Consider the following 61,614-nt stretch of genomic DNA (forward strand, 5'->3'; position numbering starts at 1 on the left):
TTACCCTATAAATACCCCTCCTCACTACCTTCAATTTCACACATCATACACACTACTTCCCCCTTGGCCAAAACTACTACTACCCTCCATCTCCTCCATTTCTTCTTCTTCTACTCTTTTCTTTCCTCTTTTGCTTGAGGACGAGCAAATCTTTTAAGTTTGGTGTGGAAAAAGCTCTGCTTTTTTATTTTTCCATAATCACTAATGGCCCCTAAGGCCAGAGAAACCTCTAGAAAGAGGAAAGGGAAGGCAATTGCTTTCACCTCCGAGTCATGGGAGATGGAGAGATTCATCTCAAAGGTCCATCAAGACCACTTCTATGAAGTTGTGGCCAAGAAAAAGGTGATCCCCGAGGTCCCCTTCAAGCTCAAAATGAGTGAATATCCAGAGATCCAACATGAGATTCAAAGAAGAGGTTGGGAAACTCTCACCAACCCTATCCAACAAGTCGAAATCTTAATGGTTCAAGAGTTCTATGCTAATGCATGGATCACTAGGAACCATAACCAAAGTATTAACCCGAACTAAAAGAATTGGCTTACAATGGTTCGGGGGAATTACTTGGATTTCAATCCAGAAAATGTGAGGTTGGCATTCAACTTGCCAATAATGCAAGGAGATCCTCATCCTTTCACTAGAAGAGTCAACTTTGATCAAAGGTTGGACCAAGTCCTCATGGACATCTGTGTGGAAGGAGCTCAATGGAAGAGAGACTCAAGAGGCAAGTGGTTCAACTAAGAAGGCTTGACCTCAAGCCCGTGGCTAGGGGATGGTTGGAGTTCATCCAACGCTCTATCATTCCTACTAGCAACTGGTCTGAAGTTACAATAGACCGGGCTATCATGATTCATAGTATCATGAATTGAGAGGAAGTAGAAGTTCATGAGATCATATCCCTAGAACTCTACAAGGTGGCGGACAAGCCCTCTACTTTGGCAAGGTTAGCCTTCCCTTATCTCATTTGTACCCTATGCAATTCAGCTGGAATTGCCATAGAGGGAGATATCCTTATTGAAGGAGACAAGCCCATCACTAAGAAAAGGATGGAGCAAATAAGAGAGCCCACTCATGGACCTCAACAAGAGCATGAGGAAATTCCACATCAAGAAATCCCTGAGATACCTCAAGGGATGCACTTTCTTCCATAAAACTATTGGGAGCAAATTAACACCTCCTTAGGAGAATTGAGTTCCAACATGGGGCAACTAAGGATGGAGTACCAAGAGCACTCCATTATCCTCAATAATATTAGAGAGGACCAAAGAACCATGAGGGAGGAGCGAAAAAGGCAAGGAAGGGACATAGAGGTGCTCAAGCACTCCATAAGATCTTCAAGAGGAAGAACTAGCCGCCATCACTAAGGTGGACCCGTTCTTTAATTTCCTTGTTCTTATTTTCCTGTTTTTCGAAAATTATGCTTTATGTTTTGTCTATGTTTGTGTCTTTATTACATGATCATTAGTGTCTAGTGTCTATGTCTTAAAACTATGAATGTCCTATAAATCCTTCACCTTTCTTAAATGAAAAATGTTTTTAATTGCAAAAGAACAAGAAGTGTATGGTTTCGAATTTTATCTTGAAATTAGTTTAATTATTTTGATGTGGTGGCAATACTTTTTGTTTTCTGAATGAATGCTTGAACAATGCATATTTTTGAATTTGTTGTTTATGAATGTTAAAATTGTTGGCTCTTGAAAGAATAATGGAAAAAGAGAAATGTTATTGATAATCTGAAAAATCATAAAATTAATTCTTGAAGCAAGAAAAAGCAGTGAATAGACAAAGCTTGTGAAAAAAATATAGAAAAAAAGAAAAAGCAAGCATAAAAAGCCAATAGCCCTTTAAACCAAAAGGCAAGGGTAAAGAGGATCCAAGGCTTTGAGCATTAATGGATAGGAGGGCCCAAGGAAATAAAATCCTGGCCTAAGCGGCTAAACCAAGCCGTCTCTAACCATGTGCTTGTGGCGTGAAGGTGTCAAGTGAAAAGTTTGAGACTGAGCGGTTAAAGTCGTGGTCCAAAGCAAAAAGTGTATGCTTAAGAGCTCTGGACACCTCTAACTGGGGACTCTAGCAAAGTTGAGTCACAATCTGAAAAGGTTCACCCAGTTATGTGTCTGTGGCATTTATGTATCCGGTGGTAATACTAGAAAACAAAGTGCTTAGGGTCACGGCCAAGACTCATAAAGTAGCTGTGTTCAAGAATCAACATACTGAACTAAGAGAATCAATAACACTATCTGAATTCCGAGTTCCTATAGATTCCAATCATTCTGAACTTCAAAGGATAAAGTGAGATGCCAAAAATGTTCAAAAGCAAAAAGGCTACAAGCCCCGCTCATCTAATTGGAACTAAATTCAATGATAAGTTTGGAATTCATTGTATATTCTCTCCTTTTTATCCTATTTTGTTTTCAGTTGCTTGGGGAAGAGCAACAATTTAAGTTTGGTGTTGTGATGAGCGGATAATTTATACCCTTTTTGGCATTGTTTTTACATAGTTTTTAGTATATTTTAGTTACTTTTATTATATTTTTATTACTTTTTATTCAAAAATCACATTTCTAGACTTTACTATGAGTTTGTGTGTTTTTCTGTGATTTCAGGTATTTTCTGGCTGAAATTGAGGGACCTGAGCAAAAATCTGATTCAGAGGCTGAAAAAGGACTGCAGATGCTGTTGGATTCTGACCCTGCTGCACTCGAAATGGATTTTCTGGAGTTACAGAAGTCCAATTAGCGCGCTCTCAATTGCGTTGGAAAGTACACATCCTGGGCTTTCCAGCAATATATAATAGTTCATACTTTGCCCGAGATTTGATGGCTCAAACTGGTGTCCAAATTCAGCCTAAAATATCTCGGAGTTAAACGCCCAAACTGGCACCAAAGCTGGCGTTTAACTCCAGGAACAGCCTATGTACGAAAAAGCCTCAATGCTCAACCCAAGCACACACCAAGTGGGCCCCGGAAGTGGATTTCTGCACTATCTGCACTTAGTTACTCATTTTCTGTAAACCCTAGTAACTAGTTTAGTATAAAAACTACTTTTAGAGATTTATTTTATATCTTTGATCATGCTATCATAGATCATTGTACATGTTTGGAGGCTGGCCTCACAGCCATGCCTAGACGTTTTTCACTTATGTATTTTCAACGGTAGAGTTTCTACACCCCATAGATTAAGGTGTGGAGCTCTGCTGTTCTTCATGAATTAATGCAATTACTATTGTTTTTCTATTCAATTCACACCTACTTCATCTCCAAGATATACTCTCGTACTTAATTCAGTTAAGTCAGAATGAAGGGGTGACCAGTGACAATCACCCAATCTTCGTTACTCGCTTAGCCAAGATCCGCGTGCCTGACAACCATAAAGCAGTCTACATGATGTTCAACCTAGTCATTGGACGACAGCCGGAGTATATTCTCTTGGATATCTAATACACGGACTGAGTCCGTGAGATTAGTGTCTCCATGGTATAGGCTAGAATTATTGGCAGCCATTCCTGGGATTTGGAAAGTTTAAACCTTGTCTGTGGTATTCCAAGTAGGATCCGGGAAGGGATGATTGTGACGAGCTTCAAACCTGCGAATGTTGGACGCAAGTGACAGTGTGCAAAAGGATCAATGGATCCTATTCCGACGCTAGCAGGAACCGACAGATGATTAGCCATGCGGTAGCTGTACCTGGTATTTTTCATCCGAGACGAGAAATCTGACAGTTGATTAGCCGTGTAGAAACTGTAGAGGACCATTTTCACTGAGAGGATCCTACAGCTTGCCATGGAAGGAAGTAACGCACGATTGGAAGAAGACAATAGGAAAGCAGAGGTTCAGAAGCAACAAAGCATCTCCATACGCTTATCTGAAATTCCCACCAAAGAATTACATAAGTAACTTTAGCTTATTTTATGTTTTATTTATCTTTTAATTATCAAAACTTCATAACCATTTGAATCTGCCTGACTGAGATTTACAAGGATGACCATAGCTTGCTTCAAGCCAACAATCTCCGTGGGATCGACCCTTACTCACGTAAGGTTTATTACTTGGACGACCCAGTGCACTTGCTGGTTAGTTGTGCGGAGATGTGAAAAGTGTGAATCACAATTTCCGTGCACCAAGTGCATGAATGCTTGTGAGTACGCATGGATGTAGAATACTCCAAAATTTGTTTCTTCATAAATTATTCACTTTTGCATGCTTTCTCCTCACTCCTTCAATCAAATCTTCGCCTTCTAAGGCTGAAATCACTCAACAAACGCTTCAAGGCATCGAATGGAATCAAAGTAAATCAGATTTAGTAAATTAAGGACCTAAAAGGCATGTTTTTACTCTTAGACATAATTTAGGAAGAATCCATAAAACCATGCTATTTTAGTGAATAAATGTAGAAAAATTTGATAAAATCCACTGGTGCACGAAATTGTGATTCACACATTTTACAACTCCATACCACTAACCAGCAAGTGCACTGGGTCGTCCAAGTAATACCTTACATGAGTAAGGGTCGATCCCACGGAGATTGTTGGCTTGAAGTAATCTATGGTTATCTTGTAAATCTTAGTCAAGAGATTAATTATGATTATCAGTCTGAATTGCGAAAAATAAAAGAGCATGAAATAAATACTTGTTATGCAGTAATGGAGAATATGTTGGAGTTTTGGAGATGCTTTGTCTTCTGAATGTCTGCTTTCCCCCTGTCTTCTTCTTCACGCACGCAAGGTTCCTCCTATGGCAAGCTGTGTGTTGGTGGATCACCGTTGTCAATGGCTACCATTTGTCCTCTCAATGAAAATGGTTTAGGTGCGCTGTCACCGCACGACTAATCATCTGTCGGTTCTCACTCATGCTGGAATAGGATCCATTGATCCTTTTGCGTCTGTCACTACGCCCAACCCTTGTGATTTTGAAGCTCGTCATAGTCATTCAATCCCTGAATCCTACTCGGAATACCACAGACAAGGTTTAGACTTTCCGGATTCTTAAGAATGCTGCCAATAGATTCTAGCTTATAGCACGAAGATTTTGATTAAGGAATCCAAGAGATACTCATTCAATCGAAGGTAGAACGGAGGTGGTTGTCAGTCACGCATTCATAGGTTGAGAATGGTGATGAATGTCACGGGTCATCACATCCATCATATTGAAGTGCGAATGAACATCTTAGATAGAAACAAGCGTGTTTGAATAGAAAACAGAAATAATTGCATTAAGTCATCGAGACACAGCAGAGCTCCTCACCCCCAACAATGGAGTTTAGAGACTCATGCCGTCAAAGAGTACAAAGTTCGGATCTAAAATGTCATGAGGTACAAAATAAATCTCTAAAAGTTGTTTTAAATACTAAACTAGTAACCTAGGTTTACAGAAAATGAGTAAACTAAGATAGATAGTGTAGAAATCCACTTCTGGGGCCCACTTGGTGTGTGCTGGGGCTGAGAATTGAGCTTTACACGTGCCTAGGCTGTTTCCAGAGTTAAACGCCAGGTTGTAACCTGTTTCTGGCGTTTAACGCCAGAATGCAACATGGAACTGGCGTTGAACGCCAGTTTACGTCGTCTATCCTTGAACAAAGTATGGACTATTATATATTGCTGGAAAGCCCTGGTTGTCTACTTTCTAACGCAATTGAGATCGTGCCAATTGGACTTCTGTAGCTCCAAAAAATCTATTCTGAGTGTAGGGAGCTCAGAATCCAACAGCATCAGCAGTCCTTTTTCAGCCTGAATCAGATTTTTGCTCAGCTCCCTCAATTTCAGCCAGAAAATACCTGAAATTATAGAAAAACACACAACTCATAGTAAAGTTCAGAAATATGAATTTTTCCTAGAAACTAATAAAAATATATTAAAAACTAACTAAAACGTACTAAAAACTACATGAAATTAACCCCAAAAAGCGTATAAGATATCCGCTCATCACAATACCAAACTTAAACTGTTGCTTGTCCCCAAGCAACCAGACAAATAAAATAGGATAAAAAGAAATTAAGAAATAATAATATCTCAGAGTTTTGAGTGAAGCTCAGATTCTAATTAGATGAGCGGGACTAGTAGCTTTTTGCTTCCGAACAGTTTTGGCATCTCACTTTATCCTTTGAAATTCAGAATGATTGGCATCCATAAGAACTCATAATTCAGATAGTAATATTGATTCTCCAAGTTTAGTATGTTGATTCTTGAACACAGCTACTTTATGAGTCTTGGCCGTGGCCCTAAGCACCTTGTTTTCCAGTATTACCACCGGATACATAAATGCCACAGACACATAGTTGGGTAAACCTTTTCAGATTGTGACTCAGCTTTGCTAAAGTCCCCAATTAGAGGTGTCCAGAGTTCTTAAGCACACTCTATTTTTACTTTGGACCTCGACTTTAACCGCTCAGTCTCAAGTTTTCACTTGACACCTTCACGCCACAAGCACATGGTTAGGGACAGCTTAGTTTAGTCGCTTAGGCCAGGATTCATAAAATTCAATATCAAAAACATGCGCTGTTCAGGCATTCATTCAGAAGACAAAAAGCATTACCACCACATATAAATAAATAGAATTTTCCTTATTAAAACTCGAAAAAATATTTCCTCCTTATTCTAAAAATCTGTTATTTTATTCATGTTTCATGATGATGAGAAAAATAAATTATAGCTTATTTGGAGATAAAATCAAAATAGAGATACTAATTACTACTACTCATATATAACTTCTAAGGTAAATTTCTAATAAGAACAATTATCACAGAGTTAAGGCTAAGATTAGAACTCAACAACCTTGAATTTGGGAGGTGGATTGATGCAGGCAGAAATTGGCGAATTAAAATTGTTAAAATATATACGTTGTAAGTATAGTTCTTAACTCGCCAGAAATCTACTTATCAATTTAGAAAGGTGTCACAGAAATTTAAAATTAAAATACTGGGAGTATGAATCCCAGGTCGTCTCCCAACGAGTTGCAGAAAAGTGTGCTATTTTATTAATCAGAGATTTTCAAAAAGGTTTGAATTGAGTAAGCAGGAAATTAAATTGGAGAATTTGAATAATGTAAATAAAAGCCTTGATTGGGAGTTGATTAGTTGGAATCCCTATTATTGTTGGAATACTCTCAAGATTAATTGACAATTAAAAGTTGTCCTGTTTAGTTATCCTTTACTAGGTAAGGAAAAGTCAAACAAGTTGGGATGCTACGTCTGTTCACAAGTTGCAATCCACTTAATTAAAAGAGATTGGTGTTAGTGACTAGAAGGCAATCCAATCATAAACTCAATTACAATCTTTCTTTTAAGCTTTCCAACTCAAGGGTTTCCTTCAATCAACTCCCCATCAAGTTAGGGAACTACTCGCTCATTGTGAATGTAAAATTCATAGCATATGAAAAGGAATTAAAGAAAGACATTGTAAATAAAAATTAAAATAATTAATTAAAAATAAAGATAATCCTTATATTAAATAATCCAAAAAGATATTCCAATGGTAAAATTAAACAAAGCAAAGAACATGGAAGAGTAAAGCCAAGTAAAGAAAACGAACTAGAATGACGAAGTCTTGATGAGGTAATAGCTCTTCTCAATATCCCAATGCACAAAAAAGCAAGAGAAAAATTAAAATCCTAAGAACTATGAATGTGTAGAGAGAAAAACCTAGAGGAGGAGTAAAAAAAACTAGATCTAAAACTAAAACTGTGTAGAATGAATGATATCCTTGGTTTCTACATGTTCTCTGGCTCTAGTCTGCTGTTTTGGGCCGAAAACTGGGTCAAAATAGGGTCCAAAATCGCCCCCAGCGAATTCTGCAGATTATGCAGATCGCGCATGTCACGCGATCGCGTCATCCATGCGGACGCGTCATTCGCATTTTTCCCTGCCACGCGTTCGCGTCGTCCACGCCTCTGCGTCGCTTGTGTTTTTCCATTCCACGCGGTCGCATGAGTCATGCGGCCGCGTCACTGCGGTTTCTCCTCTTTCGCGCGGTCGCGTGAGCCATGTGGCAGCGTCACTTCTCGCTAGTTATCTCCTCAATTTCTTGTGTTCCTTCCATTTTACTAGCTTCCTTTTTAATCTCCAACTCATTCATGCCCTATAAAGCCTGAAACGCTTAACACACAGATCACGGCATCGAATGGAATAAAGGAGAATTAAAATGCATAATTAAAAGTCTCTAGGAAGCAGTTTTCAATCATGTAATAATTTCAGAAAGGAAATATAAATGCATGCTAAATTAATGAATAAGTGGGTAAGGATCATGATAAAACCACACAATTAAACACAATATAAACCATAAAATAGTGGTTTATCCACCTCCCCACACTTAAACACTAGCATGTCCTCATGCTTAATTGAAGGAGATAAAATAAATAAGTATGAACATGTAGAAACTCATGCAATACAATGCAATCCTATATACATGAATGCAACTATATGATTCTTGCCCACTTGATCAAAAGTAAATAAGCTCTTCAAAACAATTGCAAATCAAATTCCACTAATTCTATCATTATGTTAGACATAAAAATAAACATAGCTTATCAATGAACATAGATTTTTAATTCTTATAGTTTCACATGAGTAGGTATCCAAATTCCCATTGTATTATCATGACACATTCCCTTAATAACTTTTGTTCCCATAATTTTCCATACTTAACTAGCACACACAATTCTATCTTAAGCTAACCAAAGATTCGATTTGGGATATACAATTATTTTTCCGCTTAAGGCTAGTAATGTGGTGAAATATAGAACAAACGGGATTTAAAGGCTCAAAGTGGTTAACAAAGGTAATAGAAAAGGGTATGCTTAATTTGGATAAGTGAGTTTAAACAAATAATGGCCTCAATCATATGCAAATATACAAATATAATAAATATTGGACATATAGGATGAAACAAAATATAGATTACAATCATAGAGAAGTAAACATACAAGAATAAAATATTTATGGTTAAATAATGTAACCATGCATAAAGGCTCAAATCTTCACAGGTTGTGTGTTCTTTAGCTCAAAAATCATGTTCCAAATACATCTTCAAGCAGATTTATCATAAAAAAATTTTAAAAATTAGTGAAATTTTGTTCCAAAGATAGAGTCTTAAAAGAAACTTATTGTCTTTATAATCAAGTAGAGCATGCATGCAACTAACCTATTACTATGCAATTTATCCTATTCTATAAGAGAAAGAAAATCTAACTAAGATATTCTAATTTATTGATGCTAGAGAAGAGAAATTACCTCCGGAAGTCAGGTACTGACCGACCTCCCCACACTTAAGGCTTTGCACCGTCCTCGGTGCCATCTGTCAGGAACAGGGGTGGGCTGGTAGCAGTATCTCCACAGTCGGGACCATCATGGCTCCCTGTGCTGGTAAAGGAAGTGAAGTCCGGGGTGTCTGAGTCCTTGAAGTGTCCCTTGAGTAGCTCCTTGAGGTGTTTGAATCGGCGCTCGTTACGGCGCTTTCTTAACTTCGCTTTCTGTTCTTGCCAATCCAACCTTTCGATTATTGATGTGTATTTTCGGAAAATAAATTCCAAACATACAAATCTAACCGGCAAGTATACCGGGTCGCATCAAGTAATAATAACTCACGTGAGTGAGGTCGATCCCACAGGGATTGAAGGATTGAGCAATTTTAGTTTAGTGGTTGATTTAGTCAAGCGAATCAAGATTTGGTTGGGTGATTTGTGATTAACAGAATTTAAATTGCATGGAAAATAAAGGGAATGGGTAATTTGCATGAAATTAAAGAGAATAGAAAATTAAAGTGTTGAATCTTAAAGAACAAGAAATTAAATGGCAGAAACTTAGAACGCAAGAAATGTAAATTGCAGAATCTTAAAGTGCAAGAAATGTAAATTGCTTGAATTATAAAAGGAGTTGGGAATTGGGATTGCAGAAATTAAACAAGGAAAAGTAAATTGCAACAAGCAGAAATGTAAAAGAGGGATTCAATTAAACCGGATCTCAAATGAAAATGAAAATAAGCTTGGTGTAGCAACGAAACAAGGAAATTGAAATTGAAAGATGTAGATCCCAGGACTCAAGAGACTAGGTAACCAAGTCTAGATCTCAATGCCTTCCTAGATCCAAATTGAGAATTCAATTGCAAGAAAAGTAAAGGTCCAGCAGTAGAAGAAAAGAAGTGAAATCGCAAATTCTCAATGATGCAGTAAATCAAAACAGAGAGAGATCTCGAGATGAGATTGAGACAGAATTTCCTCAATTCTTCAACCCAAGATTCAAGACAAGTGTAAATGAAATTAAAAACAAGAAAACTAAGAGGAAGAGAATTCAATTCTCCTTCCCCAAGACTCAGAATCTCAAAATAACTTCTCACCAAAAGCTCTCCCAAAACCACTCAGAAAAACTAAAAGGAAAAGCTCCCTAAAAACTTAAATTCTAAGCTATTTATACACTCTCTTCAAATGATCTTCAAGCATTGAATTGGGCCTTTGCTCTTGATGGAATTGGGTTGACAAAAGCCTCTGTTGATTGCTCTTGGAGTTGGAGAGAAACCCACTTATGAACCGGGCCATGAACCAGAAAAGCTTGAGTAAAAGTTTGAGTCAAACTTTTACTCAAGCTTTTCATATCAGCTAGCCTCCCTTGCTGTCATCCACGTTTGAGCCAAAGTTTGAGGTCAAACTTTGAGCCAAACGTGGATCCCTCTTGCATACCTCTTGGGGTGCTACTTTGTCCTCTTGTCAATGTTGCCAATTTTATGCCCACTATAGACTATTATATATGGTTGGAAAGCTCGGAATGTCAGCTTTCTAACCCAATTAGAATCGTCTCAATTGGACATCTACAACTCAAGTTATTCTTGTTGGAAGTATAGCCCTTCAGGCTGTTGTGGCGCCAACGTTTGCCTAAAAGCTTGAGGTCAAACGTTGGCGCAAGCTTTTGCTCCCTCCAGGGTGTGTTTGTTATGGCGCCAACGTTTGCCTAAAAGCTTGAGATCAAACGTTGGCACAAGCTTTTGCTCTTCTCCAAGGTGTATTTGTTGTGGTGCCAACGTTTGCCTAAAAGCTTGAGGTCAAACGTTGGCGCAAGCTTTTGCTCCATCCAGGGTGAATTTAACTCTTCCAAAAGTTTGAGCTAAAGTTTGAGGCAAGCTTTTGCTCAAGCTTTTTGTTCTCTCTTGCTCCTTGCCATTTCTTCTTTCTTCAACCTTCTTCAAAGCTCTTTTCACCTATCATCAATCAATCAAGCACATCAAAGCTATGCTCAAAATCATGAGATTGTTATTCTTTCATAATATATGACAATTATAGCACAAAATCTCATGAAATTGCATTAATTTATCCATGGTTGATTGAATCAAAGAAAACATGAAATTCTACCCAAATGGCTTACTTATGGCTTAAGAAAGTGCATAAAATCTATTGAAAACAAAAGAAAAAGACTAGTGAAACTAGGCTAAGATGACTTGTCATCAATTATCTGCTGGAGCAGTTCATCTGTTGTAGGTGCTTGTGGTGCTGAAGAAGGAATATCTTCAACCAGTGCAGTAGGAAGGCTTGTAGTGGCTGCTGGAGGTCTGAGGTATTTCCCGTTAGGGACATACTGATCATCCCATGGAAGCATGGCTTTGGTGTCTCCAGCTCTACAGGAAACTTCGGCGGCTGAGACAAGATCTGAGACTAAAGCGGGAAAAGGTAGGTTGCCCACAATTTGTACGTGTCCCATGGCATTCCGGATATGTCTTGGTAGATTCAGAGGTTGGTCTGTAAGGATGCACCATAGTAGAACGGCCATGTCCGCAGTGAAGGAGGACTCGTGAGTGCTCGGAAAGACGTAATGGGACATGATCTGTGCCCATAGGTGAGCCTCCAAGGTAAGTGCTGAAGCCGATATTCCCTTAGGGTGGGTACGATGGTATCCGTAGATCCAACGGCTGCCAGGTAGTGCGATAACTCTGAGAACAGCTTCCCAGTCAAATTGGAACATCTGGCACTTGAGTGCGGCTTCTTGAAAGGCGTCCAATCCTTTTGGAATAGGGGGAAGACCTAAAGCTTTTTGAATGGCCTCTTCTGTAATGGGGACTTGCTTCTGACGGACAAAGACAGACTGCAGGGTAGGCAGGTAGAAGTTAGAGTAGAACTCAACTACCCAAGAAAGATTGACCTGCCTTGGTTGTCTCTGTAGGAAACCCCATTGTCTTCATTCAATTTGCGGCTCAACAAAAGTAGCAATATTGGGTGGGAGGATAAGAAGGTGTTCGTTGTTGTAGCTCCTTTCAGCCAGGATGAGGAACATCTGCTCACAGTAGCGATTGGAAAATCGCGCAGTGTCCTTTGCTTGAAAGGCTTTCTCCTTTTCCTCAACCTTTATGATCCTCTTAACTCTTTTTGTTGAGGGCTTGACTGCAGTTAAAGAAGGCTCTACCACTAGTGCTCTTTTAGTTCCTCTTCTTGCTGGTGGTTTGGGAGTAGCTTTCTCTTTTCCTTTCTTGGTGGCCATCCTGAAAAGGGAAGAGAAAGTAAATTAAATTCAAAGAGATATATAGCAAGAAAGAGAACGGAAAAGATGGTGATGGATGTACATTAGGAGGTAACTGACATTAACACATTCTCATGAGTACATGTAAAAAGTCATCAATGGAAAATAGCTAGTGCATATAATGACAAGTGAATGCAAGGTGTTTATTGGCATGCCGGAAAAGGGCATGAGTAGCATAGATCAAGCATCACTCGTAACAAACCATCACGTTATATAATGAGGAATAATGATGCGAATAAAATTCTAACACCATGTAAAAAGGAAAGAAGAAGAAAGAAAATATGGATAATGAAAAGAAAAAGGAAAGAAAAGAAAATAACATATAAAATAAGAAGAATGATAGAAAAGGAAAGAGGGAAGAAGAAAATAAAATCTTGTTAATGGAGGTGAAAGAGAGAGAGAGAAAGGGGAGATAGAAGGAAGAAGGGAGAAGGAAGAAATAAGGAGGGAAAAGAGAAATTAGGATTTGGAGAAGAGGAAGATAGGATATTTTGGCAATTAAGTTTGAGCTGTGCGGCGCAGGCAATGGGGCCGCGCGGGGCATGCGTTCGCGCGATTGCGCTTCAAGTAAGGTGACGCGGTCGCGTCGGTCACACGGTCGCGTGACCCATGTTGTGCTTCTGGCGCGAGTGCAGCTTCACGCCTGCACAACTCTCTGTTCGAATTTATATATTTGCCAAATTTGGGGTGACGCGATCGCGTGGGGCATGCGATTGCGTGAGTGGGCTTCAGAAGGGAACGACGCGGACGCGTGAGCCATGCGTCCGCGTGGATAGAATTTGTGCGTTCAGCACCAATCCAGCACCACTCGCGCACAATAATTCGTTGTGCACCCTTTTTACGTCGAAAATCAGGGCACGCGGCCGCGTGGGTCACGCGGTCGCGTGGGAGGCCATTATTCCCATGTGACGCGGATGCGTCGGCGACGCAGTCCCGTGGGACGATTTGTGCCACTGGCACGCCTCCAGCAACGCTCCAGCGTGACTCTCTGTTCGTTTTTATTTTCTCTCCTCTCTTTGCGACGCGGACGCGTCGCTGGTGCGGTCGCGTCGCGTGGCACTTTTTTTTAAAAATAAAAGTATGTAAATGCAGATGCACGAAATGTACTAATGAAGAGAAGAGTTATTGAATAAAAAAAATAAAGAAAAAAATAAAGAAAAGAACGATCATACCATTGTGGGTTGTCTCCCACCTAGCACTTTGCTTTAACGTCCGTAAGTTGGACGCTCCACTAGCTCAATCTTCTGCTATTTGGGGATCTTCCAAGAGGAAGATGTTAAGCTCCTTGTTTTTCTGCATCTTCTCACCATGGTATAGCTTCAGACGTTGTCCATTAACTTTGATAAGTTCAGAGCTCGAAGGATGGCTTAGGTGATAAACTCCGTACGGTTCGGCCTTCTCTACTCTGTATGGACCTTCCCATCGTGATCTCAACTTGCCTGGCATGAGCCTCAGTCGAGATTTATAAAGGAGGACTAAATCCCCAGGTTGGAACTCTTTTCTCTTGATGTGCTGATCATGTACAGCCTACATCTTCTCCTTGTATATTCTTGAGTTCTCATAAGATTCTAGGCGAAGGCTCTCCAGTTCTTGCAGTTGCAACTTCCTTTCAGCTCCGGCTTTCTCAATTCCCATGTTGAACTCCTTGACTGCCCAAAGGCTCTGTGCTCTACTTCAACTGGGAGATGGCAAGCTTTTCCATAAACTAAGCGGAAAGGACTCATCCCAATGGGTGTTTTGTATGCTGTCCTATATGCCCAGAGTACATCTTGTAGCCTAGTGCTCCAGTCTTTCCTATGAGGTTTGACTATCTTCTGCAAGATACGCTTTATCTCTCTGTTTGACACCTCGGCTTGCCCATTGGTCTGAGGATGGTATGCTGTTGCAACCTTATGAATTATCCCATGCTTCTTCATTAATCCTGTTATTCTCCTGTTACAAAAATGGGTGCCTTGATCGCTCACGATTGCTCGTTGTGATCCGAAGCGACAAATAATATGGTTTCTCACAAAGGAAATAACAGTGTTAGCATCGTTAGTGCGGGTAGGAATTGCTTCCACCCATTTGGAAATGTAATCCACAGCTAACAATATATAAAAATAACCATTAGAATTTGGAAATGGACCCATGAAGTCAATGCCCCAAACATAAAAAATTTCACAGAAAAGCATAATTTATTGCGGCATTTCATCCCTCCTGGATATATTACCAAATTTTTGGCATGGGAGACAAGATTTACAAAACTCAGCAGCATCTCTAAAAAGAGTAGGCCACCAAAATCCACAGTCTAAGATCTTTCTAGCTGTTCTTTGAGGGCCAAAATGTCCTCCACTCTCATATGAGTGACAGGCCTCTAAAATAGACTAGAATTCTGATTGAGGCACACACCGTCTAATTACCTGATCAGTGCCACATATCCATAAATACGGGTCATCCCATATATAATATTTAGACTCGCTTTTCAGCTTGTCTCTTTGATGCTTAGAAAAGTTTGGAGGAAATGTGCGGCTAACTAGATAATTAGCTACAGGTGCATACCAAGGGACTACCTCAGATACTGCTTGCAGGTTATCAAATGGAAAATTATCATCTATAGGAGTAGAATCATCCTTAATGTGCTCAAGGTGACTCAAGTGGTCTACCACTAAATTCTGGTTACCACTCCTATCCTTTATTTCTAAATCAAATTCTTGTAATAGCAGTATCCAACGTATAAGCCTTGGTTTGGACTCCTTTTTATGTATTAACACATCTATCTAATACTCTAGATAATCCATCTAAGCAAAGGCTAAAAGAATCAGCATAAATGCTAAAATCATCCATAAAAACCTCCATACAGTCCTCAATAAGATCAGAGAAAAGACTCATCATGCACCGTTGGAAAGTAGCTGGTGCATTGCACAAGCCAAAGGGCATTCTCTTGTAAACATAAGTCCCAAAAGGACATGTAAAAGTGGTATTTTCCTGATCCTCAGGAGTAATATAAATCTGGAAATAACCTGTGTAACCATCTAAAAAGCAATAATGTGATTTACCTGACAGGCGATCCAGCATTTGATCAATGAATGGAAGTGGGTAGTGATCCTTACGGGTGGCTTGGTTGAGACGCCTGTAATCAATGCAGACTCTCCAAGCGTTCTGAACTCTAGTTGCTATGAGCTCTCCATGCTCATTCTTCACTGTAGTGACTCCAGACTTCTTGGGCACCACTTGGACTGGGCTAACCCATTCACTGTCTGAAATGGGATAGATGATACCTGCTTCCAACAATCTAGTCACTTCCTTTTTGACAACTTCCAAGATAGTGGGATTCAATCTTCTTTGGGCTTGACGGACTGATCTTGCTCCCTCTTCTAAAAATATTCTGTGCTCACATACTTGAGGGTTGATGCCTACTATGTCTGCCAAACTCCACCCAATTACCTTCTTGTGCCTTCTCAGCACATCAAGTAACTGCTCTTCTTGTTGTGAAGTGAGTTCCCTTACAATGATAACTGGAAACTTCTTCTCGTCTTCAAGATAAGCATATTTGAGATGTGGAGGGAGGGGTTTCAATTCCAACTTCTGATCATGGGCAGGTTCTGGATTGTCTAGAGCTTGTGAAAATGCCGAAATGCCCTCATTGTCAGTCAAGAGGGTCCCCACACTTGGACCTTGTCCAGTGTGCCTCTCTTCTAACTCTTGTGAACTTTAGCTACAGTTTCATCTATGACATCACACTGGAAGATGGAATGATCTTCTGGAGGATTGTCAATGACTCCATTCAGATTGAAGATTACTATTCGGCCATCTATTTCAAAAGAGTATGTTCCTGAAAAAGCATCCAATTTGAATTTTGATGTCTTCAGGAATGGTCTTCCAAGTAGGATTGATGATGGCTTATCCGAGTCATTATGGGGCATCTCCAAGATATAAAAATCAGTGGGGAATGTAAGCCCTTTAATGTTCACTAAAACATCTTCAGCAACTCCAGCCACTGTAATAATGCTTTTATCTGCTAACACAAAACGAGCTGCCGACCTTTTTAAGCGAGGGAGCCTCAAAATATCATATATAGACAAAGGCATTATACTAACACATGCTCCTAAATCACACATGCAGTCATAAATTACTACACCACCAATAGTACAACTAACTATACAAGGACCTGGGTCACTGAACTTTTCGGGTAATCCTCCCATTAAAGCAGATATGGAACTACCTAAAGGAATAGTTTCTAATTCATTAATTTTGTCTTTATGTATACATAAATCTTTTAGAAACTTTGCATATTTAGGTACCTGTTGAATAACATCAAAAAGAGGGACATTTACCTCAACCTTTTTGAATATTTCTACCATCTTGGAATCGGGTTCCAGCTGCTTCCTGGGTTTCCTTGCAAGTTGTGGAAATGGAATGGGAGTGGTGTTTTCTGCAGTGTCTGGGCCTTTTGGTGCTTCCTCCTGTGGTTGAGCTTCTTCTTTTTCAGCTATGTCCTGTATGTCCTCTTCCTCTTCAACATCTTTTATCTCTACTACCTCTTCAGCTGAGGCGTGTTCTGGTGAGCTTGGCTCCTCCTGATTCCTCTCTTGCAGTGTGGTTCTGGACCTTAGGGTGATGGCATTAATGCCTCCCTTTGGATTGGGTAATGGTTGAGAGGGGATTCCAGTGGAGCTCAAAGGTTGGTTACTGGAATTTTGCATTGATCCAATATGTGAGATAAGAGCTTGCAAAGTAGAGGCCAGACCATTCAGACTGGCATTAATGTTACTCATAATGTTATTTTCCATGGTCTGTTGTCTTCGCTCAAAAGATTGTAGTAACTCTTCATTGGGAGATGAAGAAAGATGAGTAAATTGAGAGGTCTGCTGTTGGGTATTCTGTGGTCCTTGGGATTGCCTCAAGTGAGGTGCTCTGTAAGGTTGATTTTGCTCCCTGCTGTTGCTATTATTCCACCTCTGATTTCCCTGATTATCTCTGCCTCCTCTGTTACTGTTGTCCCTCCAATTCTGGTTAGAATTATCCTGCCATCCATGGTTATGATTTTCACCTTGATTGTACCCTTGGTTGGGGCGGTCATAGAAGTTATGAGTGGATGCCACCATGTTGTCTTCCTGCTGGAGCTACAGGTATTCATTAGTATAATGGCTATAATCAGCACAAATTCCGCAGACTCTCTGTGGGACTAACTGTTGGCTTTGCTGTGCTGGAGAAGGTTGAGCTTGCTGAACTTGTTGTTGATTCAATTGCATCTGTTTCAGCAAGTTGGTCATTTCACAGATACTCTGAGCTAGAGCAGCAGTCTCTCTGCTAGAGGATACTTCTGCAATGGCTTTTGAACGGCCTTGTTTCTGCCTGTGGTTCTTAGTAGATTCAGCTAAGTCACTGATCAATTGCCATGCCTCATCAGTGGTCTTGTACTTCTTCATAGACCCATTGCTAGCACTTTCCAATGTGGTCTTATCTTGGGGCCTCATGCCCTGTGTGATATAGCTGAGTAACATTATCTTGTCAATCCTGTGGTGGGGGCATGCTTCCAGAAGATTATTGAAGCGCTCCCAGTATTCAAAGAGAGTCTCGTTGTCATCTTGAACAATCGTGGAAATGTCTTTCCTCAGTTTATCAGTAACTTCAGATGGAAAGAATTTTTCCAAAAATTCTTTTCTGAGTGTATCCCAGTTGGATACATTTGCTAGGGGTTGAGTGTAGTAACACTCTCTTACTTTTGCCTCAAGAGAAAACGGGAAAGCTTTCAGCAAAATTGAAGTTTCATCTGCACAATCACGCCTGACAGTAGAACAGGCTGCTTGGAAATCTCTCAGGTGCTTGATAGGCTCTTGAGCAGGTAAGCCATGAAACTTGGGCATCAAATTGAGCAGTGCGATCTTTATTTCAAAATCTGTAGCCACCGCTGGGTGATGCGCTTGAAACGGTTGCATTGTAAAATCAGGGGCTCCTTCCTCCTGGATAGTAACTCTTCTGGCTGCCGCCATGTTACCTGTACGTAAATCAACCGAATCAGTAGAATGGGAGCTGGTTTCTTCCTCAAATGGCGTTTTAAATCCGCCCTCAGAAAGGACTAACTAACGCCGAGCTCGCCTTATTCGTGAAATAGTCCTTTCAATTTCAGGATCGAATATTGGCAAGCTTGGATCAGGAAGTGAACGCGTCATTTGACGAAAGAAACATGCAGATCATAGTAGCAAAATAAAATAAAATGCAAATAAATAAATTCTAATTAATAACTTTAGCACTCTATTGCAACTCCCCGGCAACGGCGCCAAAAATTGATGCAGGCAGAAATTGGCGAATTAAAATTGTTAAAATATATACGTTGCAAGTATAGTACTTAACTCGCCATAAATCTACTTATCAATTTAGAAAGGTGTCACAGAAATTTAAAATTAAAATACTGGGAGTATGAATCCTAGGTCGTCTCCCAACGAGTTACAGAAAAGTGTGCTATTTTATTAATCAGAGGTTTTCAAAAAGGTTTGAATTGAGTAAGCAGGAAATTAAATTGGAGAATTTGAATAATGTAAATAAAATCCTTGATTGGGAGTTGATTAGTTGGAATCCCTATTATTGTTGGAATACTCTCAAGATTAATTGACAATTAAAAGTTGTCCTGTTTAGTTATCCTTTACTAGGTAAGGGAAAGTCAAACAAGTTGGGATGCTACGTCTGTTCACAAGTTGCAATCCACTTAATTAAAAGAGATTGGTGTTAGTGACTATAAGGCAATCCAATCATAAACCCAATTACAATCTTTCTTTTAAGCTTTCCAACTCAAGGGTTTCCTTCAATCAACTCCCCATCAAGTTAGGGAACTACTCGCTCATTGTGAATGTAAAATTCATAGCATATGAAAAGGAATTAAAGAAAGACATTGTAAATAAAAATTAAAATAATTAATTAAAAATAAAGATAATCCTTATATTAAATAATCCAAAAAGATATTCCAATGGTAAAATTAAACAAAGCAAAGAACATGGAAGAGTAAAGCCAAGTAAAGAAAACGAACTAGAATGACGAAGTCTTGATAAGGTAATAGCTCTTCTCAATATCCTAATGCACAAAAAAGCAAGAGAAAAATTAAAATCCTAAGAACTATGAATGTGTAGAGAGAAAAACCTAGAGGAGGAGTAAAAAAAACTAGATCTAAAACTAAAACTGTGTAGAATGAATGATATCCTTGGTTTCTGCATGTTCTCTGGCTCTAGTCTGCTGTTCTGGGCCGAAAACTGGGTCAAATAGGGTCCAAAATCGCCCCCAGCGAATTCTGTAGATTATGCAGATCGCGCATGTCACGCGATCGCGTCATCCATGTGGATGCGTCATTCACATTTTTCCCTGCCACGCGTTCGCGTCGTTCACGCCTCCGTGTCACTTGTGCTTTTCCATTCCGCGCGGTCGCATGGGTCATGCGGCCGCGTCACTGCGGTTTCTCCTCTTTCGTGTGGTCGCGTGAGCCATGCGGCTGCATCACTTCTCGCTAGTTATCTCCTCAATTTCTTGTGTTCCTTCCATTTTACTAGCTTCCTTTCTAATCTCCAACTCATTCATGCCCTATAAAGCCTGAAACGCTTAACACACAGATCATGGCATCGAATGGAATAAAGGAGAATTAAAATGCATAATTAAAATTCTCTAGGAAGCAGTTTTCAATCATGTAATAATTTCAGGAAGGAAATATAAATGCATGCTAAATTAATGAATAAGTGGGTAAGGATCATGATAAAACCACACAATTAAACATAATATAAACCATAAAATAGTGGTTTATCATGGATGCCTCTTTAGTCTGTGGAGTGCTTGGCCCTTCAAGAGATAGCTTCTGGCGCTTCAGTTCCTTCAGTTCACGCCCTTGCTCTTCTTTTTCTCTAAGCAGTTTTGCAGAGCATGCTGTTTTGATTTTGCTGTTCTTCTTTCAGTTGATCCACAGCTTCTTGCAACTTGGTGTCTAATGCTTCTAGGCACTCCCAGTATTCAATTTGAGGGATTTCCGGGAGGAACTCCTGTGCTCTCCTCTTGATGGGGTCGTCCTGCACTTGTTGTCCTTCTATAGACTTTTTAGTGATTGGTTGCTCAACTGAGATATACTCATATACTCCCATTTTTACCACAGCATCTTTACATAACAGAGAGACCAAGCTTGGATAAGCCAATCTGGCATCTTTAGAGTTCTTGTTTGCAATTTTGTAGAGCTCACAAGCAATCAGCTGATGAACTTCCACTTCTTTTTCCAGCATAATGCAATGAATCATCACTGCTCTTCTGATGGTGACCTCAGAGCGGTTGCTAGTGGGCAGTATAGAGCGCCCAATGAAGTCCAGCCAGCCTCTGGCGACTGGTTTGAGATCTCCTCTTTTGAGTTGGTTTGGGGCACCCTTTGTGTTGGTTGTCCATTTGGCTCCAGGGAGGCATACGTCCTCTAGGATTTTGTCCAAGCTCAGATTTGATCTCATTATTCTCCTATTAAAGGAGTCTGGGTCATCTTGCAGTTAAGGCAGCTTGAAGATCTCCCTTATTTTGTCAGGGTGGCTGTGAACAATCTTCCCTCTGACCAGAGTTCTATAGTCATAGAATGCGGTTCCAGCTATTCTCTGCCTGTCCGTCTGCCACAGATTTGCATAGAATTCCTGAACCATGTTTCTTCCCACCTTTGTTTCAGAATTAGCTAGGACTTCACAGCTCCTGTTTCGAATTTGCTCTTGGATCTCTGGATATTCGTCTTCTTTCAGATCGAATTTAACTTCCGGGATCACTGACCTTAGACCCATTATTTTGTAGTAATGGTTTGAATGTTCTTTGGTTAAGAACTTCCCTTGATTCCAAAGTGGTTTTGGAATATTCTCTTTCTCGCCTCTTGAGTTGGTTTGTTTTCCCTTAGGAGCCATGATCTTAGTAGGTATTGGCTTAGTGATCACGGATAGACATACCAAACTTAGAGGTTTGCTTGTCCTCAAGCAAAAGAAAGGAAAGAAGTGGGATATGAGGAGAGCTAAGTCTGAATTGTGAAGGATGGGGGAGGCCAAACTAGGATTTAAAGGGAAGGGGGTGGGTTTTCGAAAATTTTGAAGAAGATATGATAAAATATATGATTTGTAAAAGATAAGTATGATAGGAAAAGGATGCACTTTAAAATTTAAAGGATATGAATAATATGAAAGATAATTGAAAAAGATAGCTTTGTTTTGAAAAAGATATTGTGAAGATTTGAAGAAGATATTGATGAGTTGAAAAGATTTTAGAAGGAAAAGAGATAGATTTGTTTTGAAAAAGATTTGAAAAGAAGTTGAAGAGGATTAAAAAAAAGTTTATGTTTAGAATTAAGATACATTTGATATCTTTTTGAAAAAAGGATTTGAAAAATTAGGATTTGTAACATGTTTATGCAAGAAATCATGAATTGAAACATGAAAAATGGAAAAAATTTGAATTGAAAACGAAATTACCTACTCCCCACAATCCTGGCGTTAAACGCCCAACTGCTGCATGTTTTGGGCGTTTAACGCCCAACTGGTGCTTGGTCTGGGCGTTTAACGCCCAGCTGTTGCTTCTAACTGGCGTTAAACGCCAGAAACTCTTTTGTCACTGGGCGTTTTTCTGAACGCCCAGGATGCTGTAAATCTGGCATTAAACGCCCAGAAGCTGCTTCTTTCTGGCGTTTAACGCCCAGATGGCTATCTCTACTGGCGTTAAACGCCCAAAATAACTCTTACTGGCTTTTTTTCGCACCAGTGAGCTTCTTTTTGCTGTTTTGTATTCTGAATCCTTCTGCAACCCTATGAACTTATGCAATTGATTCTTTACCTTGAAGATTATTTATATTAAACCTGTATAAAAATAAAAATAAATAAGAAAAAGTTTTGCGAATGGCTGGGTTGCCTCCCAGCAAGCGCTTCTTTATTGTCTTTAGCTGGACCTTGCTAAGCTTTTAATCTAGCCTCAGCCTTGAGCACTCTTTCTCAACATTGCCTTCAAGATAATGCTTGATTCTCTGTCCATTAACAATGAACTTCTTATTAGAATCAATGTCTTGAAGCTCCACATAGCCATATGGTGACATACTTGTAATCACATATGGTCCCCTCCACCGGGATTTCAGTTTCCCGGGGAATAGCCTGATCCTAGAGTTAAACAGCAGAACCTTCTGTCCTGGTTCAAAGACTCTAGATGATAGCTTTCTGTCATGCCACCTCTTTGCTTTCTCTTTGTAGATCTTGGCATTTTCGAAAGCAGTGAGTCTGAATTCCTCTAGCTCATTCAGCTGGAGCAATATCTTTTCTCCGGCTAAATTGGCATCAAAGTTTAGGAATCTGGTTGCCCAGTAGGCCTTATGTTCCAGTTCCACGGGCAGATGACAGGCCTTACCATACACAAGCTGGTATGGAGAGATCCCTATAGGAGTCTTGAATGCTGTTCTGTAAGCCCACAGGGCATCATCCAAGCTTCTCGCCCAATCCTTTCTACGAGTACTTACAGTCTGTTCCAGGATTCTTTTTAGTTCTCTATTAGAGACTTCAGCTTGCTGGTGCACGAATTGTAAATCACACTTTTTACAACTCGTACCACTAACCAGCAAGTGCACTGGGTCGTCCAAGTAATACCTTACGTGAGTAAGGGTCGATCCCACGGAGATTGTTGGCTTGAAGCAATCTATGGTTATCTTGTAAATCTTAGTCAGGAGATTAATAATAAAAATTATTTTTGTTTATGAAAGCTAAATAGCATGAATTAAAGGTTACTTGTTATGCAGTAATGGAGAATATGTTGGAGTTTTGGAGATGCTTTGTCTTCTGAATCTCTGCTTTCTCCCTGTCTTCTTCTTCACGCACGCAAGGTTCCTCATATGGCAAGCTGTGTGTTGGTGGATCACCGTTGTCAATGGCTACCATCCGTCCTCTCAGTGAAAAAGGTCCAGGTGCGCTGTCACCGCACGGCTAATCATCTGTCGGTTCCCACTCATGCTGGAATAGGATCCATTGATCCTTTTGCGTCTGTCACAATGACCAGCCCTTGTGAGTTTGAAGCTCGTCACAGTCATTCAATCCCTGAATCCTACTCGGAATACCACAGACAAGGTTTAGACTTTTCGGATTCTCAAGAATGCTGCCAATGGATTCTAGCTTATACCACGAAGATTCTGATTAAGGAATCCAAGAGATATTCATTCAATCGAAGGTAGAATGGAGGTGGTTGTCAGGCACGCGTTCATAGGTTGAGGATGATGATGAGTGTCACGGATCATCACATCCATCATATTGAAGTGCGAATAAACATCTTAGATAGAAACAAGCGTGTTTGAATAGAAAACAGAAATAGTTGCATTAATTCATCGAAACACAGCAGAGCTCCTCACCCCCAACAATGGAGTTCAGAGACTCATGCCGTCAAAGAGTACAAAGTTCAGATCTAAAATGTCATGAGGTACAAAATAAGTCTCTAAAAGATGTTTAAATACTAAACTAGTAACCTAGGTTTACAAAAAATGAGTAAACTAAGATGGATAGTGCAAAAATTCACTTCTGGGGCCCACTTGGTGTGTGCTGGGGCTGAGACTTAAGCTTCTCACGTGCCTGGGCTGTTTCTGGAGTTGAACGCCAGGTTGTAACCTGTTTCTGGCGTTGAACTCCAACTTGTAACCTATTTTTGGCGCTGAATGCCAGACTGCAACATGGAACTGGCGTTGAACGCCAGTTTATGTCGTCTATCCTTGATCAAAGTATGGACTATTATATTTTTCTGGAAAGCCCTGGATGTCTACTTTACAACCCAATTGGAAGCGCGCCATTTGGAGTTCTGTAGCTCCAGAAAATCCACTTTGAGTGCAGGGAGGTCAGAATCCAACAGCATCTGCAGTCCTTTGTCAGCCTCTCAATCTGATTTCTGCTCAGGTCCCTCAATTTCAGCCAGAAAATATCTGAAATCACAGAAAAACACACAAACTCATAGTAAAGTCCAGAAATGTGATTTTTAATTAAAACTAATAAAATTATAATAAAAACTAACTAAAACATACTGAAAACATACTAAAAACAATGCCAAAAAGCGTATAAATTATCCAATCATCACAACACCAAACTTAAATTGTTGCTTGTCCCCAAGCAACTGAAAATCAAATAGGATAAAAAGAAGAGAATATACTATAAATTCCAAAATATCAAGGAAACTTAGCTCCAATCAGATGAGCGGGACTTGTAGCTTTTTGCCTCTTGAATAGTTTTGGCATCTTACTTTATCCATTGAAGTTCAGAATGATTGGCATCTATAGGAACTTAGAATTAAAATAGTGTTATTGATTCTCTTAGTTTAGTATGTTGATTCTTGAACACAGCTACTTTATGAGTCTTGGCCGTGAGAACATTTTTCATTTAAGAGAGGCGATGGATTCATAAGACATTCATAACTTTAAGGCATATACACTTAGACACTAATGATCATATAGTAAAGACACAAACATAAATAAAACATAAAGCCATAGTAAATGAAAAACAGGAAAATAAGAACAAGGAGATTAAGGTATGGGTCCACCTTAGTGAGGGTGGCGTCTTCCTTTTCTTGAAGAACCAATGGTATTCTTGAGCTCCTCTATGTCTCTTCCTTGCCTTTGTTGCTCCTCCCTCATAGCTCTTTGATCTGGAGTCAATTGCTCTACCACTGAATTATGGAAAAAAACAAAAAGCAATGCTTTTACCACACCAAACTTAAAAGGTTTGCTCGTTCTCGAGCAAAAGAAGAAAGAAGTGGAGAAGATGGAGGAGATGGAGGTGTGTGAATGGTGGGTTCGGGAGGGGAATGGTTTGGATTTGAATGGTGAGGTAGATGGGAATCCTATGGGGTCCACAGATCTTGTGGGGATCTGGCGTTAAATGCCAAATTGGTGCATGTTTCTGGCGTTAAACGCCAAACAGATACTTGTTTCTGGCGTTTAAACGCCAGAATGTTCTTCCTCCAGGGTGTGCTATTTTTAATGATGTTTTTCATTCTGTTTTTGATTTTTCAGTTGTTTTTGTGACTTCACATGATCATCAACCTAAGGAAAACATAAAATAGCAATAGAAAATAAAGAGATATAGTTAAATAACATTGGGTTGCCTCCTAATAAGTGCTTCTTTATTGTCTTTAGCTGGACCTTGCTGAGCTTTTAATCTAGCCTCAGCCTTGAGCACTTTTGCTCAACATTGCCTTCAAGATAATGCTTGATTCTCAGTCCATTAACAATGAACTTCTTATCAGAATCAATGTCTTGAAGCTCCACATAGCCATATGGTGACACGCTTGTAATCACATATGGTCCCCTCCACCGGGATTTCAGTTTCTCGGGGAATAATCTGAGCCTAGAGTTAAAGAGCAAAACCTTCTGTCCTGGTTCAAAGACTCTAGGTGACAACTTTCTGTCATGCCACCTTTTTGCTTTCTCCTTGTAAAGCTTAGCATTTTCGAAAGCAGTGAGTCTGAATTCCTCTAGCTCATTCAGCTGGAGCAATCTTTTTTCTCCAGCTAATTTGGCATCAAAGTTTCGGAATCTAGTTGCCCAGTAGGCCTTATGCTCCAGTTCCACGGGCAGATGACAGGCCTTACCATACACAAGCTGGTATGGAGAGGTCCCTATAGGAGTCTTGAATGCTGTTCTGTAAGCCCACAGAGTATCATCCAGGCTTCTTGCCCAATCCTTTCTACGTGTACTTACAGTCCGTTCCAGGATTCTTTTTAGTTCTCTATTAGAGACTTCTGCTTGCCCATTTGTCTGTGGATGATATGGAGTTGCCACCTTGTGGCTAATTCCATACCGGACCATAGCAGAGTAAAGCTGTTTGTTGCAGAAGTGAGTGCCCCCATCACTAATTAGTGCTCTAGGGACACCAAACCTGCTGAAGATATGTTTCTGGAGGAACTTCAGCACTGTCTTAGTATCATTAGTGGGTGTGGCAATGGCCTCTACCCATTTTGATACATAGTCAACTGCCACCAGAATATAAGTGTTTGGGTATGATGGTGGGAAGGGCCCCATGAAGTCAATACCCCATACATCAAACAACTCAATCTCCAAGATTCCTTGTTGAGGCATGGCGTAACCATGAGGCAGATTACCAGCTCTTTGGCAACTGTCACAGTTACGTACAAACTCTCGGGAATCTCTATAGAGTGTAGGCCAGTAGAAGCCACATTGGAGGACCTTGGTGGCTGTTCGCTCACATCCGAAATGGCCTCCATATTGTGACCCATGGCAATGCCATAAGATCCTCTGTGCTTCTTCTCTAGGCACGCACCTACGGATTATTCCGTCTGCACATTTCTTAAAGAGATATGGTTCATCCCACAGGTAGTGCTTTGCATCAGTAATTAATTTTTTCTTTTGTTGCTTGCTGTACTCCTTGGGTATGAATCTTGCAGCTTTATAGTTTGCAATGTCTGCAAACCATGGTGTTTCCTGGATGGCAAACAGTTGCTCATCCAGAAAGGTTTCAGAGATCTCAATAGAGGGGAAGGACGTCCCTTCTACTGGCTCTATCCGGGACAGATGATCAGCCACTTGGTTCTCTGTCCCTTTTCTGTCTCTTATTTCTATATCAAACTCTTGCAGAAGCAACACCCATCTTATGAGCCTGGGTTTTGAATTCTTCTTTGTGAGTAGATATTTAAGAGCAGCATGGTCAGTATACACAATCACTTTTGATCCTACTAAGTATGATCTAAACTTGTCAATGGCATAAACCACTGCAAGCAATTCTTATGATCACTGAAAAAGTGTCACCTTCTCCCAGAAATGCATATTTCAGGGATGATGGTAATGGTTTGAGCTCGGGTTTAGGAGGTTTTTCCTCTTCCTGAGAAATTTCCAGAGGCTCTTTCAATTCCTCTGAATCCTCCAGATCAGGCTGAACATCTTTAAAGATGTCTTCCAGCTCTGATTCGAGACTCTCAGCCATGTTGATCTCCTCTACCAATGCTCCTCCATTTCCCGCACTACAAAGTCAGTGGGAAAGGCGAATAGTCCAACCCTGACAATCATGTCTTCAATCACGCCTGATGGGTATTTAATGGAGCCATCAGCAAGTTGGAGACATATCCTGGTTGGTTTGACTTCTTCAGTTAAACCAAGCTTTCTGATAGTGGATGCAGGTATTAGGTTGATGCTTGCCCCAAGATCACATAAAGCTGTCTTGGTGCAATCACCCTCTAATATGCATGGTATCATAAAGCTCTCGGGATCTTTAAGCTTTTTTGGGAAGCTTTTCAAAATGACTACACTACATTCCTCAGTGAGGAGAACTCTTTCAGTTTCTCTCCAATCCTTCTTATGACTCAAGATCTCTTCCATGAACTTGGCATAAGAGGGTATTTGCTCAAGTGCCTCTGCAAATGGAATCTTTATTTCAAAAGTCCTGAGGTAGTCTGCAAAGTGAGCAAATTGCTTATCCTGCTCCTCTTGGCGGAGTTTTTGAGGATAAGGCATCTTGGCTTTGTATTCCTCAACCTTGGTTGCCGCAGGTTTATTTCCTACAGAAGTGGTTGGAGAAGCCTTTTTAGAGGGATTGTTATCAGCACTTGTGTGTGTCTGATCCCTCACTGGCGTTTGAATGCCAGGGTTGGAAGCTTGATTGGCGTTGGACGCCAACTTCCTACCTGTTTCTGGCATTTGAACGCCAGAACTGAGCTTCCATTGGGTGTTTGATGCCAGCTCCTTGCCTGTTTCTGGCGTTTGAACGCTAGAACTGCGCGTGGGTTGGGCGTTTAACGCCAACCTTGCATCCTCTTCTGGCGTTTGAACGCCAGAGTTGTTCCTCTCTGGGCCCTTACTATCCTCAGAGGGATTTTGGATAATTTTTTGCTCATCCTCTGTCAGTTGTTCTTTTCTTGGCTTTCTGCTGCTCTGAAGTGAGGTATTTAATATTTTCCCACTTCTTAATTGAACTGCCTGGCACTTTTCTGTTATCTGCTTTGATAACTGCTGTTTTGTCTGATTCAATTGTGCCTCCATATTTTTATTAGCATTTTTAGTGTCTTGTAGCATCTCCTTGAATTCTGCTAGCTATTTTATTAGAAAACACAATTGTTGATTGAGTTCAGCAACTTGTTCTGGAGGACCAAGTTCAGTAGACACTGCTTTGGCTTCTTCTTTTATGGAGGACTCACTACTTATGTACAGATGCTGATTTTTGGCAACTATATCAATAAACTCTTGAGCCTCTTCAATAGTTTTCCTCATGTGTATAGATCCACCAGCTGAGTGGTCTAAGGACATCTGAGCTCCTTCTATAAGCCCATAGTAGAAGATGTCTAATTGAACCCACTCTGAAAACATTTCAGAGGGGCATTTCCTTAACATCCCTCTGTACCTCTCCCAAGCATTATAAAGGGATTCGTCATCCTCTTGTTTAAAGCCTTGGATGTCCAGTCTTAGTTGTGTCATCCTTTTTGGAGGGAAATATTGATTCAGGAATTTGTCTGATAACTATTTCCATGTCCTTATGCTTGCTGTGGGTTGGTTATTTAACCACCTTTTAGCTTGATCTTTTACAGCAAACGGAAACAGTAACAGTCTGTATACATCCTAATCTACCTCCTTGTCATGTACTGTGTCAGTAATTTGCAAGAATTGTGCCAGAAACTCAGTAGGTTCTTCCTATGGAAGACCGGAATAATAGCAGTTTTGCTGCACCATGACAATGAGTTGAGGATTCAGCTCAAAACTGCCTGCTTTGATAGGAGGTATACAGATACTACTCCTATATGCAGCAGTAGTGGGATTAGCATATGATCCCAGAGTCCTTCTGGACTGTTCATTTCCACTTAGATCCATGATGGATAAAATGGAATTGATATAAATTGCAAGGAAAATATATTTTTGTTTTTATTTTATTGAAGTAGAACAAACCAAATTATTAAGATAAATAAAACTAATAAGATAAAATAAAATAGAATAATTAGAAATTAAAATGTAAGTTTCGAAAATCTAGAGAAAAATAAACTTGAAAATGAAAATAATTGCTTAATTGAGAAGATTTGAAAAACTTTGGATATAATTTTTGAAAAAGATTTTGAATTTTGAAAAGATTTGATTTTTAAAATAAAAATCTGAATTTTTAAAGGTAATTTTCGAAAAATCAATTAAAATAAAGGGAAAAGATATTTTTGAATTCAATGAGGAAAGAGAAAAACAATAAAATGACACAAGACTTAAAATTTTAGATCTAATGCTTCTTATTTTTGAAAATTTGGAGGAAAAACACCAAGGAACACCAAACTAAAAAATTTTAAAATCAAAACACAAGAAAGACTCAAGAACACCTTGAAGATCCACAAGAACACGAAGAACAAAAAGTCAAAGACTCAAAGGACTCAAGAACATAAAAAAGAACACCAAACTTAAAATATTTAGAAAACCAAAAAAAAATTTCCGAAAATTAAATAAGAACTAACAAGAAAACACCAAACTTAAAACTTGACACAAGATTTAATCAAAGAAAAATTATTTTTGGAAAAGTTTTAAAAGGAGGATACCCAATCACCAAGAACATAAGCGCAATGCTCTAACCAATTGAGCTATAAATTTAACGTGTTTTATTAAGGTATTTAATAAATGAAATTTTTTTGGAAAACTAAAAAATTGAAAAAGCACAAGAAAAACAAGACAAAACAAAGATCAAACAAGTAAAATAAACAAGAACAACTTGAAGATTAAGAAAGAACAATGAACACAAATTCGAAAATTTCAAAGAAAATAAAAACATGCAATTGACACCAAACTTAAAATATGAAACTAAACTCAAACAGAAAAACTCAATTATCAGTTTATAAAATTTTTGAAAAATTTAAAAAGAGAAAATAAGGATTTAAAAAAATTTCAACCAAAAACAATAATAGAAGACTCTAAACCAAAGAGAAAAAATTTTCCTAATCTAAGCAACAAAATAAACCATCAGTTGTCCAAACTCGAACAATTCCCGACAACGGTACCAAAAACTTGGTGCACGAAATTGTGATTCACACTTTTCACAACTCCGTACCACTAACCAGCAAGTGCACTGGGTCGTCCAAGTAATACCTTACGTGAGCAAGGGTCGATCCCACGGAGATTGTTGGCTTGAAGCAATCTATGGTTATCTTGTAAATCTTAGTCAAGAGATTAATTATGATTATCAGTCTGAATTGCGAAAAATAAAAGAGCATGAAATAAATACTTATTATGCAGTAATGGAGAATATGTTGGAGTTTTGGAGATGCTTTGTCTTCTGAATGTCTGCTTTCCCCCTGTCTTCTTCTTTACGTACGCAAGGTTCCTCCTATGGCAAGCTGTGTGTTGGTGGATCACCGTTGTCAATGGCTACCATCCGTCCTCTCAATGAAAATGGTCCAGGTGCGCTGTCACCGCACGGCTAATTATCTGTCGATTCTCACTCATGCTGGAATAGGATCCATTGATCCTTTTGCGTCTGTCACTACACCCAACCCTTGTGAGTTTGAAGCTCGTCACAGTCATTCAATCCCTGAATCCTACTCGGAATACCACAGACAAGGTTTAGACTTTCTGGATTCTTAAGAATGCTGCCAATGGATTCTAGCTTATACCACGAAGATTCTGATTAAGGAATCCAAGAGATACTCATTCAATCGAAGGTAGAACGGAGGTGGTTGTCAGTCACGCGTTCATAGGTTGAGAATGGTGATGAATGTCACGGGTCATCACATCCATCATATTGAAGTGTGAATGAACATCATAGATAGAAACAAGCGTGTTTGAATAGAAAACAGAAATAATTGCATTAAGTCATCGAGACACAGCAGAACTCCTCACCCCCAACAATGGAGTTTAGAGACTCATGCCATCAAAGAGTACAAAGTTCGGATCTAAAATGTCATGAGGTACAAAATAAATCTCTAAAAGTTGTTTTAAATACTAAACTAGTAACCTAGGTTTACAGAAAATGAGTAAACTAAGATAGATAGTGCAGAAATCCACTTCTGGGGCTCATTTGGTGTGTGTTAGGGCTGAGACTTGAGCTTTACACGTGCCAAGGCTATTTCCAGAGTTGAACTCCAGGTTGTAGCGTGTTTCTGGCGTTTAACTCCAACTTGTAACCTGTTTCTGGCGTTTAACGCCAGAATACAACATGGAAATGGCGTTGAACGCCAGTTTACGTCATCTATCCTTGAACAAAGTATTGACTATTATATATTGCTGGAAAGCCTGGGATGTCTACTTTCCAACGCAATTGAGAGCGCGCCAATTGGACTACTGTAGCTCCAAAAAATCTATTCTGAGTGCAGTGCGGTCAGAATCCAGCAGCATCAGCAGTCCATTTTCAGCCTGAATCAGATTTTTGCTCAGCTCCCTCAATTTCAGCCAGAAAATACCTGAAATTATAGAAAAATACAAAAACTCATAATAAAGTTCATAAATATGAATTTTGCCTAGAAACTAATAAAAATATACTAAAAACTAACTAAAACATACTAAAAACTACATGAAATTAACCCCAAAAAGCGTATAAAATATCCGCTCATCATCCACCAATATCAATACAAAATAAAACCATAAAATTATGGTTTATCAACTTTTCCACACTTAAAACAAGCATGACCTCATGCTTAACATCAAGAAAGATACATGAAAGGTGTATCAACATTTATGCAATGCAAGTAAACTACCTATATGCAATCTACCTAAATGCATGTAACTATTCTACCCAATACCATCTAGTTATCTACATGTATCTACCTAGTCAATGCACATCAATTTCCAAGAAAGCATGGATACATAATCAAGGGCTAAAACAATCATAATCAAATCCAATCCATAATTGATTCAAGTAATATAAGAAAATTTAACAAACTTGCAAGATAAGAAATGATCAAAGGTGGAAACATAGAATTGAGCGATCGAACCCCTCACCGGATGTGTATACGCTTTAATCGCTCAAGTGTATAGGGTTAATTCACTCAATTCTCCTCTAATCATGCTTTCTAAGACTTGTTTTTCATCTAACAATCAACTATTATTCAATGCATGCATACAAATATCATGAAAACTTTTGAGGGTTGTAATGGGGTTAGGGTCAAGGTAAGATTGTATTTGCTCAAGTGGACTAGAATTTGAATCTTTGATTAACTTAAAATTTTCATCTAACCTATGACAATCTATTTAACTCTAATGAAAAGCTAGATACCCATTATTCACTTTTTCACACACTCATGCATTCCCTATTTTAATCACAACACATATGCATTGTTATTATTACTTTACTTTGGGGTATTTTGTCCCCTTTTTATTGCTTTCTTTTTCACTTTTTTTGTTTCTTTTTCTTTTCCTTCTTTTATTTTTATTTTTATTTTTTTCTTCTTTTTTCTTTTCTTGTCTTTCTTTTCAAAATAAAATATATACAAAAGTATCAATGCATATGGTTTAAACATTTAATGCATGAGTATGCTCAAGATCTTCAACAAATATACAAAAATACACTTTTATCTCAACCAATATTCCCAAACTTTCCCATATTTAAATAATACACACTCTCACTAGCTGGTGCACGAAATTGTGATCTCAATGGCGCCGACAACTTGGTACGCACAATCGTATTCTCAATTCTTTGTCACAACTTCGCACAACTAACCAGCAAGTGCACTGGGTCGTCCAAGTAAATCTCAGTCAGGCGGATTCAAATGGTTATAGAGTTTTAATAATTAAAATATAATTAAAATATAAAATAAAGATAGAGGTACTTATGTAATTCATTGGTGAGAATTTCAGATAAGCGTATGGAGATGCTTTTGTTCCTTCCGAACCTCTGCTTTCCTGCTGTCTTCATCCAATCCTTCATACTCCTTTCCATGGCAAGCTGTATGTAGGGCATCCCCGTTGTCAATGGCTACTTCCCGTCTTCTCAGTGAAAATGGTCCAAGATGCGCTGTCACTGCACGGCTAATCATCTGTCGGTTCTCGATCATACTGGAATAGGATTCAGTAATCCTTTTGCGTCTGTCACTACGCCCAGCACTCGCGAGTTTGAAGCTCGTCACAGCCATCCCTTCCCGGATCCTACTCGGAATACCACAGACAAGGTTTAGACTTTCCGGATCTCAAGAATGGCTGCCAATAGTTCTAGCCTATACCACGAAGACTCTAATCTCACGATCAGAAGGCTAAGAGATACACATTCAAGCTTGTTTGCATGTAGAACGGAAGTGTTTGTCAAGCACGCGTTCATAAGTGAGAATGATGATGAGCATCACATAATCATCACATTCATCATGTTCTTGTGTACGAATGAATATCTTAGAGAAGAAATAGGCTTGAATTGAATAGAAAAACAATAGTACTTTGCATTAATTCATGAGGAATAGCAGAGCTCCACACCTTAATCTATGGTGTGTAGAAACTCTACCGTTGAAAATACACAAGTGATGAAGGTCCAGGCATGGCCGAATGGCCAGCCTCCCTAAACGTGATCAAAGGACCAAAAGATAATCCAAAGATATCAAAAGATCGATATAAATACAATGGTAAAAAGTCCTATTTATACTAAACTAGTTACTAGGGTTTACAGAAATCCACTTCCGGGCCCACTTGGTTTGTGCTAGGGCTGAGCATTGAAGCTTTCACATGCAGAGGTCTTTCTTGGAGTTAAATGCCAGTTTGTAACCTGTTTCTGGCGTTTAACTCTGCTTTGCAACCTGTTTCTGGCGTTAAACTCCAGAATAGGGCAGAAAGCTGGCGTTGAACGCCAGTTTGCATCGTCTAAACTCAAGCAAAGTATAGACTATTATATATTGCTGAAAAGCCCTGGATATCTACTTTCCAACGCAATTGAGAACGCACCATTTGGACTCCTGTAGCTCCAGAAAATCCACTTTGAGTGCAGGAAGGTCAGAATCCAACAGCATCTGCAGTCCTTCTTCAGCCTCTGAATCTGATTTTTGCTCAAGTCCCTCAATTTCAGCCAGAAATTACCTGAAATCACAGAAAAATACACAAACTCATAGTAAAGTCCAGAAATGTGATTTTTATTTAAAAACTAATAAAAATATACTAAAAACTAACTAAATCATACTAAAAACTATGAAAAAACAATGCCAAAAAGCGTATAAATTATCCGCTCATCACTAGCCTAAGCTAATCAAAGATCCAAATTAAGGACATTTATTGTTTTTCACTTAGGGGGTAGTGATGTGATAAAATTAAGAACAAAAAGGGGATTAAAATAGGCTCAAATTGGTTAACAAAGGTGGATAAAAGGGTAAGGCTATTTGGGTAGGTGAGCTATTTGAAATAAAGGCCTCAATCATATAAATACATTCATACACAAAACAATGGACAAAAAGAATCAAACAAATAAAAGATTACAATCATAGAGAGAAAATAATACACAGGGAAATCAAAATAGTGGTTATATGATGTAACCACACAATTTGGCTCAAAACTTACAAGGTTGTGTGTTCTTAGCTCAAAAACCATGTTCCACGATATATAATTCAAGCAAGTTTCAATAAAAGATATTTTTACTCAAATTAATATTGGAATGCCCTATAGATAAATTCCTTGGAAAATTTTATTATTTTGACTAAGCTTATTATATATATATATATATGCAAACCAAGAGAATGCAACTAAAAATTCTAAAAGACCTAGTAATAGAAGAAAAATAAATGAAATGTGAAAGTATTTAGATTAGAAATTTTCACCCAAAAATCGGCCGATTGGTCGGACGACCTCCCCACACTTAAAAGTTTGCACCGTCCTCAGTGCATTCAAAGATGAGCAAGGGGGAACGTCGACTTCACGAATTGCCACCTTTAGCTGGTGGATCAACTGGATGTTGCATGTTCTTTCTTCTTCTTCCCTTTTTGCTTATGGTGAATCATCTTGAAAGACAGAAAACAAGATAGTAAGACGAGTAAATGCAAAAGCACGGAAGCAAAGATTGTTGGAATGAGGTAAGACTCACTAAAATGAAGTGAGTTAATCAGTTTGTGACATTGATGAAAATAAGTGTGTGAATTCTAAGTTTGCGCATGGTTTAGAACACACACACTAGCATTGAAAGCTTTATGTCACAATTACACAAAAGAAGTATGCACTTCACTCATTCTAGTGTGCTTGAGATACGTTGAAGGAAACTTGTAAATTAAAAATAAACAAACAAGTAATAAAAAATCATGAAAGCATTCAAGCAATAATCAAGTGATTGTGAAATAGATAATGAATGAAAATTGGTTGATGTGCAAGAAAACTTAACGGACCAAGAATCATATAGAACTCATACATCAACTAATGACACACTTTGAATTTTTGTTCGCATCACCTAATTGACATAGAGTGGAGCACATTGGTGCTATGCAACTTAGGAAAAGAGAGATAGAAGTTGAAATCAATCACATAGCAAGTATGGTCTATATAGGTTGAAAATTTCAAAAGGATGTCCCTAGGTGAGCTTACAATCCAATTTCATAATTCCACAATATTGATTCACAAACTTGGTTATGTAAATACAAGTCAATATAATCAAGCATCACCTAACAACAAAGGTATCAAATAGAAGCAAATTCCCTAATGATAGATAATGAAATCAAATCACATGGTGGCCAAAACATGCAATTCAAAAGATTTAGAATGCTTTGAAAGCAATTCATAAGTACTTAGTATGCACAATTATTAAGCATGAATAATTCAATACCAAGCAATAAAGTATAACCTCAACAAAGAAATCCAACAATAAATATAAACAATAATGTTGCTAAAATAGCATCAAGTTAGTAATCAGCAGCAATATCTCAACATATTCAACATATCAAATCAATAATCTAACACTTATCACCAAAAGATAACCTAAACTAACAACCTAATATATTAAAATAGAAAATTAAACTAACTAACTAACTAATGGGGATGATGGTGGATGGTGAATGATGATGACGGATGGTGGTTGAATGAGGAAAAGAAGAGAAAAAAAAAGAGAGAAGAAGAGAAAAATAGAGAAGAAAAGGTTGTGCGTATGCACCATTGAGCATGCGTATGCACGAGTTGGGACGCGGAGGGTAAGGCTGCATACGCGAGCAGCTGGTATGCGGGTGGTAGCTTCTGTTTGGCCCAGTCGCGTACGCGGCAAGTGGCTACACAAACGAGATGGTCGAATTTTGGGGTTATACATACACACCATTGAGTATGCATACACATGGTTTTTTTTTTTAAACATAACAGAACTTAAAAAGCAAACACAACTTCTCAACTAGATTCAACTATGCAATTAAAAATCAAAATCAAAGTCAAATTAAAATCAAAATCGATGATCCAAAATCAAAGCCCAAAATCTATGCAATTCAACTATGTAACCATGCACATTCTAAAACAATTCAAAATCCAAAAATTGGCTAACTTTCTAACATCCAAAAATTTATTCAACTATTCCATTCAAATATTCCAATCAAACTAGAATCTATCATATCAATCTAACACTTAAGAGACATATTTACAAGAATGAAATAAAGAAGGAAAGTTGGAAGGTTTTACCATGGTGGGGTGTCTCCCACCTAGCACTTTCATTTAAAGTCCTTAAGTTGGACATTTAGGAAGCTCCTTGTCATGGTGGCTTATGCTTATACTCATCCTTGAACTTCCAACAATGCTTGAATCTCCAAAATGTTCCAACATTCCAAATCAATTGTAGCAAGCTTTGATGGAGTTCCGACACTACAAGAATTTGACAAATTAGCGACGAATTTTTGCGAGAAATATTTCTTGTCACTAATCCATCACTAACTTGCGAGAAATTAGTGGCACACTAACGACAAAATTAATGAGCAGTCACAAAATATCCGAACTTGAGAAAAGCAATTGATTAGTGAGAGATTCACGAGTAAGTTTGTTTCTCGCAAATTGACTTTTGTAGCTAAAAAAAGAGCAAGGAAAATTTTCTCGCTAATTTGTCACAAATTAATTACCGAGTGACAATGTTCTAGCAAATCAGTAACTTAGGGGTTCAATCGAATAAAAGTAAAGTAGCGAGGGATATTATTGTCACTATTCTGTCGCAATTGTTTGATATACAATTAGCGAGAAACAATTCACACACTAGTTCGTCGCTAAATAAACTTTGTGCAAAAAGTCTAATTAGTGAGGAACAATGTTACTACTTACTAGCTAATTCGTCACAAAGACTTGAAATACATTTTGCGATGGACAATTTCCTAGCTAATTTGTCACCAAAATTTTTATTTTTAGCGAGCAACTAGTTTCTCGCTAATTTGTCGCATAATATTGTCAAATTCAAAATTAGGATAGCAACAGAAAATAGCCGTCGCTAACTCATCGCAATGTATAAATCATTCAGTTAGGAAAGTGTTCCTTGCTAATTAGTTGCTAAAGTAGAAATACGAATATTGAGCACCTAGGACCTAAGTAACGAGAAATTTGCGACCGTTTAACAACTGACATACTTCGTTGGCTGATTTCAAGTCGCTGATTAGCGGGCAAAATATATTTGTCGCTAAGTTGTCACAAGTTTAGTTTAGCGAGCGACTTGGCAACTGCAATTTCGTCGCAAAGAAAAAGCTATATCCTACCTATTTTGTAGCAAATTACTCGCTAATCTCGTTGGAAATCCGTCGCAGAGTTATAACAAATCCAAAACTAACCGAGAAAATGTTATAAGTAAGTGGTCGTAATTGAGTCACTAATCAAAAGCTTATTTAGTGAGAAATTAGCGACTGCTTAACAACTGATAGACTTTCCTCACTTATTTCATGTTGCTACTAATTTATGAGCAAAAACGTTAGTCTTTATTCAGTCCTTATTTCATTTTGCTGTAACAATCTGAGTTTTTGGAAAATTAAATTTAATATATTTGTTAAAAATTTTATTCTAAAAAAATTATTTTACTAAAAGTAATTAAATAAAGCTTTATGATTTATATATTGAATTTTAGACCATGTTAACAAAGAAATCAAATATGTGGGGCATAAAAAAAATATTGATGTATTCTCATTTTCTCTATAATTCCTAAAATCAAATTATTAATTTATGTTAAATATAATTATTCATGTTAAATATAATTATTTCATGTTAAATATAATCATTCAATTATTTATGTTAAATATAATTATTCATGTATCATTTTTATTAACCCGAATATAGCTTAGATAAAAAAATTAGTAAGCCGGAAATAGCGTAGTAATAACAATTAATATGTACATCATAATATAAATTATCATCTTTCTCAACTGCATTAACAAGGAAATCAAATATGTTAGGCATAAAAAAAATATTGACGTACTCACAGTTTCTCTATAATGCCTAGAACCATAATAATATTCTGTACTATTGGAAGTTAATTTTAAGCTTGGGACTTATGAGTAGCATGTTTAACAAATTGAAAAAATATCATACTTAGTTATAATAGAATAGAGTTTCATAAAAGTTCCAATCAATGAGTTGAACCAAGATGTTGGAGCTTGGAACATTTGTAGGCCTACTTTAAATTTGGATAATCAAACATCAATTTCTATGGACAATCAATTTAATCAAAGATTTGATAAGATTGCTAAGGGGGTTCCATTCATCTAATGAATTACTAGGGACCCTTACATACTAAATGCAAACTAAACATATTATCGTTAATAGCATTGCCTAAGTTGGATGCTGTGAATATTGAAGGGAAGAACTAGGATTAATCGTGCTTACCTGCAGCGGGATGACTGGAGTGACGGTGAGAGAGAAACCACCGGGGATCGGACAGTGAGAGAAAGGGCTCTAGGACGCTGGCAAACCGCAGAGACGGACGTGGAGGAGATGAACCTGGACGAAGCAAGCTACAATAAGGATTATTGGTATTAGGAAAAAAAATAAGGATTTAAGGGGCGGTGGCTTATCTAATTTAAAATTTAAGTTTGTGTTTTTTGATTTTTTGTAATTTTTTTAAAAGTATTAGTAGGTATTGAAAGAAAAATTACAATAAAAAATAAATACTTAACGAATATATTAGTTTGTTATGTATATATTTATAAACAAATATTTATGTTAATTTTATTAACTGATTTAAGTATATAAATAATATTTTTATATAAAATATAAAAATAGTTGAATGAAAATATGTTTTCGTACATCTGTGTTGAATATTTTTTTTTGGTAATGTTTTTAAAAGTATTATAGGTTATTAATAAAAAAATTACAAAAAACATAAATACTTACCTCCCATACTATTTTGCTAAGTATATATTAATTTTTAAGAAGTATTTGAGACTATTTTGGTTTTTTATTTTATTCAAAATTAATTTATCTAACATTTTAAAAAGAGAGTAATTTGTCTAAAAAGATTTTATTCGAGACTAATTTATACATATAAATATTGTTAGGTACCAATTTAAATATTATTCTATTTAAAGTTATTAATTATTAATATAAGTGAAATTAGTATGAAATATAACTTGAACCAAACTCGAAAGAAAAAAAAGAATGGAATTGTAGAACTCAATCTCTTGTTTCCTAGCTACAGGATACACTTGTCTTAATAAAGCTACATGCATAACTCAATCATTTCCCTTAAAAATTCTTCACATATACATTCATGAGGATAGAAAATTTACTCTAAAATAAACTGCAAATCACTATCTTACCTTTAAAAAAATATAAAATTAACATATGGAAAAGTGGAAATGGCCGTAAGAAATGTATGAATTGACAACAGTGAGAAATAATGGTGAAGTAGACTGTGAAGTGTGATAATGCTGTGCTGTCTCTGATGGAGACATAAATTACATCTCTCAAAAAAAAAAACAAAAGAAAAAAAAGATAATATGAAATCCTTTCGTCGGGAATCACGGGCTTTATTCCTCCTCACATACATTATTTGTCAAACTCTGTGCTCTTTTAATATTTTAATTTCCTCTACTTCATATATTATTATTATTATTTCATTTTTGTTTATTCAGTGAGATGAAGGAGGCAGACATACTGTTGTTTATATTGATTCAATCAAAACGTTTATCAAAATTAAAAAATATAATGTTAATGATATAATTATTTTGCTGTCTTTTTCTACAAGTTTAAAATTTTGGAAAGAATAATTTTATGACATGATATCAAAATTCTATATCTAAAAGGTCTAGAATTTGATCACTAATAAATTTCAAAGTGAAAAAAAATAAAATTAGATAAAAAATAAAATAAGATAAAAAATAAAATAAAAAATAAACTTATGCACGCAAAACTTAAATAAATCTAATGTTAGATATATAGTAATTTGAGATTAATCTCTTCCAAATTCATTACTACTTCATCAAATTCAACAAGCAAAGGAAAAATCACAAATAGTCACTTTGTTCAATTGAGTCCTAATATTTCGTGAGATAAGGCAGACTAATAATAAAGAGTTGAGTCAACAGATATCATTCTCCTCTGGAGTTTTATTAAGGTCAAAAGTTATGATGGAAGGTTGGTGTCCTTTAGAGACAACCTCATCAGAACTATCTGGCGCAACGTCTTCTTCGAGCATTGAATCTTGAACTACCTCGCCAGTCTCGTCCAAAACTTCTTGAGTCTTTTCCCGAGACAAACCTGACGGATACACCATAAGCAAACAAGTGATTAGAAGTCACAAATTTTACAAAAAACAAAGCACAAAATAGCGCCATATTATAAACTACTGGTTTGGCTTACGTTCCCATAGTTTCGTAAGACCTCTTTCTATAAGAGTGAATTCCTCCCGAGATGCCGTTTCAAGTTCAACTTGCAGACTATTCTGATATCGTGCCTGCACAAGTTTAATGAGGTTGCAGCTAATAAGGTGCAGTAGTTGGTAGCTAAAAGTCATCAAAAATACTAACCAGAGGCAATTGCTATATACTTCAGCAACATTTAATGCTTCACGTCTCAAATTAAGAATAAGCCAAAATCAGCCAAACCAAACAGAAATATATATCAGTAATGGACATGCTTGACAAATTTGAATAGACATCGTGGTATATATCAGAAATATAGGTCAGAAATATAGACCAGCTTAAGAACATGCTTCACAAATTTGGCCATTACAAATGGATCTTCATTCAATAAAACAGAAAAAAAAGGAAAGAGCAAATTACGATGCTGCCAGCAAGTACATACAGTCAACAAGAGCTAGAATCCAACCCGTTACAAATGGATCTTTTTCCTTCTCACATTTGATTATTTCCTTAAAGGTGGTTCAATTTTGTTGTTGTCCAACTCAAGTCTCAAATCTCGCTTCGAATAGTACCTTAATTTGTAGCTTTATTTAATATCTAGGCCTACAAAATCTAGGTAGATTACGTAGTGATGATGATTTAATGTTCAGAAGAGACTCTTAAATCATAGGAGTAGTAGTAATTCCCTTAGTTATCTATCTAAATAAGAAACCGGCCATATCACCATTGCACTGAACAATTGTATCCAACCTTATAGCTAAAAAAATCACAAGAAAGACAAACGGTACCTGCACCTCCTCCAGTATTTGTTGCGAAAGGTATATGTTTGTGCTAGTGACGAACCCGAAACCAAATTTCTTGCGGTACTTTGTTGCGTATTGAAGCAATCCCTGCAATGTCCATTTTTTCAAATATGTTAGCCCCTTTCGAAAGTGCCTTTTAATTAAAGACAATAAAACATCTGGATTCGCTATGGCAGGTTAAAATAAAGCCAAGTAGCCTTTATACGAGTAGACACATGACAACTTACCGTCCTAATATCCCCACGTGCAATAGTAATAGCATCACATAAGTGCCTGTGTGCTGAGAATGTGTCCAGCCATGACTGAACGGGCAATGTGTTGAACCATAGGTCTCTTGTGAATGACCTTGAGTGCTCCAGTGAAGAGAATAGGGAGACCTCAATCATCGCCTTGCAAAACAAGATGCTAGAGGCACAAAGAAAGAGATCCGTCTCTTCCAATTTCCCTGGAAAAAAAAGATCATGTCAGTCAATATATAGTGTCAATTACAATCTAGTAACATCTTACTTGATTAAATAAATTAAGCAATACATATGTTTAAAAAATCACATTCTCCAGGTAAATTAATTGTAAATAAATAGGAATATATATCAGGTGTATCCAAGTTCTAAGAATCTATTATATACTAGTTGCTAATTAATATTTATGCAATTTTATAACCCTCAACAGTGATATACACTATAAAATAGTGCACATGTCCAGAATTAGTATCTGAAGACATCTATGTATAGGCAGCCTCATCGCAATTATTGATGGCATCAGTGGTTGGTTCCTCCAAATCGTCGTCCCGTCTCAATGACAAACCTTCGATGTCAAACTCAGCCAACCCAGTCAGGATCGGTTGGGGAGAAAATTTGAAATTACACTGTCCTATATCTTCACCCATTTCAAACGTGTCCCTTGGGTTATGACACTCCATTCTTTATCAGCGTCATCCTCGACATAGTATACTAGGCGAGCTTCGGATGTAAGAATGTACGGTTCATCATCTTCTCAATCACCGGTATGAATTGGATGAGAGAAGTTAACCACTGTGTGTCCCAAAGAGTCATGTTTTATACCTCTGCCAGATGTGGTGTTTGCCCAGATACATCTAAACAAGACGACTGTGAATTGACCACTATAATTTAACTTAATGATGTCCACTAGTTTTTCGTAATACGAGACGCTACCAACAGCAACATTACTATCGTGCTTGCTTGTGTAACTCCTAGTGTCAGAAGTAATATACACCCCACTATTTTGGGTTTTCAACCCTTCCTCTCTCGAGAGGGTTCTGAACATAAATCCATTTACGTTGTAAGATGTATAGCGGCTAACTTGAACATTGGGCCCACATGCAAGCCACTGCAATTCGTTCGAGTGCATGCTGCTTCCCAATGTAACCTGGCAGTGAACAAATTGAATATTCATTATCTTGAGATACGAATAATATGACACCATTATTAATATGTATGTGTATAAATGATACCACGATTCACCTTATGCTTGAACCAATCGGAAAATTCTCTGTGCACAACACTGTCTATGTGAGACTGTGACCTTGTCCTACTTCGTAACTTTCTCTTTGTGATCACCCTAAACTCACTAGAAACGTCACAAAAATGTCATGTCAGGTTCTCCAACTATAGAAAATCATACGAAGTAGATACTTTCAAATGCACTTACTTAAGATATTTTTCCACGGCCAGGCAATTGACCAATACGTAACGGTGAGCTTGTAATTTTTCAACTGGTGTGAGGGTGTAAAAAGAAGCAGCCCCGACCGCCTTTCCAACCTCTGGGAACATGGTTGCACTCTCATCAGGCATGACTTCACGCGGTCGATCGTCAACACAGAATGGTCGATTAATCCTACTCTCGACATTATCTAAGTACCTTGAACAGAATACAAGAATCTCCTCGAATAAGTATCCCTCTGCAATTGAGCCCTCTGGTTGTGATCTGTTATGCACGTACTGCTTGAGACGACATAGGTACCTTTGGGAATATAACACGTGTCATAAGCACTAATTAAGGGCAAAATTGATAATTTTGTTTGATAATTACCGTTCAATTGGGTACATCCACCGATAATGCACTGGGCCACCGAGACGCACCTCCTCGACCAAATGCACTGTCAAGTGAACTATCACTGTGAAGAAAGAAGGAGGGAAAATTGTCTCCATGCGACACAGAGTATGAACCACGTGATTCTGAAGGAGAGGAAGTTGTTGAGGGTCTATGGATTTGCTGCATAATCGACAAAAAAAGGATGACAAATCCGCCAGGACAGAAGACACTTGGAGAGACAATGCATTCCTTAACACGATTGGAAGTAGATATTCCATTAGAATGTGACAGTCGTGGCTTTTCAGCCCCGACAACTTGCGCTATCGTAAATCCACACAGCGGGAAATGTTGCTAGCATATCCATCTGGAAAGACTACATTCTTGATAGTCCTTAGAAAGAGCTCCTTCTGTGGATTGGTCATAGTAAAGATGGCGGATGGGTACTTTCCATCTTCCCGTGGCCACAAATCATGCTTGATTCCCATCGACTAGAGGTCTCTTCGAGCTTTAATGTGGTCTTTAGACTTACCTTTCTCGTTCATTATGGTGAATACTATGTTGTCGTACACATTCTTCTCTATGTGCATGACATCAAGGTTGTGACACAATTCATTGTTCTTCCAATATGGCAGCTCAAAGAATATACTCCTCTTCTTCCAAGGAGTTTCATCTTGCATGGGAGTTTGCTGTCTGCGTGTCCTTTTCCCCGTAATAGATTGCACCTTGCCAAATTGGACATGCACACCCTCTAACTGCCGGATAATGTCTCTACCAGAGACTCTAATAGGTGGACCTCTATCCTCTATCTTTCCATCAAAGGAGTACCGGCCTTTTCTGTATTTGTGGTCATGATTCAGAAAGTGACGATGACCCATGAAACACCATTTCTGGCTGTGTGTAAGGCAGTTAGTTTCAGTATCCGAATTGCACGCAGGACAGGCTCTCCCACCGTACGTGTTCCACCCAGATAAGTTCCCCAAGCCTGGAAAATTACTGATTATCCACATCAACGCAGCATGCATCTTGAAGGTTTTTTTTCTCGACTGCATCATAAGTTTTAACACCCCTCCATAATTGCTTCAACTCATTGATCAACGGCTCTAAGTACACATCTATGTCATTTCCAGGCATTTTAGGACCAGCAATAATCATAGAGAGGATAAACAAGTGGGTTTCATGCAAATCCAGGGTGGCATGTTATATGGGATAAGAACCACTGGCCAAATTGAGTACTTCGAGCTCATGTTCCCAAAAGGGTTAAAGCCATCGCTAGCTAATGCCAGGCGAACACTACGCGGATCACGAGAGAAGTCGGGATATCGTATGTCAAATGACTTCCATGCCTCGGCGTCCCTTGGATGCCTATACATACCATTAGAGTTAGGACCTCTCTTATGCCACATCATGTCAACGGCTGTCTTACTAGACATATATAACCTCTGCAATCGTGGAATAAGGGGGAAGTAATGAAGAATCTTCGCCGCTTGTGGTTTGCCATTCTTCTTGACAACCATCTTGATCCTCACCCTAGAGTTCTTTTTAGTCTTATGCTTCCATCTCGATGTCCCACACTGCTTGCATTTGGTCAGCTCTTGGTCGTTGCCCTGGTATAGCATGCAGTCATTTGGACATGCATCTATCTTTTTGTACGCGAGGCCGAGTTTTCTTATGACTTTTTTGGCATCGTGCACAGTGGATGGAATCCAGGCATGCTCAAAGGCGTCCGTGAGCAACTCCAATATCATTCCGAAGGCCTTATCGCTCACTCCGCACATGGACTTAATATGATTGAGCCTCACCAAGAAAGACAACTTATAGAACTTTGAACATCCTGAGTATAACTCCTGCTCCCCGTCTTCGAGTAGGTCGTGAAAGTTGCGGGTCTCTCGACTAGGTTCATTGTATAAGTAAGGCAACTCATCCATAGCGCCGCCGTCAGGTTCATTCTCTGAGTCTTCTTCGGGACCGGGAAGTCCTGAGAAGTTAAATGCATTATGGACCATATCAAGCATCGAGGCATTGAAATGTTGTTCAGATTGATCTTCTTGTCCGTCACAAGAGCTCTCGACCCTGCGTCTCTCACCGTGATGGATCCAAAATGTGTAAGTAGACGGGAAAGGGTTGATCACCAAGTGATCAAACGCATCCTCTCTATTTTGTAAGAGGAGGAAGCCACACTTCGGACATGGACAACGTATCATCCCATCAGATGATGCATTGGCAAATGCAAAATCTAGGAATCTGGTCAAACCGTCCCTATATTCTACACCAACTCGTGACTTTGAAATCCAACTCTTATCGATATCTAGTTTAATGAAAAATTGGAACGACGACAAATCGTAAAATAAAGTCAGACCACGAGAAAAAAGTAAGTAATTAACACTTAATATAGATTGGGCGATTGACTGTTAAACCAAATAATAAAACACACATTTACTAGCATACAGGATAATACACAGGCACCAGAAATGTAGGAGAAATTTGCTTACTCATTGAAAAATGCTTCACTTTCAAAAAAAATTACTGGAAGAAAGAAACTCTGGGTCCGACGCCAAATATTTGAAATGGAAAATAAATTCCTTCCTTAAAAAAGAAAAAGAGGAATATTATATTAATCTGAGAAATAAAAAAATGAGAAATTAGTATAGTATTAAAATATAATGTATGAGTTGGCGAAGTCACTAATATAGAAATGGGAAGGGGTAAATCGAAATGGTAAAAGTGATGACATGGAGGATAGTTTTATGCTTGAAAACACCCAAAATGAAAGTATCAAACTGCTCCATTAATTATATCATATAAGAACACAACATATATAATAAAAGAAATGAAGACTTATTTTGAGTATGAAATACATAGGATTGACTCATTATTTTGTGCATCTTGTGAGGTTGTATTTATTTTCACCTAAATTCTAATTAGCAGAGGTTGAGGTAAAGCTGCCTTGTCTTTGTTAAAAGCCACTAACAGGAGCATGGACTGTTTGGAAATTGTTAGAAAGTCAAAAGAATTGTTAGTATGCTCCTCTAAAATAGTGATCAGACAACTATATTAATAGTATAATGACAACGGAAAAACCATAAAGAGGAAAAAGGTCAAACAATGATCCAGAGTTTACACCACTGACAACGACATATGGATCTTAGCATTCAAGGGTGATAACTAATAACTAACCTGCTTGTCTGCTCTTTTAGTTCTAAGTTCTTCCACAACCTCTAAAGCACGAATGTTGAGATCTGTCTTGCCTTCAAAATCTGCATCCAAAATCATTTACATGGTGGAAAGATAAATAAAGACTTAAGTTTTCATCATGAAATACACGTACCAAATAATAACATCTCATATAACTCCATGCTCATCAAAAGAGGGGAATATAAAAATATCAAGCGTACACAAATGTTCAAATCCTAAACACTGCAAATGTTTTTAAAGTCTCATAATTAACCAGCTTTGGTGAAAGGAATAAACATTTTCAACTGATGCGGTTTTATATGTAACTAAAATTGAAAATATATGTTATGAATAGATGTGGGCTGCATAGCCATATTAAACAGGATGAAGGTAAATAAAGATTCATAAACAAACCTCCTAAATATACCACCAAGAATGAAATGACAAATGACACCATGGCAATAAAATAAACCTATTTCGTCCAATAACTAAGTGGAATTACTAAAATCAATTTAATTAGGCAAACCTGGGAAGAAGAAAAGCTACCACAGGGAGGTCAGGTACGAGTAAGATCACTAACACAAAACAAAATAGTAAATTGGTACCAAATCAAGAAGAAAAGGATTAAAGTGGACCAATTTGAATTACAACCTCACTAATGAGTCAATCACTAAAAATATCACTAATGAGTCAATCACTAAGAATATAACGTCTCATATAACTCCATGCTTATCAAAATAATGAAGACAGGGCATCTTCCTTAGTGTCAATTGAACCTTTCAATGTTATTATTTCAGTCTTAAGTAACGAAATACCATATTCATCCCTACCAAGTTCAATCACTAAGATTACATTTATAATAATAATGCAAAATTAATTTTACTGAATCATGTTAGTAGAACATCTTGAATAATAGAACAAATAGATATGTGGAGTGGTTTGCCATTAATTTATAAGTCTTTAGATTAAAAATGAATACTTAATAAATTCCCGAAAAGACTTTGTGCAAGACTTATTGGTTCTACTCCATTGATAATACCTGTCACAGTTGCAGGTACAGGAATACACCCCAAGTAAATTATTCAAGAGCTTTGATATACCCACTCGTCAGAGAACCTGATTCAGTGCAAACAAATTAAGTTCAGAGAAAGTCAGAATTTAACTTCGAGAATTAGAAAAAACATTGAACAATGGTAACCAAGATATTGATAAGCTGATGAGAGATCTTGAGATTAAAACCATGGAAAATAAACATTCAAAACAGATCACAGAGGAAGGAGAATGCTTGTTTCTATGGAAACTAGAGGAAGCCATGGATGTTCTTCTTGTTCATAGACACAGTTACAGTCTCTGGTAAGAAAACAAATTAATTGAAAAAGCGAAAGAAGATGACAGCAACGGAAGTTATAGAGGATTAAGTGCTAGTGGTAGTTAAAAATGGTTTTATCTTTAATATATCAATAAGGTTCTTAAATGTGGAAAAGACTCAAAAATTATGTTAAAAAAATTCTTAACCTATCCAATTTGTTCAAATTTTACAATTTTGAATCAAATCCATGAAAAATTCTGCCTCACTTTTTCTTATCCTTATACGAAACGCAACCTTGTCTTTCACTTTGAGAAGATAATAATTTAATCATGAAGTGACAAAACAAGAAATAAAATTAAAATACTTAGTTCATACATATATATAACTGCTCCAAACCAAATATAAAAGTTTGATTCAACAGAAAAGAAAAAAAAAGGTGATACATCTTCGCGAAATTAACCTTATTTAAGAATTATGACCTCTTAGTTCCTGAAGTTATAATACATCACCTTAGCATTGGGCTCTACAAATATGAACATCAAACAGATCTTTTTTATTGATGAGCTCAAAAACACAAACATCTCCAACTTCTAATGATGAAGACTATTCAGAGTCTTATTAATCAACACTATAAAATATAATTTCATTAATACTATGTCAGTTGTTCTACTTTGATTTTAAAAGATAACGTTCTATTGTAATTAGCTCAAATTAAAACTCATATAAAAATTTTGAATAAAAAAGAACTTGACCCGATCCCCATGTTATTCCAAAATTATCGCCGATTGATAACGTGAACAGAACACCAACCAATCATTCATATATCTCCAGCCACCATCGCAGATAATCGAAATAAACAAATATTATATCATAATTAAATCGAAATATTTGACATTTGCAAATCTATGTAATTAAGTCCCAAGCTAAGAGTAATCATCTTCCACAACAATGTGCAGAGATTACAATATCAGATTTTCGGGGAATGAAAAATGAAAAAAGTAAAATAAAAGAAAATATGAAAGTGCATGGGTCTTGATAAAAAAGAAAGCAATCACAGGTTCTATGCAAAGCAAGTAGGTTATTTCAGCATTTAAATAGGAAATCAACTAACTCCTAAAAACACATCAAGACTCAGGGGTTCAGATATTGGGAGAAAATTCAATCTGAGTGTTAAATTGAAGAAAAATTTGGCCAAAATTAATCAAAATACGTTGTTCAGACCAAAATTTAGAAAGCATAAAGATTAAATTGATGCAAGAATAGTTTTCTCAACAGCCCTGAAACTTAAATTGGGATGAGGGAGAGGAACATACCACTGAGAGGGGAGTCTATTGCAATCGGAAACGCGAAGCACCGCCAAAGGGGAGAAGGCTGCCAAGGATGACACACGGACGGATGGATTGGGATGATGCCGACGATGTCACACACATGCGCGGCAGAAGGAGAAAACTCGGACGACCCCTTCTACTTCACCTTCGTGCACGGGAGCTACACGGCTGAGGGAGGAGCCTGTTGACCTACACAGAACGATGAAGTGGACTCAGTTGGATCTGACAGAGGGAAGGGTAAGGACAGCGGGGAAGGAGACCAGTGATTGCTATACCTTGGCTCTGAGGAAGGGTTCTCGCGCCAAATACTTGAAGGTTATGGCGCAAAATTAATTTGGTCTGGGTATTTTATTAGTGAGGAAAAACCCCTTTCCCCCCATAGTTATTTGCTGCGGTGAGGGCCGATTACCGCCTCAGTTCAATTAATTTGGAGCGGCTCCAAATTTCGCAGCAGGATTCGCCACAAATCAGCCAATTTGGGGCGGTTGGGGACAACAGCCGGCCATTTGGGGCTGCTAAGTCCCACGCCTCTTGTAGTGTTATTCCATTCTCTTCTTTCAGGTCTTCATCTACTTTTATTAATTATTTTTTATCTCTATGTATCTTTCTCCCATTTATTAAATCAATTATGTATTGAAATACTTTTATTTTTTTTTGTCTCTGAAAAATTGCAAGAAGAGAAACTACTAACTCAATTACAAATTATTAATAAAACCTCTATTTTTAACGATAACTATAAGAAAAATGATTATATTTCTTTAATAATTTGTGAGTGATGTCAGGTAGTATGAAAGATGTTTATTTATGCTAGATTAGGTCACGGTCAAGGAAGATTGAGAGAAGACGGAGTATACATTTTTTGTAATTATATGGTTTATATAGATAATAAAGAATGAAGCGAGTTTCTAAAGAGAAAAAAGTATGCTTAATTAAATTTTGACTGAAAATAAATTGTTTTATCATTTATGAGATTTAGAAGAGATAAAGACAAGGGAAAAAAATTAGTCTTAGTTTATATAGTTTAGTACTCACTACGTACTCTATGATACTATATTCTAATTTTCAGTCTCAACTTTTAACAAGCATAAATAGAGAATTCATTATATATTGATAAATTAAATTGATATATATCATTAATAATTTATTTTGTAATTTTTCTATATAAATATATTAATTATACTGTTATTATATTTTAAAAATATTATTTTTCTAAATAAATATATTAATTTTACTGTCATTATATTTTTAAAAATCGTATATGCAGTTAATTTTTGTGATAAGATTATGACACTAATGTTTGAAAATAAAAATGTAGCAAGAAGGAGAAAAGGAGTTGTAGTAAAAAATCCAATATCAAGGATCAAGTTGTAATAATAATCAAAGCCTTTTTTCTAATATATTTTTTTCCTGCATGAATAACAGTTAAAAACTGTGAAAGTGTAATTTAAACTTTTTAAATGAGTAACTAAATCTAATATTTCAACAGAGAGTTTGCTTCTACTAGCATTTTTTTCTTTGTAAACTATTTTTGTATTTTTTTTAAATACAACCAAACCACAATATTTATAAGGTGGAACCGTGTAGATATATTTATGTTTATTTTAAAAAAATAATTATTGATAAGTTTTATGTAGGTGGTAAATTAAGACATTATAACATTTGATTATTTTACTATAATTATTTTGAGATTTTTCAATCAATACTTACTTTGTTATTTTTTCAAATTTAAAATAACAAATTATATTACTTCTTTATTCATGTATAAAATTATTTTTATTTTAGGTTCTTTACATATTCAAATTACAACTTTATTATTATGTTTATATTTCACATATGTGACATTTTATGCGTTAGATAATTTAAAAAATACTTATTATAGAGGAAGTTAAAAATATTCTGACCTATAAAAACTATTTAATAAAATTAAGAGAGAGAGAGTTGAAATTTTTTAACTAATAAAAAAGAATCACCAGCATCAACCTATTAAATTTGAGTAATATCAAGTGATAATTAAGAAATAAACGAGAATGATAAATTTAAAAAATTTTTTATTTCCTTTTATATAGTGTTTTACTTTAAGTAATTACTTTTTATGGATAGTATTTAAATAACAAACAAAATAGTAAGAAGATTCACATTAGTTATGAAAACTAATATCATCCTTATAGTACGATCGCATTATTTCAAAACATATAACATAAAATAATAAAATATAGTTTAATTAATATGCACAATAAAATAAACGTAAAACTTATATAATAGCAGTCAAATATGGAAAGCAGTGACAATCTTCTATTCTAAGATATTATATTAAATTATAATTTAAATTTATAATTATTAGTTAAAAACTTACAATAATATACTATTTTTATTATATTAGTTAAAAATAATATATTTTGATATTATTTTTTAAGGTTACTAACATTAAATTTTGATAATTTGAAAAAAAAACTTTTAATACTTTATGTCTTAAATTTTTTTAATTGATCAATAAAATTACTTAACACGCACATCAAGAAAAAATTATTATTTTTATACATCTAGATATTCAAAAGACACAAAAATAAATTCTTTTAATAACACTTTGACAACTGATAAAAGTTATCAGAACCAATGGTTATAGATCAAAGTGACAGACAATATATAAAATTGTGATATGGTACTTGGTGATAATTAAAGAGAAGGTAGGAGGAGAAAAAGAAAATAAGAAAGGAGAACAAGGCAATATAACAATTGTGGTGAGACAATGACAGGCATGTGTATAGAAAATAATAGTAAGAGAAATAATAGTGTGATACAACGAAGAAATATAATAAAAGTATAAATTAATAATTTTAAAAAGTAATAAAAATTAAAGATAATTTAATAAATTAAATATAAAATAAAAAAACAATCAGGGAAAAAGGAAAATTTAATGCTTACATTTATGTCTATTATAGTATTTTTAAATTTTAAAAGTTATTTTGCCAAATGTAATTGATGTTGCTTGTGTTTATTGAAAGCTATTTTTAATTTAATTTATCAAATATAAATGCTACAATTTTTAAAAAGTCATATTTTAAAAATTAACTTTTACAAACTACTTTTGAAAAATAAAAGCTTTACCAAACTACGCCTGAGTAAATTTTTCTTCCCCTTTCCCCCCAAAAACACACACTACAGAATTGTTTTTCCCCTTTCCCCCTTTGGCCATCAAAATATTAGATTAGAGAAAGGTTTTGCCCCCTTGCCTTCGCAATTCAACTTCGAATTGTTCAAAACCCTAACCTTAACACACCCACACTCATACTCACTCACCATCACTCACCGCTGCCACCACGCCTCCTTTCACTCACACACACACACACACACACACCCCTAAATCTGAGAGGAAGTGAGAATCAGAGGGAGGAGATGAGGGAGACAGAGATGAGAGGGCGCTATCGAGAGAACAGAGAGTGAGAGGGGGTCACCGCCGCAACTCCACTGCAGCTGTTGCCATCACCATCGCGGAGCAGGGAGCTTGGAGGAGAGAGAGACAATTCGCAGACGAGATGGAGAGAGAGAGGGTGAAGACACGACGCAAGAAAGAAGGAGGCTGTTCCGCCGTGCACTGTTGTCTCTCCTGGGGTCGATTGAAGCTGCCACCGCTGCTAGGGCTTGCCATGCTTTTGTCCTCACTTTTGGCTTCTACGATTACTTCCTGTCCGTACTCCTAACCTCTCTCTCTCTCTCTCTCTCTCTCTCTTCAACTTTTATTTCATTCTCATTTGAATTTCAATTTCAATTTCGGTTCGATGTCCCTGCAGGAAATAATATATTTTAGAAGTTGTATTGGACTGGAAGAGAGGGAAGGGGAGGATTTGAACTTTGAACTATAATTATAAATTTAACTCACGAACACACCCTTAATGGCCCTTTGGGAAACAATTCCTATTGCATCCAATTTGAAGTCTATTAAAATAATCTGCCTACTTTTCATTCCTTTCTCTGAGATTTTCGTCTGTGGTTGAACACTAAAGAGCACATTGAGGCAACTGATTGGTGTTTATCTTATTGGTGCTGCATATATTACATGATTTAAGTTATAATTTTTTACTGTTTGTAAGCTTACTGTCTGAGTTAAAATTGTCATTGATATAATTATTGGTCGGATTAACTAGAAACGTGTAAAATGCTTTTGCTTTGTTTTGTTAACATTGATCTAAGAAAACTTTGCATTATGGTTAGAATTTTGTTAGACAATATGTTTTATTTTAGGTACACAAGCTTCTTGGCAGTTGCTGTTGAAATTGTGCTCTTTCTTTGGGTGAATTTTTTACTGTTCTAATATGTTTCTTTTTTTTTTTTGGGAGGTGCTTATTCTGATTTTTATGGTTTTAAATTTTTGTAATTTCTGATTTTAGGTGCATATTGCTTCATCGGGTCTGTTGATTTTCCTATATTTTGCTGATTGAATCCATATAATTGCCATAGTTTTTTTGCATGTGGTAGCTTTATCTGATCCATGTGGCATTGCTTGAATTTCGTATTTTATGATTTGTTTGTATTTCTTCTTTAGATGACTCCTATCTTTTCTTTCAAGTTCCACTGATTGCTTCACGTGTTATAAGTTGTATATGATGCTATTGGAACTCTAGCTAAAGCTGTTGGTAGGGAGTTGAATTAGGTATGTTATTTTTAATAGCTTCCCATGGAAGGGTAAGCAACCTTCCCTACATAGAAGTTTCTCTTTCTCTTTTTCTTGCACTCTTTTGTGTCTAATGAATTTCCATATGAATTGCTTCTTTCTTTGTTTTGCAGCCTGTTTATCTTGACATTCTCATGCTACCATTAATAGAAAAATGGTAGCAACTTTCAAATTCAAACAAAGATCTCTTTCCTCTCTTGGAATGCTTTATATCTATAGACCAGGTAATAATCATTACTAACATGTATGACATCTATGCTTCCTTTGTCACTCCACAAACGCTCAAGTCTCCTTGTTATAGCTGTGATGAAGGAATTATCATTATTCTAGAATTTTCATCAATAGAAAACCAATGTCATTGACATAGTATAGTCCTAAACCAAAAAATAGTTCCCTCGATCAAATTTAGAATTTGGTTATCACAAAGTCAACCCCAATATAAAGTAACCAAGCGTATTGGTCTCGGGTTGTCCTCAAGAGAATGGGCAAACATGTGCATCAATATTGGTTAGACTTCTGGGGTTGGTATTGTAAACAAGAATTTAAACTACTAAACTTAACATATAAGGAATCTTAAAGTGCAAGAAACTAAATCAAAGTAACTAAAACCAAGTATAAGCAAATCCAACCTAGTAAGGGAGCATACAAATCTACCTCTATTCTAGAACTAAGTAAACAACTAAACTAACTATAACAAGAACTAAGTAATTGGGATTTTTGGGTTTCAAATATGAATAATAAAAAGGGCTCTAGGCTAGGCATAAGAATTGGGGTCATCACCCTTGTCTAATAACCATATCTTGGCAATTATTAATATGTGAGCATCTTTCCTATCTTTTCCTAGTGAATTTGCATGTAATTTATTGAGTTTAATCAAGAATTAGTTATCTTTTAGACACTATGGATGCTACTTTGAGTCTTGTACAATTTTGTTTATTTTAGGTATCATTCGGTTGGATTTGATCGAGCTTCTGCAGAAAAAGAGAAGAAGGCTATATAGAGCAAGAATGACTTAAAGGATGGAGAGGAAGCTTGCACAAATGGAATCAGCACAAGAATTAAAGGAGATGACAGCGAAGAGCGACGCATACGCGTGACTGACGCATACGCGTGACCTACGCCACGTGCAGAAAACGCTGATTATTTAATTAATTCTGATTTAAACTTTATTTTTAAATAGGAAAAGATATTATTTTAGTTTTAGAAAAATGATTTTAAATTAATTAGGATTAGATATAAAAGAGAAAAAAAAACTTCTCTTCTGGGGGGGGATTCCAACATTAGTTCACTTTTCATTCTACCTTAGCCCAATTTACAATTTTTATTTTCTCTCTGTTAAGGTTAGGAGCTCTGTCTATTGTATGGATTAATACTATTATTTTTCTATTTTAATTCATGTACTGATTTATATTTCAAGAATTATTTTTGTTCTTTATCTTATGAATTTGGGTGGAACAGAAGTATGACCCTCTTTCTAATTGAGTTCTTGTATAACTTGGAAAAGATCTTTACTTGAACAACAGCTTGAAAACAATTTCTCCTAAATTCTAATTATCTGGACTTAACGGGATACGTGACATATAATCCTCTTATATTTGGATAATTAGGATTTTTGTGGCATAATAACTAGAATTAAACTCCACCCCCTAATTGGAATTAATTGACCAAGAAATTGGCGGTTGAGAAAAGTTAGAGGAGACTAGAAAGATCTAAGGAATTAGGGTCTAGTCACATATAGTTTTCCATGAATTAAATATTGCATGATTAAAATAAATTAATAAGAGAAGTCAATCCGGAAAATAGATAACTCTGAAGCCTTAACTGTTTCTCCATACATATTTTACAACTTGTTTACTGCTTGCTTTATTAAATTTATGAATTATTGTTTAATGCTTTTGAATACCAAATCACTCTTTTCTATTTGTCTAACTAAGTAAATTAATCAACCATTGTTGCTTAGTCCATCAATCCTCGTGGGATCGACCCTCACTCACCTGAGGTATTACTTGGTACGACCCAGTGCACTTGCCGGTTAGTTTGTGGACTCTAAATTCCACACCAAGTTTTTGGCGCCGTTGCCGGGGATTGATAGTGATTAACAACTATTAGTTGTTTGATTGCTTAGATAAGGCGTTTTAGTTTTAATTTTATTTAAATTTTCCTTTAGTTTTTTCAAAAAAAAGGAGAATTCTGTTCTTTCTTCTTTGCTTTCCTGTTTACCACATGGTGCGTTTAATTCTTTTTGGTGTTTTGTACTAAGAAAAATAATGGAGAAAGATCACACGGGTCACTACTCTCACCCAAGGAGTGATTCATATTATTGTGAATGGGGGAACTACCCAAATTTTGGTTCGCAAAGTCAAAACCAAAGAAACTTCAGTGCTCTATGTTCCAACTATCAAGAACTACCATCTCCATATTCATACCAAGAACCACCACCTCTCTTTCCATATTAAGAACCATTATCTTTCTACCCATATCAAGAGCCACTATCTCCCTATTCTCCCCCTTTGGAGACATTTCTTTTAACCAACTAGAAGAAGAGGAAGAAAATTCAACAATCAAGTATCAAGCTAGTGACATTAAAAAAGCGCTTGTTGGGAGGCAACCCGATAATTTCGTATCCTTAGTTATTTTTCGTAGTAGTAGTTTTCTTACTTATTTTATTTTTATGGAGTTTTACTGTTTTTCTGATCATGCAGCTATTTTAGAACAGGAACCGAACAATTCAAAAAAAAAAAAAAAAACGAGCACACGACGCACAAGCGTCGCTGACGCGTACGCGTCATATGTGTGTGCTTGAAAAATAAAATTGAACAGAGAGTCAGGCAGGAGTGGTGCTGGTGGCGTGTCTTGTGCACAAGCAAGTCCACGCGTACGCGTCTCTCACGCGTATACGTCGCTTGTGTTTTTACCAGTCCACGCGTACACGTCCTCCACGCGTCCGTGTGACCCTGCAAATCGGCGTAAATGGGTGTATGGACAGAGAGTTATGATGGTGTGGGGCTGGAACTATGCTGGGAGTACAAGCCCTATCACGCGTACGCATCCCTGACACGTACGCGTCATTTTCCCATACTGGCTGTCCACGCGTACGCGTCCATGATGCGTACGCATCACTTGAAATTCGCACGATCCACGCGTACGCGTGCCCTACGCGTATGCGTCACCTGTGATGCCCAATTAAACCACCTCAGCGCCTGATTTCAAATCTTCCACCCCCCAATCTTAATTCTCTCTTGTTATTTTATCCTTTTATTCTTCTTTCATCATACTATTTGTTTTGTTTTCAGTTCTTCTTTGCTTGAGGACAAGCAAACCTTTAAGTTTGGTGTTGTCGCTTCGCTTATAGCTTTTCTGTAGGACCAAAGGGAGGCAAATCATCTTTACTGAAGAGCATAACCGGAAGAATGAGATGGCCACCAACATAACTGAGGTGGTTGAGTTCTTTTTATTCTATATTCCTTCCCACTCTTACTATGTTATGTTCCGGTTTTCTGCTATTTTGCTTTGTTTATTGCATGATCCTTTATTAGTTAGATTCCTAGGTTCGAGTTTAGTTCTGTATTTTGAAATGTTTTGTTATTTGCTTTAATGTTGAAAGGTGCCTCATGTATTGCTCACTAAGCTTGAAATAAAAAAGAAAGAAGAAAAGATATTGTGCATGAGAAATTGAGTTTAATTTTTAGATTAGTCTCATTTATTCAAATGTGATGGTATTTTCTGTGACTCTGAATGCATGACATGAACAGTGCATATTTAAATTTGAATCAAAGAATGTTGATGTACATGGAACAGGGATTTAGAGAACTATTATGACTTCTCTGAAATAAACGAAAATTTAATCCTTGAAACAAAAGAAACAACAAAAAAAAGGGATATAAAAGCAAGGTCCAAGGCTCTGAGCATCAATGACTAGGGAGGTCAGACATGATTAAAAGCTCAAAGAGTTGTTTCCCTAGTCATATGCTTGTGGTGTTCTTGTGTCAAGTAATCCTTGAGACAACATTTAGAGTCGAGATCAATTGTAATTAGCAGAGTATGCCAAAGGCTTTGAGCACCAATGTCTAGGAGTAGCTGAAAGAAAAATCAGAACTTCAAAAGAGTTCCCCAGTTAAGGGCTTGTGGTGTTTCTGTGTCAAGTGAAGCTTGAGACAAAACATTTAAAGTCACGGTTAGGCTCAAGGTGCAAAGCACCAAAGAAAAGAGAATCAAAGAAAAATTACTGTGTTCAAGGGTTAAATTGAGTTACAAAAGCTCAGAGAATTCATAATATTATCCGGATTCTAATTCCGAATGACAGTGATTGATGGGATATTTTTATGGAAAAACGAATTTCTCCAAAACACCCAAAACTAACCGGCAAGTGTACCGAGTCGCATCAAGTAATAATAACTCACAGGAGTGAGGTCGATCCCACAGGGATTGAAGGATTGAGCAATTTTAGTTTAGTGGTTGATTTAGTCAAGCGAATCAAGATTTGGTTGAGAGATTTGTGAATTGCAAAATTTAAATCGCATGGAAAGTAAAGGGAATGGGGAATTGGCATGAAATTTAAAGAGAACTGAAATTTAAAGTGCTGAATCTTAAAGAACAAGAAATTAAATGGCAGAAACTTAGAACGCAAGAAATGTAAATTGCAGAATCTTAAAGTGCAAGAAATGTAAATGGCTTGAATTGTAAAGGGAATTGGGAATTGGATTTGCAGAAATTAAACAAGGAAAAGTAAAATTGTAACAAGCAGAGAAGTAAAGGATGACTTGAATTGAACCGGATCTTAAAACAGAATTGTAAATGAGCTTGAAAGCAGTAAACAAAGAATGGGAAATGGGAAATCCAGATCTCAGGACCTAAGAGACTAGAAAACCAAGTCTAGATCTCAATGCCTTCCTAAATCCAACAAGAACAATTGCAAAGGAAATGTAAATTGCAAAGAAAGTAGATGAAGAATCAATTAACCGAAACTGAAATTTAATTAAGCAGAGAATTAAACAAGATCCCAAGGTGAGATTGAAACAGAAGTTCTTCAATTCTCCACCCAAGATCCGAAGCAAGAAAATTAAAGAGTGCTGGGCAAGAACAAGGAAGAAGAGAGATCAATTCTCCTCCCCAATTCTCTTGAATTAAAACAACAATGCTAGAATGTAAAAGTGAATTCCCAATCAAACCAGAAAAGAATGCTCTATATGAAAACTAAAAAGGGAAGCTCCATGAAAACTTAAATCCTATGCTATTTATATACTTTCTTCAAATGGTCTTCAAGCCTTCAATTGGGCCTTTGCTCTTGATGGAATTGGGTTGATAGAGGCCTTGGTTGGTTGCTCTTGGAGTTTGGAGAAGAACCGAATTGAACCGGGTTTGGAATCATGAAAGCTTGAGTAAAAGTTTGAGTAAAAGTTTGAGGCAAACTTTTACTCCAACTTTTCACATCAGCCACCCTCTTTTGTTGATACCAACGTTCGGGAAAAAGTTAGGGGTCAAACTTTTGCTCCAACGTTGGCCTCCTCTTGCACACTCATGGCGCCAACGTTAGCCAAAAAGTTAGAGGCTAACGTTGGCGCAAACTTTTGCTCTCCAGGGTGTGTTGTTTATGCGCCAACGTTAGCCAAAAAGTTTGAGGCTAACGTTGGCGCAAACTTTTGCTCTCCAGGGTGTTGATTTGTGATGCCAAAAGTTTGCCAAAAAGTTTGAGGCTAACTTTTGCTCCAGCTTTTCGCCCAAAAGTTTACACAAAAGTTTGAGGCTAACTTTTGCTCGAGCTCTTTGCCCAAAAGTTTGAGGCTAACTTTTGCTCCAGCTTTTTGCTCCCTGGTTCATTTTCACTTATTCCAAAAGTTTGAGCTAAATTTTGAGGCAAACTTTTGCTCAAACTTTTTGTCCTCTCTTCCTCCTAGCCATTCCTTCTTGCTTCAACCTTTCTCCAAGCTTTCTTCACCTATCATCTTAGATGACCAGTTAGTATGCATGAATTGATTGTGGCTTGTGGATTCAATTTGGTGTGGGAACACCAAACTTAATTTCTTGCCACTTCTCTGGATACAGCAGGTTAACTCTAGGCAAAATCTTGTGTCCTTGCTAAAGGTTATGAAGTTAAGACTAAAAAGCAGTTAAGTGGTTGAATAATCTGTTTGATTGCTTGGAACTAGCAATATGCAGGAAGTTAGAATGTGCTTTTGAATGAGGTTTTGGTGGAACACCGAACTTAGAATCCTCCATTCTCCCTTAAGTTATTTTTGGTGTGCAACACCAAACTTAGCTCCTTGCAATGCATATCAATTATTCAACATTTTTATTGAAAAAGCTATGAAAAGAAAACTACCTCAGGTTGGGTTTCCTCCCAACAAGCGCTCTTTTATTGTCACTAGCTTGACATTGGAGCTTTCTTTTATGGTGGTTGAGGCTTGTAGTTCCTCAACTTGTCTCCCCTGACTGTGATCCTCCTCTTTGTTCTCTGGTGTTCAATTTCAGCATGTTCCAACGAGAGTATGTTGCTAACATTGTAATAGTCATCAGTCTGTCGGCTTGCTCCCAGTTGTTGATATATCAATTGCACTTTGTCACCTTTGGAAAGCCCCTCTGTTGGAATCTTCCTGTTCTTCCAACCCCTTTTTGTTTTGTTTCTGCGTTTCATCCCTTTTTTTGTTGATCTTTCTTTTATGGCTGTAGACTTACCTTGGGGATTTCTCTCTTTAGTGGCTAATACTCCAATATCCTCTTGGACTTTTTTATCCTTCTGCACAATCTTCTGCCTTGGGATATTGTTGTGAATCACCTTGTCAATTTCCATAGAGTCCCTCCTCCTATTACTAAACTGGGCTTCTGGTAATACTTTCAGAGTGACACTCTTATCATTCATCCTGAGAGTTAGTTCTCCTTGCTCTATGTCTATGATAGCTCTAGCAGTGGCCAAGAATGGCCTTCCCAGTATAATAGAATCACCATCATCCCCATCTGAATCCAGAACCACAAAATCTGCAGGGTATATGAAATTGTCCATAACAATATTTTTCCCTCTTTCAGCTCTTCTTAACCTCCTGAGAGTTCTTTCGTCTTGTTCATGAAAGGTGGGTGTGGTTGTTCTTGTACCTGACATACAAGCAGAACATAAGAAACACACAAACCAGTGACACTTCAATCTACTGCTAGAATGAAGTTTTA

At 37.2% G+C, this 61,614-nt stretch overlaps 3 protein-coding genes and 1 long non-coding RNA gene across 4 annotated transcripts; all 4 read right to left on the reverse strand.

The window, feature by feature from the left end:
• Nucleotides 40,715-42,846, reverse strand: LOC107627236 (uric acid degradation bifunctional protein TTL-like). Its single transcript, XM_016330088.1, has 5 exons — nt 42,732-42,846; nt 42,155-42,372; nt 41,913-42,014; nt 41,123-41,216; nt 40,715-41,020 (listed from the first exon to the last, which is right to left on the reverse strand). Exons 1-5 carry the CDS (start codon nt 42,844-42,846, stop codon nt 40,842-40,844), a joined length of 708 nt encoding a protein of 235 aa, XP_016185574.1. The 3' UTR covers nt 40,715-40,841.
• Nucleotides 42,921-44,034, reverse strand: LOC110269226. The gene is made up of 3 exons (XM_021116918.1): nt 43,596-44,034; nt 43,409-43,514; nt 42,921-43,313 (listed from the first exon to the last, which is right to left on the reverse strand). Exons 1-3 carry the CDS (start codon nt 43,736-43,738, stop codon nt 42,921-42,923), a joined length of 642 nt encoding a protein of 213 aa, XP_020972577.1. The 5' UTR covers nt 43,739-44,034.
• Nucleotides 43,798-46,477, reverse strand: LOC110269227. The gene is made up of 5 exons (XM_021116919.1): nt 46,469-46,477; nt 45,194-46,242; nt 44,509-45,022; nt 44,027-44,299; nt 43,798-43,907 (listed from the first exon to the last, which is right to left on the reverse strand). Exons 1-5 carry the CDS (start codon nt 46,470-46,472, stop codon nt 43,798-43,800), a joined length of 1,950 nt encoding a protein of 649 aa, XP_020972578.1. The 5' UTR covers nt 46,473-46,477.
• Nucleotides 46,866-50,146, reverse strand: LOC107625284. The gene is made up of 5 exons (XR_001617157.2): nt 50,063-50,146; nt 49,773-49,976; nt 48,190-48,266; nt 47,154-47,233; nt 46,866-46,958 (listed from the first exon to the last, which is right to left on the reverse strand). It is a non-coding gene; the product is annotated as an uncharacterized LOC107625284 (long non-coding RNA).

This window comes from Arachis ipaensis, chromosome B02 (genome assembly GCF_000816755.2).
Source record: "Arachis ipaensis cultivar K30076 chromosome B02, Araip1.1, whole genome shotgun sequence".
Taxonomy (NCBI): domain Eukaryota; kingdom Viridiplantae; phylum Streptophyta; class Magnoliopsida; order Fabales; family Fabaceae; genus Arachis; species Arachis ipaensis.

What these genes read in the sequence shown, in the direction of transcription:
- LOC110269226 (XM_021116918.1), bottom strand. Translation starts at nt 43,738, where the DNA reads ATGCCTGATGAGAGTGCAACCATGTTCCCAGAGGTTGGAAAGGCGGTC. An exon ending in GCCGTGGAAAAATATCTTAA is followed by an intron (nt 43,515 to 43,595) that starts GTAAGTGCATTT and finishes TGACGTTTCTAG; the next exon opens with TGAGTTTAGGGTGATCACAA. An exon ending in CCGATTGGTTCAAGCATAAG is followed by an intron (nt 43,314 to 43,408) that starts GTGAATCGTGGT and finishes GTTCACTGCCAG; the next exon opens with GTTACATTGGGAAGCAGCAT.
- LOC110269227 (XM_021116919.1), bottom strand. An exon ending in AGTACTCAATTTGGCCAGTG is followed by an intron (nt 45,023 to 45,193) that starts GTTCTTATCCCA and finishes CTTATGATGCAG; the next exon opens with TCGAGAAAAAAAACCTTCAA. An exon ending in CAGTGCATTTGGTCGAGGAG is followed by an intron (nt 43,908 to 44,026) that starts GTGCGTCTCGGT and finishes ATATTCCCAAAG; the next exon opens with GTACCTATGTCGTCTCAAGC.
- LOC107627236 (XM_016330088.1), bottom strand. Translation starts at nt 42,846, where the DNA reads ATGGAGTGTCATAACCCAAGGGACACGTTTGAAATGGGTGAAGATATA. An exon ending in GGCTGAGTTTGACATCGAAG is followed by an intron (nt 42,373 to 42,731) that starts GTTTGTCATTGA and finishes TTTTTTTTCCAG; the next exon opens with GGAAATTGGAAGAGACGGAT. An exon ending in AAATACTGGAGGAGGTGCAG is followed by an intron (nt 41,217 to 41,912) that starts GTACCGTTTGTC and finishes AAACTTGTGCAG; the next exon opens with GCACGATATCAGAATAGTCT.